The sequence below is a fragment of the Paramisgurnus dabryanus genome, chromosome 7 (genome assembly GCF_030506205.2).
Source record: "Paramisgurnus dabryanus chromosome 7, PD_genome_1.1, whole genome shotgun sequence".
Taxonomy (NCBI): domain Eukaryota; kingdom Metazoa; phylum Chordata; class Actinopteri; order Cypriniformes; family Cobitidae; genus Paramisgurnus; species Paramisgurnus dabryanus.
The window spans coordinates 43,349,797-43,421,885 of record NC_133343.1 but is presented as its reverse complement, the minus strand read 5'-3'; the positions used below and the strand labels follow the sequence as shown (position 1 = coordinate 43,421,885).

General features: G+C 40.6%; 1 long non-coding RNA gene and 1 pseudogene across 1 annotated transcript; both read right to left on the bottom strand.

The window, feature by feature from the left end:
• Positions 1–18,323: 18,323 nt before the first annotated feature.
• On the bottom strand, positions 18,324–18,440 carry LOC135751939 (5S ribosomal RNA; annotated as a pseudogene).
• A 28,280-nt stretch (positions 18,441–46,720) lies between these two features.
• Positions 46,721–70,349, bottom strand: LOC135748511 (uncharacterized). Its single transcript, XR_010532097.2, has 5 exons — positions 70,107–70,349; positions 69,321–69,364; positions 60,778–60,821; positions 60,631–60,682; positions 46,721–47,061 (listed from the first exon to the last, which is right to left on the bottom strand). It is a non-coding gene; the product is annotated as an uncharacterized lncRNA (long non-coding RNA).
• Positions 70,350–72,089: the final 1,740 nt, after the last annotated feature.

Sequence of the window (72,089 nt, the reverse complement as noted above, 5' to 3'; positions counted from 1 at the left end):
GTGTTTTTGATCGGTGGATTGCTATCAGTGTGTCTTGTTTCCTGAGTTCCAGTCCAGTTGGTTGCTTTGCCTTCAAGCGTACACCAGCTGTCTTCGGCTCCTCTAGTGCTTCGTCATCGGATGTGGGTGGATCTCTTCTCTACTGTTTGACTTCTTCGGCAGTGCAGTGTGTGCTTTTCCCCAGTGGATTGTGGACTTTGTTTTGGAACTATAGCACTACCCTATCTCTCTGGTGTTTGTTGGGTGCTTTGTCTTCAAGCGTACCCCTTCAGACTTTGTGTATCTCTCTAATAAATATTTACGTATCTCGCATTGAGACTCCGACTCCTGAACTTTCTTGACAAATGAGCGCGTCAGAAATGGAGTCTGCGAGCGTGGAAGGTTTGGACCCTGTGCAGAATGCACTTAACCAGCAGGGAGCAGTCATCGATCGCCATTCCTCTCTACTGAATGCAGCCTCCAGAGATTTCCGCCTTCTCTCCGATCGGCTTACGGAGCTAACCAACCGCTTAGATCAGATGAGCCCACCGGTCGGAGTCTCTCACCTACCTGTTCCCGGTGTTACATCACCCAGCACGGATCGCGAGCCACACGCGGCCACACCGCCCACCTACGACGATGACCCTAACACCTGCCTGGCCTTCGTTCAGCAGTGTTCCCTGGTCTTCGCTCTCCAGCCCCGGAGGTTTGCAGCGTCTGTTTCCAGAGTGGACGGCTTCGTTCGAGGCCCTCAAGGACAAGATGCTGAGACTTTTCGATCAATCTCTACAAGGCGACATGGCAGCAGCTGAATAAGTGCAATTATTACAACGAGATTCTTCCGTCACATACAATGCTATCACATTTAAAACCTTGGCTGTCACGTGTGGATGGAATGATGCTGCTCTCCGAGCTCAGTTCCTTGAGGGTCTCAACCCGCACATCCAGGATGAAGTCGCTGCACGGGACCCCCCTACGTCATTGGAAGCTGCTATTGACCTGGCATTACAGATTGAGACTCGTCAGCGAGACCTTCGCCAGTCATTTCGCCATTTTACTATGTGACCTGAGTCTTCTGTTTCACCTGTTTTACCGTCTGAACCCGAAGAACTCATGCAATTGGGTATGCTCCGCCTCACCGGCAGTGAACGACAACGTCACTTGAATAATGGATTATGCCTCTACTGCGGTAAGGCGGGGCATTTAGTCGCTGCGTGTCCATTAAAAGTGGGTGCCGCCGATAAACCCGGGAGTATCGGTGGGCGTTTCCTCCTTTGAGTCTCCCGTAAGCCGCACCTTATTGCATGTTATTTTAAAATATAACCACTCTGATTTTAACTCACAGCCATTGCTGGATTCTGGTGCGGAGGCAAGTTTCTTGGATGCCAGGTTGGCTGAATCTTGGGGTATTCATATGCTATCCCTTTAACCTCTTCTCTCTCTGCCTGGACGTTAAAGGGTCAGCATATGGCAGTAATCACCCATCGCACCCCCCCTGTAGGTTTGTATGTTTCTGCCAATCATCATGAGGACATTGAATTATATCTGTTAAAGTCATGTCTTTCACCCATAATTTTTGGGCATGACTGGTTAACTAAACATAACCCTTACGTTGATTGGCAGTACAACATCGTCTTGGAAGTCTTCGTGTCATGTTTCGTGTCTTGGTCCTGCTCCTTCTGCTTCTGTCTGTTCTACTTTTCAGATTCCTGCTGCCGATCTCTCGGGGGTCCCAGCGGAGTATTTCGGTCTGCACCAGGTGTTCAGTAAGGCTCGGGCCACCTCTTTACCTCCTCACTGGTCGTATGATTGTTCTATCGATCTTCTCCCAGGTACTTTTCCGCCTAAGGGTCATGTTTTTTTTCTTTCTAAACCTGAAAGAGAGGCAATGGATAAGTACATTAATGAAACGCTTAATGCCGGTGTAATTCGCCGCTCCTCGTCTCCAGCTGGTGCTGGATTTTTCTTTGTCAAAAAGAAAGACGGTTCTCTTCGTCCGTGCATTGATTATAGAGGGCTTAATGACATTACCCATGTAATGGAATAAAAGCGTCCCAGATGGAATATCTTCACTTTAGAGTGTTGTAGAGACATGGCGGTGGGCTCATTTTACTCAGTCATCCAATCAGTCTCTTAGGATCGCCTCAGAGCCACGCCCCTAGCAACAATTTTGGGTACCCTAGCAACATCTCCCATAGACTACCATTATAAAAAGCCCAGATGGAAATCTTTGCACCACGGTGTCATAGAGAAATGGGGGTGGGCTCATTATACTCAGGCATCCAATCAGTCTCTTAGGATTCTTATTAAGGTATTAAGCCACGCCCCTAGCAACCAAATATGAGCATCCTAGCAACTTAATAAACAAAGCCTTAGGGCCAGATTTACTAAGCGCTTGCGCCAGCGTAAACCATCATTTTGGCGGTAAATAGCGATGTCGGAATTTACTAAAGACGCGCAGTGGATCATTAGCGCTGAAAAGGTGTGGTCTAGTTCTTTTTGCGACTGACCTGATTGCATATGCATTTCTAGGAGTTTCCCTTTCAGACGCAAACATTTTGGGAGGAGACTATTTAAATGATTCACGCAACGCGATTTACTAATGTTTGCGCATGTGTTATGTATGGCATTTGCGTGACTATTTAACGCCGAAAAAAAGCATGTCTTAAATCATTTTGCGCTCGAAATGGCTGCAATTGTTGTTGCTAGGAGGAGACATCGCAGAAATCAGAGACTGCATGGTAGAAGGGAGAGGATTTCCAGGATCATTTTACCAGATAAGTTCACGCGTCTCTCTGCCTTTATTTATCGGCCTGTATATCACATGCACCTGCAGGAGCATCATCTCTGCTTATTTGCAACCATGCGCTAATTTGCGCTGCTCTTAGTAGATTGGTTGGTCATTATGGAAATCAGCTGTTGCGCCTGTGTTATTTAATTAGCGCTTTTTTAGTAAATAACCCGCAGATATCACCACTCCCATCAGCGCATTTTTGGAATTGCGCTCATGCGCTAATTTGCCCTGTTTAGTAAATCTGGCCCTTATATCTCTAGATCCGAATGTCATAGAGACATGGGGGTTTGGTCTTTGGGTCATTTTAGCTTCATGCTTAGTCATACTAGCTTCATGCTAGCTTTATGCTAATTTCATAATAAATCTTGCTAACTAAATGCTAAATCATGTTAGCTTCATGTTAAATCTTGTTAGCCTCAAGCTAAATCATGCTAGCTTCATGTTAGCATTATGTTAATCATGTTACCATCATGCTAGCTTCATGCCAATCATGCTATAATCATGCTAATCATGGTAGCTTCATGCTAGCTTCATGCTAATCATGTTAGCTTCATGTTAATCATGCTAATCATGTTGAGCTTCATGCTAATCATGCTATCTTCATGCTAGCTTCATGCTAATCATGTTAGCATCATGCTAGCTTCATGCTAATCATGTTATCTTCATGCTAGCTTCATGTTAATCATGCTAGCATCATGGTAGCTTCATGCTAATCATTCTAGCATCATGCTAATCATGTGAACTTCATGCTAATCTTGTAAGCTTCATGCTAATCATGTTAACTTCATGCTAGCTTCATGTTTATCCTGTTAATCATGTTAATCATGCTAATCATGTTAGCTTCATGCTAGCTTCATGTTAATCATGCTAACATCATGGTAGCTTCATGCTAATCATGCTAGCATCATGCTAGTTTCATGCTAATCATGTTATCTTCATGCTAGCTTCATGTTAATCATGTTAGCATCATGGTAGCTTCATGCTAATCATGCTAGCATCATGCTAGTTTCATGCTAATCATGCTACATCATGCTAATCATGCTAGCTTCATACTTAAACATACAGCCAGATGTGGGTGATTGGATTGGATGATCAATACCTTCCTCATCTTTGTAAGGAATGAGACAGAGAGGAATCTGATGCAATAAATATTTTTTATTTATAATAAACAGTGAGAGGAGCATAAAGTCAATAATCCACTGGAAACTTCACGATCACATAAAGTCAATAATCCACTGGAAACTTCACGATCACTGTCCAATCAAGAACTCTGCTTACGACACATAATCCACCCCAAGGTCTTTCGGAAACATGAAGTTCAATACATAATGCACAAAGGTGCTTTATCAGGATCTCTTCTTTCAATACACAACCAGGGAGGGTATCAGGAACTTGGTTTTCAATACACAATCCACAAAGGGTTTTTCAGGAACTGGAGTTTCAATACGCAATCCACGATGGGTGATGAACACCATACGACCAAACGGATCTTGTCTGAAAACGAGACACACCGATGAGAAATGTACATGAGACATTTAATGTTTGCGGATCTGTACTGTACCGAGTTCAAAAGTGTCAGTCCCAGTCTAAAGGTGAGACTCGCTGACAGAGGATAATCCGATATGTCCAAACGGGTAATATCCACAGAGAGAGGAAAACAGAGATCCAGAACTTCCAGGAGAGAGAGCAGGAACCGAGCGAGAGCATAAACCTCAACCGAGTCCTAGAGGCAAACACAGTGTGTACATAAACTAATAACAGTATCAAAGACCAACATGAGTCAGACACGACATTGCAGCGATCTCCCGGAAGAACAAAACGAACGCGCACAGAACACAGCACACCTGAACCTAATATAGAGAAAGACAAACACGCAACAGCTGTAGAAAACAATCAGGGATAACGAGAAAGGAGGAGACAAAGAGTGCACAGATGAGAAACAAAAGGTAAACAAACTATCACGATTGACCGGTCGTCTCCAATAGTCTGGATCGTTAACTTACTTTACGCTGTGAATTTAGATTGACATTAGCACCTGGCCCCAACATAATACTTTGATCAGAAGATCTGCTCTTCTTTTGAGTCCTCTCTGTCTGCATTTATTGGTGACAATCTAATTAAAATGCAATCTTTACAAATGCAAACTTCCAAACAAAAGGCCAGAGAAACATTAGACCTAAAGACTTCAAGTGACCATTTGTTTGAGACAAATAGCTGGATAACACACAGAAGAGACCATTCTTTAGTTTAAAGATCACAGCTAAGAGATCACAATAAGCGGTTTAAATTGTATATATTATATATCCTTGTATTGCATGTTTGTATCTGGTATGAACCACTTTCTTGTAACAGGGATGCTTTGTTCATCTTCGCATGTCTCATAATTCACATTTATGAGATTACTATTTGATGTGTATTTCGAACCATACCTTGTTTACACTCTTAATAATCCCCTTTTCCTTTCCTGATAAATGATGTGCATCATCTTACCATAACTCATATCAAACTTGTTCAATATTAATCCAAATTATTATTTAACAAAATCTTTAGCATAGTCCATCTATGCAAATGAGTTTGGTGAAACAAAGACAAAGTTTCCCTACTCTATCAACACCCTTTCTGATTGGTCATCTGAACTTCAAGGGGTTGGTCTAAGCTCAGGTTAAGAGGCCTGCACCTTAGCTCACAGTTGGCCTACAGTTCTCAACTTCCAGCTGTGGGACCCCTATCCCTCTAGTTTCGGGAACCCTGCCACTTGGACTTAAACTCCAACTCCTACGGACACCTCCAAGGACTCCATCATGTGACCACAAACTCAGGAACTCTCTTCCTCGCATACGCGCCCATACAGCTGGACGTACACACGTGCCTCACAAAAGCCAACGCAAGTATCGCTTGTTCATTCGCTGTAAAAAGTTATTGCCCCTTTTAATTAAGGTGATTCTTAGAGTTCTGATGATTTGTGTAGAAGTTAAGTCTATAGTGATATTGCCCTTCTTTTACTCTCTCTCTCTCCCTCTTAATTTTCCATTCTTTCTCTTTCATATATGTTTCTTGTTTGTTGTTTGTATGTATAGTTAGTCTTGTGTGTTGTTGTAGTGGAACGTAGTTTAATAAACTGGTTTTGCATTTCACAATTGAATTGTTTCTGTGTTCAATGCTCATGAAATAAATGTCACTTAATCTGCTTTTAAGATCTTAAAGCTACATGCTTAAAAATACTTTATAGCAGTAAGAATGTTATTTTCTAAAGGCCACGGAATTTACTTCTTAATGTACAATTATGAGTATTTGCTGGACAAATACATTAATTAATTGTTATTATTATTCTGCTAAATCAGTTAAAATCTTAATAATTTGTATAATTAATTACAGTTAATTTTACTTATTATTCCATTTGAGCTAAATCAGGGAATTTCCCCAAATTCTCTTAAATTCCCGTAGTGTTTCGGTTGTTGTTCGGAGGTTTATAGTGTTTTAAATAACACCGTTCTCCTCCTCCTGCTGAATTCGCTACAAAACAGAAACTGCAGCTGATCACACCGAAGTCCTAACAATCTTCCTGCAGCAGCACAGCACCTGCTCCAACTGCACTTGCATCAACCTCTAGTTTGAAAGTTACAGAAAAATTAGGAGCAGACAACACAGGTGATCTCATTTTGGTGCTGTCTTTTTAAATGCACGTCATACCCTGCCCCCTATCCAGGTTGCAGAGGTGACACTAGGTTAAACTCCACCCCGTTCGGCCATTTTTGTAGTTTTATAGCAGAGATACTATTATCTAGCTGCACAGAAACGTTTTATTCACTCGTTATTCACAAAATGTCAACAACGGAAGACTTGTCCATCCAGCTGTACATGTTCGAGCCAGAGTCGGAAACGGAACGAGATGAAAATGAAGACGACGAACCTGCAGAACAACGTCTTCATATGGAGGTATCGCAATGGTGTGTTAATGCCGTTTGCAGCCTCTGGAGGTCGCATTTCTAGGCTTCATACTTCATCAAGACGGTCTTATTTCAGAATATTAACAATTATAAAGTTGACTATTATTCTAAGTTAATCGTAAGTTGTTGTAATGTGCTCATGACTTGCAAATGTAATGCTCAGTTAAAGGTGCTCTAAGCGAATTGACGCATTTTAAACCATAAAACATTTTTTGTTACATACAGCAAACATCTCCTCACTATCTGCTTACTGCCTGTCCGCTGATCAAACTGTAAAAAAACGTGATCTCTGTAGACAGCCCAGGCTTCACAAACGGCAATAACAACACAGTGGCCAAACCTACAAACAGAAACCATAACATAGTGTTCCAGCCAATAAACAACAAGAAGGATTTGGGGGTGGGGGTTGGGCGCGTTCATGAAAGCACGGAAGGGAGGGGGAGGAGTTAGCTACGCTCCGTCTGTTTGAAAACAATTCAAATGTCAACAAAAACTAACGTCTTGCAGATTCGCTTAGAACGCCTTTAACTGAATTAAACCAGACTTGATGACCAAAAAGCGATCTCCGCAGGCAGCCTTCGGATTGAGAAACGGCACTGCTAAACCATGACCACCGTGTACTTTACTTTTTTAAGTTATTTACAGCTTACCGAAGTGCTCTGCTCGTCGTCTCCGAAGATAGAAGTAATTGACCCCTCAATCAGACAAAGTCTATCAGCAAATCCTTCTTTATACTGGCGGAGATTGGTGAATTAGTTATCCTTGAAGTGCTTCGGGCACACAAAAATGACTTTACCCACAGATATGGGTACATTTCTTACTCTCTCGTAATTTCTGCATCCTTGAGCTTGGACTACAATATCGCAGCGAGAAATAAAAAATGGCGGATTGCTCGAAGTGTTGGGCTGGGAGTCGATGTCCTTATTTGGCAGTTCTGCTGCAAATACTGTGACGTAATTGTTCAAAAAACGTAATAGATAATAGAAAAATCAGAACAGATTGGAAAATATGACCAAAAAAATAATATAAAGATATCAACAAAGCACCTGAAGAGACTAATTTCAACTTTTATGTACTTATAAACACTACAAATATACAACAAAATGCATTTAAGAGCTAAGAAAGTAGATTTAGCATTAATATGTCTCCTTTAAGAAAAGGGATCCCGGACTAGCCCTCAAATATGTTACGCCCCCTGGTGGTTAGGAGGTATGTAACGGGCGTACATAGTAATTTAAAAAACATAACTTAAGTTAGGCTTCTGGGAAATAATGTGGAGAATAAGACATGGACATCAAAATGCTCAAAAAGTGGTTTGTTTATTTACAGTGTAACCAACACCGGTATTTACAGTTATATACAAGAAGAATAGTAGAATTTGTAAGAGCCACAGAGTCAAAGAAATGAGCGGCGCCAAAGGAATGAAAGTAACAAAACAAAAACAAGTACTAACTAATTCCCCGCCCAGCTAAACTAACTAAAAACAAAAACAGAAACTTAACATCTTCAGCGTTCAACACGCCATAACTAAAGCTACACTAACTGAAAAACAAAACATACAGAGGTGTACTCGCTCCTTCCGTCGTGGGTTAAACAACACTCAAGACTGTGTGTTTGCAAGGTGTAGGTTACGTAACATACTTCCCTTCTTTGGTAAAGTTTAAGCCATGTTAAATGGTCTCTCTGTTAACAAAAGCATCCAAACGAACCACCACTAAACAGCAGCAGTAGCAGAGCAGAGCACACACACAAACAAACAACAAACTGGCCAAGCCAGCAGATAGCTAAGCTCCTCCCTGGTGCACAAACTCTTTTATAAGGGACCGCTAATAACTGGGAGTGTCCAGTTATTGGGCACACAACGTTACCAATCATTGTACCTAGAGACAGCGGAGACAGAAACAATAGAAAGAAAGAACAGAAAACCTCACAACAAACGATAACATGAGAAAAAACATTACAAGCATGTAACATATGGGTTACTCAAAGTGTTAATTAATGCATTAACTAACAAACATGTTTAATAAATGTGTAGTTAAAGTTGCTGTAATTCATGCATGAATCCATATTACTCATGACATAATTATGGTTAGTTATTGATAAGTACATAGCTTAACTCATCATTAGTTCATATTAAAGTGATTATTAATTTATGTATAAGTACATGATTATTCATGTACTTTTATTGTAAAGTGTTACCCCAAGGAAATGAATACAACCTGAATAACACATTTATACATTATTGCTGCCATTCTCGTCACAGTAAGTATTTAAAAAGAGCCTTGAACCCCTTAGTTAACACAGATAGGAGGGAAAAGGATAGGCATTAGACAATTGGAAACATAGGAAATAAGCAGTTTTCCAATATTACTGACCCAGCATTTGGAAATACCAGGTACAAGAAATGAAAAAACAAATGCTTTTTTAGGCTAGAAATCCTTTCATCCCCTTAAATTCAAACGATCAGATTAAGAGAGAGGTTTAAGGAGATTTGGACAAAAAAAATCTACAGTGCAGTGGAAGAAGGAGTGGAAATGGTGGGGGTAGGGGGATGCAGAACAGTTTGCGATTCAGTAGCCTCTGGCAATTCATCATAGAAATTGAGTTTCTAATGCAGCATCTTGTGAATTCTTTTTGCTCTGTCAACGTTTTAATACATTACATTGAGAAATTGTAAATCATGTTATAAAAAGGCCACTAAAAGCTGGTAGTAACTGCCCCCCCCCCCCCCCCCGTAACTAACTCTTTCATTTCTTAGCTTTGCTCTCTCTTTGATTGCTCTTTATATCTCACACACATGTGTGTGCTTTCTATAAAGAACTGGATCTGTTGAGGAAAAAATAAGAAAACCTTACAAGAGAAATCTAAATCTTATTATGTGTGTTAACTTCTGATTTGAAGTGAGTGAAAAGTTGTGGGCCTTGAAATATTCTTAGAGTTAACTTGCATCTCTCTCACTGTTGTCTGTCACAAAATGGTGATTCTCGAAAAATTTGATTTATGAGGTGTCATGAAACATTTTGATAAAAAGAAAATGCTATCAAAATAAGAAGCATACAGTTACAAACATCTTTTCATGTACTATTTTGTACGTGATTTTAAATGACATCATACAAACCAATTTTGTTGTTTTTTCCACATTTAAGGGGAACATTTTCATTACAGCAACGTGCCCATGACTGGATTTTGATTCTTTGACATTTATAATAAAAAATCTGAAAAATAAATAGCTTCAGTGCATGTTATACTATAAACATTTACAGTAAAGAAACGTGGTTTTTAATAAGGAATATTAGGGATGCTTCGATCAGGATTTTTGCAGCCCATACCGATTACCGATTTGTGATCTTCGTGATCGGCCGATACCGATTCCGAAGCTGATATGCAAGCTCTTTGATGACTGTAACTGTTAACATTTTTTCTAGATAAAGTAACACCACAGATGTTGCCTTTGTTATATTACTTGCAGAAATTAGGTATATTAATGTTTTAATAGAGACTCAAATATATAAGTACAACAAATATTTATTCTGCAAAGAGATATTTAATATCTCTTAAATAAGGTTTGTCTCCTAAAAGTAATGAAAATAAAACACTTCACAGTCTTTACTGTATGAATTAAATATACACGCATTTGTATGAAGTAACAGTTATTTAGTCAAGAGCAGATAGTGGTTTGATTGAGAGATGGATTAGGTTACTGCAGCTTTAAGACGTGAGAGAGAGTTCGCTCTGTTCACGTGCACTGGTTGCGGCGACTGAACGCAGACAAGAGCATCTGTGAGGAAAATGAAAGTTTAAACACTCAAAACTTTAAAACGCATGCAAATAATAAACTTTTGGCATGATGATGCAATTGTCCGTGATAGATATGTGTTGTATACGCTGTTTGATGGGGATGTGAAGACGCGCCGCGCTGTTGACCGGAGTGCGTCCTCATAGAAAATACGCATACCTCTGTAAAGGCAGAGAGAGAAATACAAATCTGCACATCGCACATAAGCAACGGGTTGTAAAAATTCTCGTACTACGTAAAAATGTCTCTAATTGCAGCCGCATTCAGGATCCTTTTGATGAAAAAAGTAAAGAGAAAGATCGGTTTATGAGTTCGGCAGATTTAGCGAGCACCGATCGAGTCGTTTAATGCCATTATCAGCCGATCCCAATCGGCGGCCGACCGATCGGAGCATCCCTAAGGAATATAAATGTGTCCAAGACCAATTTTCTTATCCTCCGCAGCAATTTTCAATCATTGTTAAAGCCCTTAACAAACTAACATTAAAAAAAATAGTTGGAAGGGACATAATTGACTGTGACATTCAAGATGGCCACCAGGTGAGCAGTTCTTATTTTTTTTCTCCAGATAAAATTACAAATTTTGTTTGTCATAGTACCTTTACTACTCTTTAGTTCTCATTACTGATACATTAGTTTGGAAATGCATATATTTAATGTAATATCATGTTGCGGTAAGGATAATCTTTGATAATGATAATCTAAAAAAATTTTAATAATTATATAGGAAACATTTTTTAAATCCTCTAAAAAAATGGTTATAGTAAGTTCAGACCTTAATCTTATATGTGCAAAAAATTGGCTTAAAGAGCTTTTTAGAAAATTCTGATGCTGGACACCTTCTAAATCTGAATGTCGTGAGAATCACCCAAAAAGAAACAAACGCAGACAAAGGGGGGTGGACAGTGGACTCAAGCCATAACTCTTTGCATTATATTACTAATTATTCTGTTGTGCATGATCACGGCAGTCAAAGCTTCTAAGAACTAAACCTTCTCTGCCAAAAGCAATTCAATACAATGAGGTGAAGTAGAATAGTGCTGCAAGAATTCACAGGCTTAAAACAAACGTACATAAGAAACGTCTCAGTTACGGATGTAAACCTTGTTCCCTGAAGGAGGGAACGGAGACGTCACGTCGTGACCGATAATTTGGGAACTCGCTTAGAGAGACCAATCTGCTTCAATATACTACTAAAACGCCAATGAACTTGGCATTGAAGTATTTGCATAATGCTGGCGCCGCCCCACCAGGTGCGTATATAAGCCGCAGCTGCAGAATACGAAATTAGCTTCTTTTCGCTAAGAAAGCCGGAAGAAAGTGACCGGCCGTAAACAGCAGACAGCAGCACCTGTGGCGACGGGACGTCTCCGTTCGCTCCTTCAGGGAACGAGGGTTACATCCATAACCGAGACGTTCCCTTTCAGTTGGTCACTACGACGGTAGGAATCCCTACCACAACGCCACTTGGAGCTGACCTCTTCCAGTGTCTGCAAAAAAGCCCTCCAGTTCCATTTAAGGAGAGGGACATTAGATGTTCCTTTAACCCCACAGTAATGCCAGTGACTGGGAAGCGCTCTATCTGAGCGGGATAGGAACGCTGCGGAAGCCACCGCCCCATTAAGGGCTGATGGTGGGCGAAAGACAATCGTAGTTGAGAAGGACAGCCATGGCTGTGTAAGCAAAGCAGTGCTCTGCTGAGGGAAACGTGGGATAGTAGGATTAACCCCATGGAAAAATACCCACAAAGGAACCCCGCTTAGGGGACGCAAAGTGGATGCCCGAGCCCAACACACAGGTTCACGAGGATACAGCTAGTGAGAGGCTGACAGCCAATGCTCCGCAACATCAGCTGCCAAGGCAGCAGAGGAGGGACAAATCATACCATCACGCATTTTTGCCTTAATGGCCTTCCATACTGACACTTATTGTGAAGCACCAGTCAGAGGCTGCAAGCCGACGTGCGAGTCTGTTATCCGTTCTCCTCCTGATGAGGAAAGAACATGAGAGGAGACAGGCTTGATACAAACACTGTAAAATCTAATGAACGTATTAGGTGTCGCCCAACCAGCAGCTCTGCAGATGTCTGTTAGCGAGGAACCACGAGCGAGAGCCCAAGATGAGGCAACACTCCTAGTGGAGTGAGCTCTCAAATTAAATGGACAAGGAATGCCCTGCAGATTAGAAGCCAGGGCAAAAGTGTCAACTATCCAATGTGACATCCTCTGCTAAGTGACAGTTTTCCCTCTCTGCTGACCACTATAACAGACAGAGAGCTGGTCTGAGGTCCTGAGGCTTTGCGTGCGATCCATGTAGAGTCGCAGTGCGCGTATGGGGCACAACAAACCATGGTTGGGTCTGCCTCCTCCATGGGCATTGCTTGCAAGCTCACCACCTGATCTCTGAAGGGAGTGGTGGGAACTTTGGGCACGTAGCCTGGCCTGGGTCTAAGTGTTACGCTCGAGACAGCAGTACTAAACTGAAGGCACGAATCGTCAACGGAGAATGCATGTAGGTCCCCTACTCTCTTCACGGAGGCCAATGCTAGCAGGGTCAGAGTTTTCATTGATAAAAACTTTCGCAGACTGCAGAGGCTTGAATGGGGGTCCCTGCAGGGCTTTCAGCACCATGGACAGGTCCCAAAGAGGAATAGAGGGAGGGCGCGAAGCGCCTCTTAAAAACCTAATAACTAAATCATGCTGGCCGACCGATCTGCCGTTTATTAGCGAGGGATGTGCAGATATAGCGGCGATATCAACTTTAATGGTGGAGGGTGACAGCCTACGCTCCAACCGGTGTTAAAGATAAGAGAGCACGATATTAACGGGGCATTCTCGGGGGTCTTCGTGTCGCGAAGAGCACCAGGTGACGAACAGGTTCCATTTCAGCGCGGAAGCCTGTCTAGTAGACGGCGCTCGCGCTGCAGAGATGGTGTTAGATACCGCTTGCGATAAATCACCACAACCTATTGCGCAACCATACATGGAGATCCCACAGGTCGGGCGCGGGTGCCATAACGTGCCCCCTCCTTGAGAAAGAAGTTCCTTCCTCAGGGGAATCAGTTCTGGAAACCAACTCCTGCTCGTCCAGTAAGGCGCGACCAGAAGGCGGCTCTCCTCGTCCTGACTGACCTTGCACAGCCTCTGTGCGATTAAGCTCACTGGAGGGAATGTGTATTTGCCTTGACGGTTGATATACGCAACAGTCGCAGTGTTGTCGGTGCGTACTAGTACATCCTTCCCTCGCAGCTCCATAGCGAAGCGTACAATTCCCAGATATACAGCCCACAACTCGCAGCAATTGATATGCCAGTGCAGCTGGGGTGCTGTCCACACCCCTGAAGCTGCAAGCCCGTCGTACGTAGCTCCCCAGCCCGTGTCGGACGTATCTGTGTAGACAACAGCATGCCGAGAGACCTGTCTCATGGGCACACCGGCCCTTTAGAAATGCGGGAGCTGACCACTGAGGGAATGTTAGGCCACACGCAGGTGTAATGGTTACACTGTGGATGCTGGCGCGCCACGCTCTCCTCGGGACTCGACCGTGAAGCCAACGCTGAAGCGGTCTCATATGGAGCAGCCCGAGCGGTGTCACATCCACGGCTGCTGCCATATGCCCCAGGAGCTTTTGAAATTGTTTCAGCGGGACCGCGTTCTTCCATCGAAATGAATCGAGGCAAGTCAGAATTGACTGGACGCACGCTTCTGTTAAACGCGCCGAAAAATCGATCGAGTCCAGTTCCATACTGAGAAAAGAGATTCTCTGCGTGGGGCAGAGTTTGCTCTTCTCCCAGTTGACCCGAAGACCCAAACAGGCGAGATGCCAAAGCGTTAAATCTCTGTGCTCGGAAAGCGTCCGCCGAGAATGCGCTATTGAGAGCAAATCGTCGATGTAAGCTAGAATGCGAACGCCGCTCTCTCTCAGGGGCTTTAACGCCGCTTCCACTACTTTCGTGAACACACATGGAGAGAGAGACAGCCCGAAAGGTAAAACTTTGTACTTATATGCCCGCCCCTCGAACGCAAAGCGGAGAAACGGCCTGTGACGAGGGAGAATGGACACATGAAAGTACACGTCTTTCAGGTCTATTGCTACAAACCAATCTTGGGGGCGGATCGATTGAAATATTTGCTTCGGTGTTAACATCCTGAAAGATCTCTTCTGAATAGCTCTGTTCAGAATGCGTAAATCCAAGATCGGTCGTAGCCCAACGCCTTTTTTGGGTACTATGAAATACGGGCTGTAAAACCCTGACCTCATCTCGGTTGGAGGGACCGGCTCAATATCGTCCTTCGTCAGCAGGACATCGACTTCTGCACGCAGGACATGTGCATCGGACGCTTTTACTGTGGTGAAACGAACGCCCGAGAATTTGGGTGTGTGCCGGTTAAATTGTATTTCGTAACCAAGACGGACCGTCCGTAAAACCCAACGAATCGTGTCCTCCCTCGTGCAGATCCCTCAAGGCCTTGGCTTGGTGAACCTGCAGCAACGCCATTGGGTGGGATTAACCCACTCTAACCCTACGATCTCCGCCGCTCGAGATAGCACAGCCACCATCTCCGGATCAAACTCCAGCGCCGCGACCCAACCATAGGGAGGAAGGACGTCGGGATCCACATCTGAGGGAGGCTGTGGATCCAGAGGCGCTGCAGTCTCCATTGTAACCTCTGCCGGCTGCGGACGAGGAGGCTGAGAGCTGGAGGACGAATCCCCCGGCCGGTTCAGCACAGTGATGCAGAGGTCATCCTTTGAGAGCCTCACAGCCGCACCGTGGCGGTGCTCAACACTCGCAGGACGAGAGTTGCGCCTTTCCCGGAGGAAAGACAACCGTCTCCCCAAACATGAGAGACAACGCTCGTGACCGTCCTTCGGACCGATGTACTTTCCGCACCCAAGATCACATGGACGAAAAGCCATCCTGAAAAGGACGCTGATCTCCAGATATACAAGAGAGTGGCTGCCTTTAACAAGGCACAAAGCTCTCTGTATTACTCTTTTAGGGAAATTCACTCAGATGCTCAGTTGATGATGCACACGGAGAGGCAACGCACACACTAAACTCAGAACTAAAAAGATGCAGAGCTGTGGAATACTGCGAGAGTCCACTGTGGTACTGCTAGTCCAACCAACTTCAGCAATCGAACCCAACAGAGTAGAGTAACTTCTCAGTAGCAGATACTGCCGGCTTTCGAAGCGATAAAATCTAATTTCGTATCCTGCAGCTGCGGCTTATATACGCACCTGCAGGGCGGGCCAGCATTATGCAAATACCTCAATGCCGTGCCGTCGTAGTGACTGACTGAAAGGGAACGATGTTATGTCAATGAAAGGAAACAACATGTCAAAAGAATAAAAGCAACCCAGCAAATAGTTGTCACGGTGGGTAAATACACTGCTCTCTCTGTGTCTCGTGTATGGTGTTTACTCACCTGTGATGTCATGTGCTCGTTATCCCGATTCCCTTCACCTGTGTTGATTGTCTCACTCCAGCTGCTCATCATTACAGACTCTCCATATAAACTCACTCTGCTCTCTGTTCCTCGTCAGATCCTCGCTCTTTGTTTGGTCTCCGTGTCTCTCTGGATTATTTGTACTGCGTATGTGGATTGTATCGTGTCGTCTTCGTGTTGGATGTTCCGGTCTCTGTTCCTGGGTTTTATTCCACTTCAGACCTACACCACCAACGACCTTCACAACCACCATCACCCGCTTTACCACCGTAGTCCTTCGAGCACCATTCCCATCATCTGGACATTGTGTTTGCTTATGTTCCTGTGTTTGTCTGCATCTCAAAATAAACCTGTGTTATTTTTCCTGCATCTGCTTCCAGCGTGTTTTTCGTTCACGACTTAACCCGCCATTCCCGGTTCCCCCCCCCCGCCTCGTCTCGTAGCAGGGGAACCAACCTATTCGGTGAATCGTATTCTGGACTCTAGGCGGAGGGGACGCGGATTTCAGTACTTGGTGGACTGGGAAGGTTACGGTCCGGAGGAGAGAAGTTGGGTACCTGCTTGGGACATACTGGATCACTCCCTTATTGATGATTACCATCAACAGGTACAGCAGGCTAGGAACGTCAGGTGACGTCCTAGGGGAGGGGATACTGTCACGGTGGGTAAATACACTGCTCTCTCTGTGTCTCGTGTATGGTGTTTACTCACCTGTGATGTCATGTGCTCGTTATCCCGATTCCCTTCACCTGTGTTGATTGTCTCACTCCAGCTGCTCATCATTACAGACTCTCCATATAAACTCACTCTGCTCTCTGTTCCTCGTCAGATCCTCGCTCTTTGTTTGGTCTCCGTGTCTCTCTGGATTATTTGTACTGCGTATGTGGATTGTATCGTGTCGTCTTCGTGTTGGATGTTCCGGTCTCTGTTCCTGGGTTTTATTCCACTTCAGACCTACACCACCAACGACCTTCACAACCACCATCACCCGCTTTACCACCGTAGTCCTTCGAGCACCATTACCATCATCTGGACATTGTGTTTGCTTATGTTCCTGTGTTTGTCTGCATCTCAAAATAAACCTGTGTTATTTTTCCTGCCTCTGCTTCCAGCGTGTTCTATCGTTACAATAGTTGAACCGGAAATCAGAAAGGGATACAAAATTATACTGATATCCAAGTCATTATTTGATAGTAGCACTTCCTTTAGCTTAGGGCATTATTGTGATTTTTACATCAGGAAATAGTGTACCTTTGTAGTTTTCCATATCACATAAACAGGTATGACCTTAGCTTATTCTGAGTTTATATTTTTGCTTGCGTCACACATTTTTCAGTTCTGGTCAGGCTGAAGAGTAGGAGACATTTATAAAGAGGCTGAAAGCAACTTTTAGTAAAGTGTAAGACTCATTCTTAGGTGCTGACTTAAGTGCTGCAAACTGAGGACTACAATTTCAACCTAAAATGGCTGCCCTTAACCTCTGAATCAGCCAATAGAAAGCTGGCAATGGTATACAGTCACAGCAGCATGTGACACCATACTTTCATGAATCATGAAGACATTACAATTATATTGGTATTTAAATATTTTAATTTAAATTTGCTTCTCAAAATGTTTAAAAATATAACACATAAGTACATGCATTTATTTAACACAATTTTGCACAATTTTGATTAAGTTTCAACATGTTAATGAAATATACAAACGTAATGTTATTTGAAAAATTAAGATGATAAATCACATCATTTGATTTCACTCCCAAGCTGTTTATAAAGAAAAGACAAAAGTTTGCAAACACTGATCAAGCCTGAACAAGACGATCAAGTTAAGTTGGATTTCTCTAGTTAAATGTCACAAGGTGACGATCTTTTCAGGGGCGGAACGCGAGTTAGGGAAGTTTGGTTCCGCCCGGATGGTTTCCACCCAGGCTACATTAACGACGCACTCTCTCACTTCCTGGTTTCCAGGGCAACGAAATTAGGGCTTTACGAGCCACAGGTGAAATACATTATGAAGCGGATGGTGATTGGAGGCTGGGCAGCCATATTGCGCCAGAACACCCACCACACACCAGCTTATTAGTGGAGAGGAGACCGAGTGATATAGCCAATTAGTATGAGGGATGATTAGTAGGCCAATGGGCAAGTTTGGCCAGGATGCCGGGGCACACCCCTACTCTTTTTCGAAGGACATCCTGGGATTTTTAATGACCACAGAGAGTCAGGACCTCGGTTTAACGTCTCATCCGAAGGACGGTGTTTTTTTGACAGTATAGTGTCCCCGTCACTATACTGGGGCATTAGGACCCACACAGACCACAGGGTGAGCACCCCCTGCTGGTCTCACTAACACCTCTACCAGCAGCAACCTGGTTTTCCCAGGTGGTCTCCCATCCAAGTACTGACCAGGCTCAACCCTGCTTAGCTTCAGTGGGCAAGCTGTCTTGGGATACAGGGTGATATGGCTGCTGGCTATAACCAGAGGTTATGGCCAGAACAAAGACACGCACCTTTTGAAGAGCCCGTAGGCTCTGTTGATCCGGGCTGCGCTACGAGCGCGCGGAAAGAGGACAGGAGCCACGAGAGGCGAAAGAAAGGCCAGCGTGGTGGGTGAGTCCTTTGTGCTGTGAAAACCTTTAAGTTTGACGTGGTGTTGTATATTGCTGTGGGTTGCTGTGGATTGCTGTATGTCTTGTCTGACAGACCCCCGCTTTCACGTACTTCGCTAAAGGAAGACCAAGAGGCTGCTGGCCCTAGCTTGATTTAACCCTGCATATGTTGTGAGCGTGTTTCAGAGTTTAGAAAATTAGCACGGCGCCCCGAGACGATCCTGTCCCGCCTAGACATTTGGTGGGTGGTGTGAGCGCCAACGAAGAGCTGGAGAAGCAGCAGCATCGTGAGTACGATTTGTGACAATTACTACTCAACACTGTAAACTGTGCGAGTCTTATTATTGCAGAGAGCGAGGTGAAGGGATTTTCATCGTCCCGTGGTCTCTACAAAGGGGCGCCCCTGTCCAGAGTTCGAACGCCGACGGCAGCGAGGAGAGGGAAGCGCTCGGCCCGGTGAGACGTTGAGTATTCCCACCCCCCTGCCACCGCACAGCCGTCGAGAGGGTTCGCCCCCAACGCCACGTAGGGACGGCTTACTCCATCAGGTGTTTCGCTAGGCGGATACCTGTGGAGGGAAGGACAGAGAAAGTGAATAACCTGAGGAGAGATCGAAGGAGCCTGTACTTACGGTGTGCTGTGTCCAGCTGAGAGGTGAGCACCATCCAAAGTCAAATAACTGTGTTTCTGTGTCTAAGTTGATACCTGTGGAGGAAAGAACAGAGAAAGTGAATAACCAGAGTGAGACCTGTACTTACAGTACGCTGAGCCCAGCCAAGAGGTGAGAGCCATTGTAAAGCAAACTGACTGTGCTTGGTGTCCAAGTCGATACCTGTGGAGAGAAGAGGAGAGAGAGTGATTATTCTGAGGAGAAACAGAGTGGAAACCTGTACTTACGGTACGCTGAGTCCAGCCAAGAGGTGAGAGCCATCGTAACACAAATTAACTGTGCTTTGTGTCCAAGACGATGCCTGTGGAAAGGGAAGAAAGAGAGCGAGTGGATGACCTGAAAAAGGAACTGCGTGAACCCCTGCCAGAGAGATAACGAGAGCCTGAAGAGGCCGTTATTTTAAGTTCCCCTCCCTCTCTCCCCTATTTATTTTATTTTAAGTAATTTAAATAAAGAGTATTTTAATATTATGCATACTGTGTGTGTCTGGTCATTGGGGTGGCTTTGGGAATCTCCTCGAGGTGGAGAAAGGGGCGTGACCTTATTTACATCTGGGTCCACCCCTACCTGTGACATAAACACCATTATAATTTTTGCCATCTTTGTCACTTTCACCTTTGCCTTGCTCACTGCTAACATTGCTAACATTATGTTTTGGGTCAGGGTTTTATACTCTATTAATATCACATTACATGTAATGGTTTCACTGCAATCTTGTAGATACTTCTCAATTTTTGGGGTTGATAATGCTATTGTAGATTTTATTTACATTTTATGTTTTTTATATACCTGTCATAAACTGTAAAACCAAAAGTGTCACTACTTAAAAAAACTTACTTCAATTGGTAACACCTAATATTTAAAAGTTTTTAACTTTTACCTGACAAAATTTAAGTTGAAAAAAACATTAAATGTTTAGGCAATATCAATAATTTGATCCAATTGAACTTTTTACCGTGTATATTATGCAAATGTATATACAATTTAAGTATGCTGTCTTGATAATCCCATAAAAAATCTTGGTACTGTGCAAGCACTTGAATAAGTTTACTAATATACATCTTATCCATTTTATACTGTATATTATATTGTGTAACAAGGCAACAAGACATTTTTTTTAAAGTGCTATAGAAATACATTTGAATTAAAGTAATTCCAACACATTCTTTGTAGTTAAGTGCATGATCTCCGCCTCTCTGCTGCCCTCTTGTTACTCTTAAGGTAATCTTATGACGAGTCAGGCAGACTAAAACAGGGCAGACAAAGACAGGACTCGTCACAGAATCACTGTACACTGACTACACATGCAGCTGTTATCTTAGACATGGCATTGAAAAAGAGGTTTTTAACCTCAACGGGACTTTCCTGGTTAAATAAAGGTAAAATAAAAAATAAAAATTTCATAATTGTCCGATTTTGAACACATTACATAAACAATAAATAGCACTATGCAAAGGAGATGCAACTTGCAGCTAATTTCTATTGGTTTACATTAGCTTATCGCTAACCTGTATGTATACATCGAAGACACCGACAGTTGCATAAGCATCTGCCAAATGTAACCGTAATATATTAACTGTAATACATACAAAATATGTCAGATGGGCAAATATAAAGTGGGTTAAGGGCAGGGCAGTGCACAGACCTTTTTAGGGGCATGTACTGAAACTGAAAAAGGGCACCCCCTCCAAATAAATATCACGTAATAATCGTCTTAAAAGCTTTATATTAATTTACTATTAATGATTGAAAAAATCACTATTAATCAATGAAAAATTACAGTTTATGATAGCTTGGCATTATACAGTGTAAAGGATATCTGGCCTTGTAAGTTGGCTTTAACAATTTACATACTGGGTGGTTGTATGTATTAGGCCTATTGTAGTCATGTGTTTGTGAACTGCTCTTGTGTACTCACTCTTATTTAATTGTAGAATATATTAATTTTAATTTTTTCAACTGCTTACATACATACATACAGTTAAATAAAAATATGTTTGAAGAAAAAAAGCTATTCTGAGCAACTCCCTTGACTAATTCAAGGCATAAGATACATACATATACAATAAGTTTTATCCAGATAGCATATTGTAATGAGTGGCAGGGCAATATACTGTACATACTTGTATCCTTTACACGTTTCTCGTCTTCTATCCAGTTTTCCTTAACTGGGCATCTGATGTCTAAGACCTTTAATCGCTAATGTTTTTGGTGTTAATGTAGGATAGACATTTACCCGCGCAGGCGCGTCTTCTCGCGGGTCTGAAATGTGTTGACTTTAACCCGGGCTGCATAGTTAAACAGTTAATACGTGTCATGCAAAAAAGCGGTAAAAACCCGACTCTGCGTTCTGTATTGTTGTCAGGGGTGCCCTTCACATATGTGAACAGTTGTTTAAAAAACTGCTCGCGCTTTGTAAAAAACTTTTGGTCGCAGTTTGGAGCCCTTGGTGCCCCCTGATTGCCCACTCGCCTAATCCCTTCTATGGCTCAATTTATAAAACATGCGCCGTTATAGACATACTAGTGTTACTTTCTTAATGTGGCAGTATTGTACTCAAACAACAAGATATTTATTTACCGTTGCAAGACGTTCAGCTGCTCTGACTGCTGTGGAACTTAAAGCTTGCTCAGAGGTGGAAAAAGTAATAAAATATTGTACTCAAGTAAAAGTAAAGTTACTTTAATAATATTTTACTTAAGTAAAAGTAAAGTTACTTGTCTAAAAATCTACTCAAGTAAAAGTAAAAAGTAACTCATTTTAACTTTACTCAGAGTAAAAGTTACTTTTTTTTTACAGCAGCAAGAGGTGGAGGATTCTAGTATAGTTAAAAAACGACAAGGGAATATACATCTCAAACTAGTTGTTTTTAATTGTAGGAACATCTTTACAATTAAAGTGCAATAACAAAAAGTTAATAAAATAAAAAGCTTTTTTAAAGTAAGAAACATTTATGGAATTGTTTAATGATTTTTACATGTGAGTTATGCACTTTTGAAGGTGGTCAGCAGCTTGTAAATACAATCACTATAGTAAGGTTGTAATTGATGTATTGCTGGTCACATACATTATTTTATTAAACTATATATAGTTTAAATGAGCATATAATAAGATGAGTGCCATATCTATATACATTTGACACGTATCTTCTTACTTCCCTGACCTGGGTACCTGATGACCTTTATTCCTCTCTCTCTCTCTCTCTCTCTCTCTCTCTCTCTCTCTCTCTCTCTCTCTCCTCTCTCTCTCTCTCTCGCTCTCTCTCTCTCTCTGCAATGTCTAATGACCTGCGCATTCTCGAGGACGTTTTGAAGTTGTGTTTGACTTGACGCGAAGCTGCTAGACCTCGGAAGATAATGCGCATGGTATTAAAAACGCGTCGTGCAATTTCGTACTTAAGAGCATGAATCCTACCTTTCATAGAAATGAAACACTGGCTTCGCGTCAGTGGTCGCTTAAATATGACCAGGGGTTTCTTTCATAAGATTTGAACTGAGGCGGGTCTGCATTAGCGCGCGCCTGTCTCGTCCGTCTCCATGGTTCTTTTTGCGCGTTTCCCCGTGCCCCACCCATTTACATCCATTGCGCGTCTTTATCACCTTGCTTTTTAAAATATTTTTTTACTCAGTAACGGATATGATTTAAAATGTAGCGAAGTACAATACTTTAAACAAAACATACTTAAGTAAAAGTAAAAGTACAGATTTTAAAAACTACTCAAAAAAGTAAAAATACACAAAAAAACTACTCAATTACAGTAACGTGAGTAAATGTAATTCGTTACTTTCCAACTCTGAGCTTGCTGCACTCAGGGGGCGGAGTTAAGAGGTTTGACTGACAGTTTGAGCGGATCCAAAAATATTTTGTTTTTTAAAACATTTTATTTGATAAATTTATTTGTAAAACAGACAGGCAGACGTAAATGCTTAACAATAGCGTTGATTTATATATTTAAAAAAAATTAATTAAACACCTCAAAAAAAAAGGGCACTTCGGTCTCCCTTTCCCTACGCGGGTGCTCCTCAGCTGGTAGACGACATGATTGATCGAAGATACGATTGTACAACGCACGCAAGTATTCACTAGAAAGGGCTGTTCTGTATTCCTCCTTGTAATCTATTGCCTAATGCTGATGCTTTAGCGCTGATGTCGCTGTTGTGTTGAGGATTGTTTTGCTGCTTCCTCTAAGGACGAGAGCTGTCAAGCCACACTGGAGCTGGACCGGCCCAGCTGCTGAACAACTCGAGCGAGTGGGAGAGAAAAGCGTCATTTTCCACTGGGACAGAAAAGTAGTTTTAAGTAGTGCTAATCTCTGCTGTCGCTTTTGTTTGTATTGATTGCTGCTATTCCTCTTGTTTGGGTCGGAGGAGTTATGCTGCCTTAGAGGAGACACAACCTCCGGGATTCCCAGCTCTGATGCACCTACCCTCGGACACGCGTACTGGGAACTCCTGACCTTCGGGATAGCCCGCCCAGCCTGAATTGAGTTAAACTGACGGACTAAAGACCAAGTTGGACAGCTCTTTGTTGTTTGAGAATAGACTTTATTCAATTAGATCTGCCCTAGTTTTTAATGAGTAAATTATAAATACATACATTTTCAAGGTTTCTAAAATATCTGTTTGGCTCTAGTTCCTGGGATTCCTCAGTGTGTAGAGGGGTATTTCTGACATCTTTCTCTGGCGTAGTCGACAGGATCCCAGCAACATGAGCCAACAGAATAATGATGGGCAGTCGGGTAGTAATGTAGCAGCCCCCCCAATGTCACCGCTAATTATGCCCTGGTTTTTCAGTGCGTCTTGGGCCCCTAAGTTTTCTGGAGAGCGACACAAGTTTGGAGAATGGCAGACCCAGATGAGAGCCATGTTACATGCTCAACCCCTGACTGCCCAACGACAGGTAAACTTTGTTTTAAGCACATTGGATGGAGAAGTTTGACGGGAAGCAGCTCTCCAACCAGATGTAGACCGCACTGATGGTGAGAAGGTCATAGAGGCCTCAGGGGGAATTTTTGGGGATGCAACCAACCTTGCTCAGCGACGTGCAGATTCCTATAAATGTCACCAGGGCCCAGATGAGAACATCAGTCTGTTTGGCTTAAGGCTATAAGAAGGTTATGCTAGGTGGCGTGCCTGGAGAGTTCCAGCCCATGGGCTGCACCAATCATACTGGTAAAGAAGAAGGAAGCCTACCCCCTTCCCTGCATTGAGGAGTCTCTGACTAGTCTTAAAAGAGCCCAGTGGTACTCAACTTTGGACTTGGCCATTGGCTATTGGCAAGTCGAGGTAGATGAAGGGGACAGGGAGAAGGGCTATATGAGTTTAACGTATGCCCTTTGGGCTTTGTAACGCGCTAGCAACGTTCCAAAGACTTATGCAACGTTGTCTTGGTGAATTCCTGAACGAATCACTATTGATACACTTCGACAACGTCATTGTATATTCATCAAACTTTGACCAGCATCTCCAGGATTTGGACAGAGTATTTGAGCGACTCAATGCCATGGCTTAAAACTCCAACCCAAAAAGTGCCGATTATTCAAGAAACAAGTGACTTATTTGGGAGATATAGTAAGTTCAGCAGGGGTGGCCACTGACCCTGAAAAGATTGCAGTAATTCAGGCCTGGACAGCTCAGCAGAATGTTCGTCAGGTCCGCTCCTTCCTTGGACTCGTGGGGTATTACCGCCGGCAGAGATGGGCATAAATACATGGAAATGTATTTCAAATACAAATACAAAATACTGTGTCGAAAAATGTATTTAAGTAAAAATACAAAATACACAAAATACATGTAAAATTTGTGATTCAGTGCAAGTATCTCTATTAGGCTGAAATCTATCTGGGTCTATTTCTGAATGCCTAAAAAGCATTTTGATGTGTGCAACTGCTTAGAAACTTTTGTTTTATTTTATACCTCTTGCCTTCCCCTACCCTGTAGGAAATAAAAACTACAAAAAAACCTTGGTAACACTTTACTTAAAGGGATGTGCATAAGACTGATATGATACCTACATAATCATAACATGACACGTGTCAAGAACATGAAGAAGATTTTATGCACATTTATGACAACTGCCATTAAGTGTCATTTACTCAATTATGTAATTTTGAAAGCAAAGATGACATTGTTTGAGATATCCTTGTCATGACAACTTGACATTAACCAATACATCATAACTTGTCATGACAACTTAAGTTTGATAATTATTGTTTATGACAGATTTATAACAAGTTGTGTTGTATTGGTTTATGTCAAGTTGTCATAACAAAGACATCTCAAACCAGACCCGGGGTGGGTAATCGAGAGGACCGGGAGAATTCCCGGTGGGCCGCTTCACTTTTGGGTCGGTCGAGTTTTTTTTTTTACATTTGTCACGTCAGTGAGTCTATCTTCTCTTAAATGACACTTCACACGTTTCGCATTGGCAGCGCGCAGCCTCTGCATGGGTTGTACCATGTGAGGGAGTTTTCCCCTCCCCTCCCATAGAGTTGGTTCGGTCCATAGCACGTCCAAGAAAACTTTTCTCCGGTAGGCTGGGCCGGCCCTAACGTAACAATACGCGTCTGAGAGGAGGAGGGCGTAAAAAACAGGTTGAAGAAAAAAATCAATTGGAAAAACATGCTGCCAAATGTGCCAAACTTACAGATTTTTTTTTTTCAAGAGGACAAACAAAAGTGACAACAACAGGTAATTTAAAGAGAAATAAGCCTAGTAATGATTAGCATTAGCAACGTAGTTATTCGGCTAATACCGTTGTCAAACTATTTACAAGTCAACATTTTTTTTGTTAAAATATTAGCTTTTTGTGTATACATGGCGATTCATAGACTTTGAAAATATTATGCAAGCAGCTTCTGAGCAGCAGATAAGCCAGTTCCCCACTGAAAATGAGGAGGCCATGAATAAACAATATGAATTAAAGTTATTTAACCCTCGGGTTGTGTTCAGAACCCTATAACACCTTTTGTGTTCCCAGTCAAAAATGACCAGCCTAAAAAAAGCTTATAAATCACTTGTTATGCTATATACACTAGTCAACATTCAAAGTGGATCAAAACGTTTAATAAAAGTTTACATAAAACCAATACCTAATACCCATTCTTGTCGTAGGACAAACATTTTTGATCCACTTCAAATGTTGACTTGTATATTTACCCAATATTGGATTTAATATTTTTGTCAATTTGTTTATTTTTTTTAATTAGGACTGGGTTTTATATTTAGGGGTCAAGCACCGAAGGTGCTGAGACACCTATTGTTATTGTCAGTATTATTATTATTATATTTCCCCAATGGGAGTCTATGGCAGCCCTATAAACCGTACATAGGAAAATTATGAAATTTGGCAGAGTTGTAGAGGTGATCCTGAAAAGTCAAGTGACCAAAAATGGGGTCTCTAGCACTAACTCTATAGCGCCACCATCAGCTCAAAAATTCAATGTTCAAATGGTTATAACTGCTGATCCGCTTGATCTATGAAAATTCTACTTAGTACACGTGATTGCTCTCCTCATGCTTATTGTTTTTAATTCCTTACAGTAAAACTCCACCCATTACAGTAGCAGCCATTTTGAAATGTACAGTATTCCGTTTATTCGCTACTCCTCCTTCAAATTTGGTTCAATTGTTATGAAATTTGGCACAGGTGAACTTTGGAGTGAGCCGCACAGAAATGACTGAACAGAATTTTGATATTTATCCTTGTTTAAAAGTAATAAATGCGCAAACTTAACGAGGTTGACGCAAAAATGGTTCTGAAGCTGTAGCTCGGTCATTCTTTGATCAATTGAAATGAAATTTGGTACACTTCATGTGGACCATGAACTTGGGGTTCATGCCAAATTTGGTGACAGCGCCACCTATAGGTCATGAGATATGAAAATAGGCTATTTTTGCCCATAACTTCTGAATTATTTGTTAGAAAATTATGATCTTGATGTCTATGGATTGCTTACCTCATGTCGTATCTGTCGATGTGTATTATGCCGGGTTTGACCGAACCGCCTGTCCGCCATTTTGAAATTTCACATAATTTGTTATATTTTTTTAACTATTGGACATATTCCCGCAAAAATTAGTAAGGAGCTTCGACATGATGTCCTGAAGGTACCTGGTAAGTCAGAGTACAGCGCCACCTAGGGGTTATAAACTGTAACAGTTCTTATAGAACTGCTTATAACTTCTGAATACTTTGTCTGATATCAATTTCTTTGTGAAATTGTATTCACTGGTTTATGCCGATTGCAAAGATACCTCGTTTGTCATTTTCCAACATTCTGTTCATGTGTTATTGTAAAGCATATGGTAGATGATTTTTTTGCTACTCCTTTTACAAATTGTGTTTATTTTATGCCAGGTACTGCTCGTATAATGTTTGGAGCAATCCGCACAGAAATGACTGAACAGATTTTTGATATTCTGTTCTCTTTCTTAGAAATACCACTCCAAAGTTGACCGTGTCTATGACGTTGTCTATTTGTCATAGTAAATTAATGTGACTGTATATTACATTGTATAGCATTACTATACAGAATGATCTTCTTGTCTTCAATCTCACTTGAGCTTTTTGATTCTCATACATATTGTATTTCTGTTAGTTCTGCTCTGCACTGTCAATTCTGCATCTGTGTTGATTGGCACATGTCAATCCTTGCAGCACCTAAGCTGTTTTTTTGCTGCCGCTTGAGCTGTGTTAACTGAGTTGCGCATCTAGTAATCACATGCCATGAGATTCTGAGGTCATGGGTTCGAATCCCATGCGCAGTGATTTTTGTCTTAACTTTTTTCTCACTTAAGTTTTGTGATTTTCATACTATACATTGTATTTCAGTTATTTGTGCTCTCTGTTGTCATTTCTGCACTTTTGGTAATTGCTGGATATCAATGTTTATAGCTCTAAAGCTCGTTTCTATAGCTTGGACACACCAACTCAGTGGTTTAATTGTTTACTCAGTGGCGCATGCGATAAGTTCCATGCTTTGGCAACCTGAGGTTATGGGTTTGAATCCCATGTGCAGTGATACTTTGTCTTAACTTTTTTTCTCTCTTAAGTTTTGTGATTTTCACACTATACATTGTATTTCAGTTATTTGTGCTCTCTGTTGTCATTTCTGCACTTTTGGTAATTGCTGGATATCAATGTTTATAGCTCTAAAGCTCGTTTCTATAGCTTGGACACACCATCTCAGTGGTCTAATCGTTTACTCAGTGGTGCATGTGGTAAGTCCCATGCTTTGGGAACCTGAGGTCATGGGTTCGAATCCTAGCTCTTATATCACTTATTGAGATTTCCTTTTGTGTTCACTTTTAAAACTTTCTTCTCGACCTGTCTGGTTTTCCACACGTGTTATATTTTTGCCATCTATACTGTTGTCGTTCCGCACTGCAGTGGTTCTGCTCTGCATTTGCTTTGCTTCGGGTTCGGGCTCTGTATTGCGCGCTTTCTGCGCTTTGCGCATTTGCTGCGTCGTGTGGTGTTTGCTGTGCTTTGGGTGCTCATTGCGCTGAAGGTGCTTGGCCCCGCAATTGCTGCTTGCAGCTATATTTCTATTTGCATCTGATTAATCATAGGCCTCATAGCATTAGCAATGCTAATAATTTATCAACCTTTTCTTGTGGAATAGATCCAAAAAGGGCTGGGTTATTTTTGACCCATAATGGGTAAATATTGGACAGAATCAATGTTTTAACCCAACTGTTGGGTTATTATAATCAATGGTTGCATAACAACAACCCAACATTGGGTTATTTTTAACCCAGCATGTGTTCTGTCCAGTATTTACCCATTATGGGTAAAAAATAACCCAGACATTTTTAGAGTGTAGAGGAATATTTTTGTTAACTTCTCATCTTAAGTGAAATATTATTTAACTTTTACCTTATTTGTTGAACCATGATATTAATAAAAACTAGTAAGAGCTGAACTGTTGCTTTATTTATCCAATATGAAAAAAGTGCTAATTTGGAATAACACTATGGAAAAAGTGGGCCGGTCTTGGGCGTGAAACTCCCGGGCTGAAAAGTGGCCCCACTCCGGCCCTGTCTCAAAACAATGTCATATTTACAATAAAAATGACATAATTGAACAAATGAGACTTAATGACAGTAGTCATAAACGTTCATAAAATCTCCTTCATATTCATGACACGTGTCATGTCAGCCTTATGAACATATAAAACATCATAAAAACTTTTTGGTGTCGTCAAAATGACCCACAACATAATCAGTTTATATGTGAAGAAATCCATGCATTTACAAATTTCTCAAGAGACGAGTGTTTGACAAATTATTCGGCAAACTACTTCCTCTCATCGCTGCTTTTTGATTGGTTTGAGAACAATTACTCAAGAGTCGCCCTCTGTCATTTCACAGAATTATACAAGGGAGAGCACGTCAAGCATATAAGCCTTGTAGGTTTACTGAGGACCCCGCAGGTTCAGGCCGTAGAATAGAGCCATGCGAATTGCAAAAGTGTAAACAAGGCTTCAACTGCACAAAGCTAAAGAGAAACCAGCAACTGTGTGCTAATTCCACCACTTGCTGTGTCACGTGTGAAAGGGCCTTTATAGTAAAACACCACCGTTTTTCTATATTTTACTATGTTCTTGCCTCAACTTAGAAGAAAGAATGAATACATACCTTTCTTTTTTCAATGCGTGCACTTAATCTTTGCACAGCGTGTCATGAATGTGTTAGCATTTAGCCTAGCCCCATTCATTCCTTAGGATCCAGACAGGGAAGAATTTAGAAGTCACCAAACACTTCCATGTTTTTCCCCATTCGAAGACTGTTACATAAGTAGTCACATGAGTAAGTATGGTGGCACGAAATAAAACGTGGTGATTTTTAAGTGGATAAAAAATGAGAACTATATTGTATGACCGAAGAGAACTTAGTTTGCATCACTTCAACCTCTGCCGCAGTAACATCATCACTCAAGATGTTATGCGCTGAGGTAGAAATGCTGCAAACTAAGTGCTCTTCCTCCATGCACTGAAAAAATATAGTTATGTATTAATTTGTCTAAATTGAGGTAAGAACATAGTAAAATATAAAAAATTGTGGTTTTCCTTTAGGTCAAAAGTGTAGGCCTATTTGTCAGCGTTCCACACTCTGTCTCAGGCGTGCATTAAACTGCCTGCCAACGTGCAAGTGTGAATTTGAATTTCCTTTCGCGACAGTAATAATAACACAAATCACATCACATCCAATAACTCAATCGCCCTTGCTTTTTTTCCCACTCCAACATTTCAATTCTTCCTGCCCACTAAAAGCTGCAATGATGCTTACCTGAACTCTGGTGTCTGGTCTGAACTAGTTGATGCATGAATACAGCACCCTGACTGGTTGACTGGCTCAAAGTATTTTGTGTATTTTAAAAATACAAAAATACTCATCTTAAATGTATTTAAATACAAATTACATTTCATTTTTCAAAGGCTTTAAAATACAAAATACACTAGTCAACATTTGAAGTGGATCAAAACCTTTATTAAAAGTTGTCTTAAAACCAATACCCAATACCTGTTCTTGTCTAATGAGAACTTTATTGATTACTGCCCATCCCTGACCGCCGGTATTCCTGCATTTGCAAAAAATATCTGCTCCACTCCATGGCCTGGCAAACACTCATAAGGCTGCACCTGTCCAGTGGACAACAGAGTGTGAACAGGCATTCCAACAGCTGAAGGAAGCTCTGGCGAGTCCTCCATCCCCTCTCTAAATGTACACAAATAATTTGGCCTAATGAAATCCTAATTCAATGTGTTAGAGTTAAAGTGTCACTCTCAGCAGAAATGTAATTTACTGTTTTATGTCTTTATCACCCACCTTAAGCAAAAGTAGATTTTTATGATCAATTTAAGGCACTTTTGAGTTGTTGTGACTTTAATAATGAGGTTATTCTAATGGGAGATTTAAATGTAAATTGGGACAAAATAGTGATAGAAAGAAATTACAGATAATTTTGGACTAACACAAATGATCAGTAATCCCACTAGAATAACAAATCATTCTAAAACTTTAATCAATTTGACCACAATGCAATATTCTTCTAAATAAAGATGATACAAAACAATTAAGAAGTGTTAGTAAAAGCATCAATATAAAACTATAATTTATTCCAAAGAGCCAAGAACAATGTTTAACTGCAGCTTTAAATAATCTTGATTAGTCTAGCATAGTTTCTTGTGATGACAGTAATAAATGTTGTGATCTACTATACTTCTCCATTAAAGGGGTTCTGTCTCAGTATCAGAAAGCAAGTAATTTAAAGAGACAAGTTTATTCCCTGCCTTGGATCGATAGTGAATGTAAACAGCTTATGTCACTCAGAGACAAATTTGCTCAAAAAATCATTACAATCTGGATTAACTACTGATCGATTAAATGTTGTATCTGCAAGGATTAAAGTCACACAAACTCTGAGAATGGCAAAAGCTAATTTTTTTCATAACTGTAATTAATGGTGCCAAAGGAAATTGCAAGCTAATTTGGGAAAATATTAACAAACTTCTTGGTAAAAATAAGCATAATGCTGATAAAGACCTTGAACTAAAATTTGCCAATGAATATCAGAGCCTCTCAGCCTAGCAACTAAATTAAATGATTAACTGTTTTTCAAATCTTGTGACCAATGTGGATGCCCTAACTCAAAATTCAAAGTTTAATATTCAGTTTACAGAAAATGAAGTAGAAAATAAATCTCTAAATTGAAAAGCTCTAAAGTTAGGGATGTGTTTGGATTTAATACAAATCTTCTGAAGCATTATGAATCCTGTATCCTGGCTTCTGTGACCCATCTTATAAATGTATCAATTATGCAGGCAGTTGTTCCTTTGAGTTTGAAGGTTGTGACGGAGTGGAAAAGCTCTGTGTATATTTGTATGTTACTTACCTCAAGTAATTGGAGGTGTGTGTTAGTAATTAACCCTGCAACTATAAAGCCAAAGCTTGTGTCATGCGGAGGGGGTCATAGTTCGTGTGGTCACGTGAGAGAACCCGAAAGCATGTTGGAAATGAAGGCGTCTGTGAGTTCCATGTGCGAGTTTACCATGTTTCCCTGATGCACCCGTGCATGCTGTCTTTGTGGAGTTTACAAAGTATACCCTCAGTGTCTAAAGTTGGGAAAATCCATCGCTGTTCTCACGCAGTCCTTCCTACCTGCTCTCTTCTGGTTTTTCTTTTAGGATTACCTGTGTGATCAACAAACTAGGCTTGTTTGTTGTTTGTTGTTTTGTTATTTCTCTGAATTTGGCGTTTATTGCCGATGTAAACGGGAAAAGCTTCAAAGTGTGTATTGTGTGTTAAGTTTACTTGACTGTTATGTTGTTTTGAAGTCATCTATTAATTAAAATTGTGAAAAGGAAAAATTTAAACGATCTGTGTTTTTGGTTTATGTATGTAACCAGTGGTATATTTGAGTTATCCTGGGTTCAATTTATGAAATTTGACAGATTTAAAACTGTCTGGCGCCCGAACAAATGTATTAAAGTTGTAGATCTCAATCGTAATTCCCTGGTGTAGTGGACAGTAGCTCCGCCCTTTCGCCCAGCGAGACCCGGGTTCGATTCTTGCCTCAGGCACTTAAATTTAATTTTTGTTAATTTTGTGTTTTTTGAACTGCCACCGTTACAAGGTGGCAAATGTCATACCAATATATAAATCGGGTGATAAATTTGAACCTGCTAATTATCGAACTATTAGCATACTCCCTATCTTCTCAAAGATTGCAGAAATGTGGGTGGCTAACTATATTATTGCACATCTTAATGATTCCAATCTGGGTTTGCACCCTTTGCAATTCAGATCCCAATCTCTTCACTCAACTGAAACGGCTGTCTGTGTTTTTGTTGAGAAGGTGAAGTCTTATTTAGTTATGTTGCAGCTGTTTTTGTTGACTTCAACCGTGCGTTTGATACTGTGAATCACCTTAAGCTCTTGTCTAGACTGTCAACATTTAACTTTAGCAATCAAACCGTTCAATGGATACAGTCTTATCTATCAGACAGAAAACAATGTGTGCAAAATAAAGAATAGTAAGTCACCCTATCTTCACTATACTCAAGGTGTCCCTCGGGGATAAATTTTAGGTCCCCTGTTATTCTCACTTTATGTAAATAACTTGCCCAATGTTTGCCAAAATGTGGACACGATTATGTATGCAGATGATACAATAATTTTTACACGAGCCAAAAGTGCTGATGATGCAGCCCATCAGCTTTCATTAGCCTTAAATGACTTACAAACATGGCTGAATGATTCATGCCTGGGCCTTAATGTGAAAAAGACTGTATCAATGTTCTTTAGTAAACCAAAAACAGCTGTGGCCGCTGTAAAAGTTCGCTTGGGTGGACAAGAATTAATTAATGTTGAGGAATTTAAGTATCTGGGAGTGCTAATATACTCGAAATTATCATTTAAAAAACACGTAAAAAAACCAGTGAAAATTATAAATGTTAATATACGGAATTTTAGACATATTCGTACATCATTAATGGATACAGCAGCGTTTACATTCCTGCACTCTATGATACTGGCTCATATTGAGTACTGTATCACAAGTTGGTCTTACACGAGGCATGCTGCTAGTGGGCCAAATGAAGTGTGCTACAAAAGATCATTGAAAATATTAGATTAGAAACCTTCATCATATCACCTTTGTCAATTTTTAGATAAATATAAGTTTTTAAACTTTACAAAAAGGGAAACAATTACCAGTGCATTATGGGTTGTGCAATAAGATCATTAAAACATGGGTTGTGCATTAGGGATCAGTGCAATATAGAATGGTGTAATATGGGTCAGTGCAATATCAGGACAGTTAGGGCATAAAATTGTGTTTTTTGTGGTATAGTTGATGCTTTGCTGTTTTCTAAATGTCCTTTGTTGCCCACTCTTGTTGTTATTGTTTGTTTAAACATGATGTGATCACTGTTTTTGACCTTGTCTTTTTGTATATAGACTGTATAGTGTTTTTGTATGTATTTATTATCTGGCGTGTAACATCAATCTGCCAAGTGGTCTGCAGATGGAAATTAGCCTAAGGCTATAATCTGACATATTTACATTTGTGAAAATGTTCATTAATATGTATTGTTCCCCTTTTTCTTTCTTTCAAATAAATAAATAAATCTTAGCTTATATGCTGATTTTAACCTGCCTTTCCGTTTATACACAGATGGGAGTCTGGAGGGTCTGGGTGCTGGCTCAGGTCCAGGATGGAAAAGAACGTGTCATTGCCTATGCCAGTCGAAGTCTCCATCCCACGAAAATAAATGACCAGAACTATAGCTCATTTAAATTGGAACTGCTGGCCCTTAAGTGGGCAATGACTGACAAATTCAATGGGGAATGGAGGTAGAAGTTTTTATTGATAACAATCCACTTGTGCACTTGGAGACGGCAAAGCTTGGAGCAGTAGAACAACGGTGGGCAGCCCAGCTAGCCAACTTCATGTATACAATCCGATACCGCCCAGGGACTGCTACCGTAATGCTGATGTCCTGTCCAGACTTCCGGGGGAGCAACAAGAGGTCGTGACTCGGCTGGTAGGAGCAGAGCCTGCTTAAGAGCAATCCGTGTGGTATGCACAACAGAGGGAAGACCCAGACTTAAGCAGACCCATACAGAAATGTAATATATGTCAATATATGTAAATTACATATATAATATCAGTGCCCATGTATGTCTGCTGCATATATGAAAGTATATGAGAAATTCATATATGTAAAAAACATAGACATATATGAAAAATATATTTCAAAATATAGCAAAAATGGCCGTTTTCATGTAAGTGTCATATATTTTCCCATATATGGACATACATGTGAAATATATGTAAGACACATATAAGTATACATGCATATATGTACTTATTTCCATAGTACATACTTTCACTTATATTAGGGATACAAATATGCTTCTTATATGATGCCAACATGTACTTTCACTTATATTAGGGATACTGTCGTGGATTTTTTCAGGAGAATCAGAGACGGTTGAGATGTAAAATTCTCTTCAAAGTATTTTATTAAAGAATTGTGTCAGACAGCTTGAAACACAATACTGGTCATAGGGTGTATACACCTGCATTGGTAAAATGATAATGACAATGACCCCGTTCTGAGTTTTTCAGTATATTATATAGTGGTCCAATAGTGGTCCAGTAGCCCTGCCTTTCTTTCACTCTGTACTATCCCAATGCTCAGCAGACTCCTGCCTTTAGGCCCCTTAGCTCCTTCTCATAACTCATGACAACCTGGTGATGCTGTGACTTTATCTCTATAACATTCCAAGTTGGTACATAAATCCTCCCATGGGTGGTAAAACTCAGTGTCTTTGTTCTCTAACACATCATACAACTATTTTGCTATCCTTACCAAGGACACCCTTATCTCCTCCAGGCCCAGCTATGGACCTACACATTCATGTTCAAGCAACAGAGAGACAACTTTATTTATGTAGACATTAAAAACATACCATATAAAAGATAATACTAATCTGTAAGATAAAACACTCAAAATTTCTCTACCATATTTCCCCCCTTCGGAAACTAAATGTTTTCGATAACCAACCTGCAAATATGACTGCCGATACCAGAGAAGCCGGGCTAGGTACTTTAAAGAAAGAAAACATATAAAAGAATAAAATACCCCTGACAGTTCGGGCCAGACCCTCAGTCACTTTTCTAATTTCAACAGTCATTTCACAAGGGTTATCCTTTAAATGATAATTAATAACCTGTAAAAAACAGTAATGATTAACAACATGAAAAATATAACATAACATTCAATTTTAAATCTAAAGCAAGCATATCATCTTTTCAAAAAATCCTTTTCACTTTCTGGTAAGCCGTGCTAGGTGGATGTTTTACCTCCACCCCCAGGAGATTCCTGGACCATCAGTCACTTACCAGGCTTGTTACACTGTCATCACACTGTGGACAGTGATGCTTAAAACCATCCCTTTCCCTATTTTACACACACTTCAGGTTTGCAACTTGCATTACTAATAAAAGATTATAACTTGTAATGAAAATAATAAATGCAAAAGATAATACCTTGTTAATAAATGATAACAAATACAAAAAATGATAAATGTTAATAAAAAATAATAAATGCAATAGTATAGGTGACACCCCATGCCCAGTTTAACATTATCAGTAACATAATGATTCTCACATGAGAGTGTTTTGCTCTGGTGGGCAGTCCACACAGAGTCTTTCTAAGGAACATGAATTCTATATGTATACGTGTAGGGTGCATCTTCCAGCTTTCGACGGTCTTCAACCCATGCGCTTTGCACGCGTAGAGAGCCGTGTGAGGGAGGAGGGTACTAGAGCCTCGTTGGTTCCCCATCACACATGGATGTTGTCCTCAAATCTATCTCCCTCGTCGTCCTCATTAATTTGTACCCGTTGGTACATTATCTTACCCATTCCTTTGTCGATAGTTTCCCAATCAAACCCTTGATACATGGTATGCAACAACAATCACACAATGCCAGGATATCAACAGCTACAGCAGCTGACATCAGTAAAGAAGTTATCAGTGTACCTCATTTCCCAAACCATTTTCCATCATTTTTGTAAACGGATCATCTATCCCAGAGTTCTCAGCCAATTCATTTGACAAGTCAGTCAAACCTTCTAATGCCCTTATAATGCTCTCATCAGGGGCAGTATTGTCAGAAATAAATAATATCATCTATATGAAAATAAATCTATCATCTATAATTTTTTTAAACACCATCAGTGACGTTAGTCCCAATTGTGCTGTTATCCCCTTAACGTAATACAATTAATTAATCCAATCCACATTTTTATTGAGGGTTGACCACCAGAAAAGGATTGACTCAAAACCTGCAGCAATTTGATTTCTTGCTTTGTATTCATCTGGCACCCCCCTTGGAACCCCTATGGCATCTATATACTGTACATTCTATATACACATATTATCATAAGATCCACCAGGCAGATTTCTTTTCTGTCTGTTAATACTCTTAACACTTATTTTATCATGTAGGCTCCCAAAATCAGGTAATGAAAACATTTGAAATGGCATTATTAATTGTACAAGGGTACAGATTCCCTTCCAATGTACTCTTAAACTTGGCCTTAAATTCATGTCAACACACATTCACCATAAGTCTGCCCTTTCTGTGGTCTGGCCTACAAACCAGTTTGCCTTGTATCCCTCTTTATCATTTGTAACATCAATTTCTTTTTGGCACCACCCATCTGTAAAATGGTTATCTTAAAACATTTATAATTACCCTTATAGGCCTGTATATTTGGTGGGAGAAACATCATTATTTTAAACAAATAAACAACATTCATGCAATCGTCATCCTCCATATCCTTAAATGCTTTGATCATACATTACCCATTAATTGTGATCTCCAAATCCAGTTTCTATGGTTCATCACATCACTATCTAAAAAATAAGGTTACAGTGTTTATTTATCATATGGTTATTTCAACATAATGACATGGAGACAGTCGCCGGGGGTCGTCTTCTCTGGTACCTGAAAGCAATGAGTATTATAATACCACAATTTGGAACATTTTACCTTAACAGCTGTTGGACCTCATACGAGCCTTCTCGTCTGGGTTCATCCCACTTACGCTTGTAAACTTTGATCTACACCCAGGTTTCTACAGGAAAAGGTGTTGCAGTCTCGTCACCAGGTGTCTCTGTGTGCCTGCTTTTAATCTGTAAAATAGCTTTATGTTTTCTCATTAGTTCAGCAATATATTCATTAATATTCATTAATATATTCATATATTATATTCATTAATATTCAAATAATTTTTTAGATTCTCCTCATGCTCCAAATTCATTTCATTTTGATTAGCTTTGAACATTGGTGTTTCTGTTACCAATTCATGAGGGGATAAACATGTTTCCCTGTTAGTACTAAATCTTATGGCCATGATGAGCGCTATTGGTAAGGCCTAAACCAAATTTAGTTTAGTCTGTGCACAGATTTTGGCTATTTTTTATTTAATTAAACCATTACACCTCTCAACCGCCCCTTGAGACTGTGGATGATACACTGATCCAAATTTTTGGGTTATTCCTACCCTAGCAAGTGCTTTTCTCAACAGGTTGGCCTGAAATCCTGGTCCATTATCTGACTGTAATACCTTGGGAAGTGCAAATCTTACGACCACTTCCCTCTTAAGTGCTCCAGCCACTGCTTGCGCACTCTGCGTTCACACTGGATTGAAGCTTCTGTCCATCTCAAAAATTTAAAACATTTTCTCCTTAATTGGGTGGATCATATCTACAAAATCCATCACTAGACGCACAAATGGTCCTTCCACACTTGGAAACAGACGCATTTGGTGTACTGCTGGTTTGACATTTCTATAAATGTCACATTCTGACAAAAATTCGCTAATTTTGTTATGCATATTGATAAACCAGAAACCCTGTTGTCTCAAAATCTTATCTACCATCTCCCCCCTCGCGCAATGTTCACTACCATGCGCGTTCATCATCACCATTTTCTCCATTCTAGATGGTATTACTAAATGTTGTTGCTCTGTTCTCCACAAACCTTTTACATTGACAACACCTCTGCTTTGCCACTCCATCTTTTCAATTTGTGACGCTGTATTTTGCATGTCTCTGATTTCATCTACAGTTACGTCTGCGGAAATATTCACCTGTTTACTGTCAGTCTTATTACCTGACCTTGTCACTACCATGGTCATGGTTTCAGCTCGCTCTGGTTTTGCCGCGCCTAATTTTGCTTTCTCGTCTGCTTTTTAATTTCCTTTTTCATAAAATTAGTCTCCTTTTGTTTATGCCTTACACTTAATTACATTTACTTTAGCTGGTTTTTGTATTCCCTCAAATAGTTTTGTGATCTCTGTAAGATGTTTAATTGGGTGGCCTTTACTTTGCTTAAACCCATTATCACGCCATATTCCCCCAAAATAATGCACCATGCCATAATTTTTTTTCAATTTCCCTATCCAATATACTTCTGGTCTAACTAAAAGGGTTAGCTCGTTTAGTTATTTTGGTTAGACACTGCAACGTTAATCCCTGTGTTTTGGTTTTGATGGTAACATCTAATTTACACAAAATTTTCCTTGCAATTAATGTGATCGGAACCTGAGGTGCCATCAGAAATTGATTTACAACAGTTTTCTCTTCTATCTGAACCATAATTGGTTCTGACAGACACATTTTCATAGGTTTTCCAGAGAATCCTATTGTTCTAACAGATGATTGTGATGCAACAACCCCAGGTACCAATTTTGGATCAATTGAGCTGCATGTAGCCCCGGTGTCAATTAAACATTCAATTTTCACTCCATTAATTATGCATGTTAATTTAGGCTCTTCCCAATCATTTTCGGATAATGCCACCTGTTGGTTAATTGGACCCTCCGAACACCCCTATTGCTTCCACGGGTTTGTTGGACAGTCACGCCTAGCCTGAGTATTCTCCCCACATCCCCAGCAAACATTGTTTTGCCCGAAATATGGACCCAGATCAGCGGATGCCCTGTTCAGAAAATATCCCCTTCCTCTGCCTCTTGGCCATCTTCAAAAATTAATTCCTGTACTCTGTCCACTAGGTGCCATTACATTCACAACTACTGGTTGAGACGGGGCTGCGCCCTGGGGATGCTGCCATAGGTTCCGATTTTGGGTTTGATCCGCAGCTTGTTTTGGCAGATCAGCTACCTGTTCAGACTTATTAGGAGGGTGTGTTGCAACCATTTCGCCCTGAGAGTGGCTCGCTGACTCATATGACCCTGCCCATCCCACTACATAGGTTCCCCTGGGGTCCTAAATAATGTTTTTGTGTCTTTTCTTTTCCTCCAGACTAACTTGAGCCAGCTTTCGTATAGTCTCTTTAGCTTGTTGCTCTAAGTCTCTTTCGTGTTTCTGGTGTTTGGAAGCATGGTGTTTTAGGGTCTCCACCCACTGGCTGTGTGGCATTGCATCTAGCCCTGGGGTGTCACTCAGTTTGTTTTGCACAGACACTGGCAGTGCGTCCAGCAGGTCCTTTCTGAAAAGTCTGGTTTCAAAGTCTCTTGGGTCAGTAGGATCTTTTCTCAGCCCCTGCCCTCTCCAAGTTTGCATGTTTTTAGCAATCCACAGTGCACAGTCCTCCTGACCCAGTGCAGCGGGGGTCAGTTTGGTGCTGTCAAACTTGACAGGAAACTCAGTTCTCAAGGCACCCCAAAGTCTACCTCTGTAATAGTCAAGAGCCTGGCCGTTAAAATCAGATGAAACCACACTCTGTCCCATACCTGCTAACCACAACACATCCTCCATTTCTCTTAAACTAGTATTTTTTGCCAGTAAGGCTTTTATGTCACCCACCGCCAATCTTGTACCTTGCGTCTCTTTCTCCAACGCAGCAATCCAGGGACCAGCACCGTCTCTTAAACTTGGCAATAAGTTTATTATAGTCTCTAAATCTCTATGAGCCCATGGAACATACACAGCTGTTTTTCCTTCAATACGCAATGGAAATACACTCACACCTGGCTCATTCATTCCACCTCTAGGGGTACTTTTCAATAATGGGGATCTGTCCTCTATTGGGTCAAAGTCTAAAGCTAATGTGTCCCTATACTCCATATCTCTGTTTCTCTCCTCTACCAACATCTTAGCTCTGTAAGTTCTTAATCCATCAGGTCCTGACATTTTTGTCATATCTATACCACCTTTAGAGGCTGGGTACTCTTGTGTCATTTTCATATTTAGCCAGTCGTCAGTTTCTCGCTTTCTCTGTTCCATAGCATGCACTGCCCTAACCTTTTGTTGCTTAAGCACCCTTTCTTTTGCTCTCTCTCTATCCTGCCTTTCTTGCTCCAAAATCATCCTTTCTTCCTCTTGTAATCTTTTACTAAGCTCTCTGTCCTGTGACAGCCCTGCTAAACCCAAAGACTTCACCTCTTTAGTTAATTCTGTTATTTCCTTTGCTCTCTGTTCAATTAGTTGGTCCAGATGTTCTAACTGAGTCCTGGTATACTGACTAGCTCCTCCTGCTGCCTGACTTTGTTCACTGAATGATCCTTCCTTGCCTCTATGCATCTCATCATACAGTTCCACATTTCCATCAACTTCTAATTCCCCTTTAAGCTGCATAGTTCCTTTAATAACTGGATACAGTGTGCTAGCATTTGGTGAAGCAACAGGAGTGGTTGGGGCTGGAGTGAGAGCTGTAAAGGGAGGGACACTCTCAGAGAAAGTAGTGAAGGGAGGGCAGCTTGTGTGTGTGGTAGAGGGAGGGCATGGATTGAGAGAGGCAGAGGCAGTGGGCGGTGCATAGGGCGGTGGCTTAACTGTTGTAGTTACCACAGGTAATTGGTTTGCAGTGTCTAATGGTTGTTCTAGCAATCTTGTCTTTTCTATTCTTTCGTTTTGCTTTGCCAGCTCTTGAACTCTGACCTCTTCTCTATCAGCCATCACTCTTTCAGCTTCCTTACTCCAGCAACCTCTAGCTTTTTCCCACAATTCCATTCCATCTAACAAAGCTTTCCTCTTTTCTTTCTTTCCATCCTTCTTTGCTTTCAACTCCTGATTACCTATGTAATTAGTCATCCAAATTTTCATACTCTTTGTTTTTTCTTTATTCCATGTTCCCTGTTCTGGCCAGTTAAATGGAGGTTGCTCTCCTTTCTTATATTTGTTACTTCTGGTATACCATTTTAGATCATTACACCACTTAGCCAATGCTTTACCATCAAAGCCTTTGTCTTGTAAGTTACACCATTCCACCGGGGCCACAGTGATAGCACGCTCTAATTCTTTTGTTGCTGCTTCCATGTTACACTGAATGGTTGTTTACTTTATTTATTTACCAATAAGTCAATGCACTGCTCTGCACTATAAAATGTTCCAGTTAGGCGACTGGAATAAATCACAAAGGGTCCCACAAGTATGTAAACGATCTCTTCTTCACCTATCACTTTATCTGTCACACAACCACTTTTAAGATTTGATTCAAATTTAAACTTAGCACTTACAATGCTCAGTTCTTTATATCCTACAATTGTCTTTGACACATTAATCTTACAACTGGAAAAACTTCTTATCTCAGGCCAACTAAAACTAACACAAAATATCTATCTGATTAATTGGGCTATTTTATATGCAGACGTAACTGTATTGATCTCAGAGTCTTCTGTTTTAATTGTTAAACTTCCTTCTGTTAACCTTTCTTTTGTTAAATCAAATACACTCAATAATGACTTTTCAATATTAGATAAAGATTTCAGGTTCCACCAAAATTCAATGTTTTCAGTAACAACTGACATTCAATCATGGGCAATATTTTTCACACAGGATAACTCTTATCCCTAACTTTCAAAATCAAAATTTTCATGTGAGTTGAATAAGATGCAGAAATCCTTTTTTGGGACGTTTTTTTTTTTAACTATTCACTTATGGTAATTCCTTACCATGCAACAATTAATAAACACTTTCTTAACTTTAAGTTGGACAGAAGCTTTTTCCCTTGTCTCTCCCGAGTTTATTTGATAGAGTAATTTATAGTATCATAGTTCATCGATAAATTACCCTTAAACACTGTGTTCATCTCAAAGAATACTTTATAGTATCACAGTTCATCGATAAAGCACCCTTGAACACTGTGTCCATATCAGTGAGCTCTCTATAGTATCACAGTTCATCGATAGAGGCACTCATAAACACTCACTCAAGCAACCCACTGGTTTTTCCCACACTCCAGACTCTCTCGCTCACCCTCGTTTGCACATTCTAAGCACCTTGGTACACAAACTATGCAAACTCTTCATATTTGTTTCATAGAGCAATTTATAGTATCAAAGTTCATCGATAAATTACTCTCAAATACTCATTTAAGCAGCCCACTGGTTCTCCCTCAACAAAAATCTCTCTCTTATCTCACTTTTGTTTCATAACTTAACCAGTTACATCAAAAAACAACTAACAATCAAACCCACTGGTTTCTTTTCCTTTAAAAAGATGTATCCGTACTCATCTCAGATACTCTTATTTAAATCAGCCCACTGGCTTTACAAAATTTAGTTTCAAAATTAATGTTTTAGTTTGAGTCCATAAAATCAACAAAATTTAGTATAATTAAATGCCCTCTTGGCTATTAACAGTCAACGCCCTCTTGGCTATGTTAATATTAATTTCCATCAACTGTTTCACAGCTGGGTCCTCTTGACCCTCAGATAAGAGTACACCTACTCGGAAGACCAGGTTTCCCTATTAGAGATAATTTATCTTGTAATATCATCCACAAGTCCCTTCTCATTAATCGCATTACTAGTTAGTTTATGAGTTACAGAGAGAATTCAGGAATTCAAATGAAAACGCCGGGCTGTCTGTGTTTTCCAAACAGAGTCAAAAATCCCATCAATGCAGGTGAAAAAATGCTATAACGCTTTGCTTACCTTAATTTAAGAAGCAAGCGGCTGGCCAGCCTTAGCAGTTTAACACCCACAAAGAAGAAACAATCGACTCAGGATGGAGAACATCTCCCCCCGACCGTGAACGGCCTCTGAACGATCCCACTCGGTTGTCCAATGTTCTCTCTTGTAACCCTGCTCCGCAGCGCCAAAATGTCGTGGATTTTTTCAGGAGAATCAGAGACGGTTGAGATGTAAAATTCTCTTCAAAGTATTTTATTAAAGAATTGTGTCAGACAGCTTGAAACACAATACTGGTCATAGGGTGTATACACCTGCATTGGTAAAATGATAATGACAATGACCCCGTTCTGAGTTTTTCAGTATATTATATAGTGGTCCAATAGTGGTCCAGTAGCCCTGCCTTTCTTTCACTCTGTACTATCCCAATGCTCAGCAGACTCCTGCCTTTAGGCCCCTTAGCTCCTTCTCATAACTCATGACAACCTGGTGATGCTGTGACTTTATCTCTATAACATTCCAAGTTGGTACATAAATCCTCCCATGGGTGGTAAAACTCAGTGTCTTTGTTCTCTAACACATCATACAACTATTTTGCTATCCTTACCAAGGACACCCTTATCTCCTCCAGGCCCAGCTATGGACCTACACATTCATGTTCAAGCAACAGAGAGACAACTTTATTTATGTAGACATTAAAAACATACCATATAAAAGATAATACTAATCTGTAAGATAAAACACTCAAAATTTCTCTACCATAATACAAATATGATTCTAATATGATGCCACCATGTACTTTCACTTATATTAGGGATACAAATATGGGTAACACTTTAGAATACTGTATCTTACTTACTGTATAACTAATAAGGAATTACTGCAGAATTAATTGTTAGTTCTTCATTAACACTCAAGTCACTACTATTAACTACTAAGAAATATGTGTTAACTAATCAGTAGGTCATAGCAGTTTTTAATTATGTTAAGTAACTATTAAGTAATCAGTAACTAATCAATTTAGTCATTCCTCCTGAAGAACTACGATTAAGTAACTACTAATTCCGCTTCAGGAGGAATAACTATTAAGTAACTATTAATAAACTGTGATGCTCAGTATCCGGTTATGGCCTGTCTTCTTCTTTACTACTAATGTTAGTTGATTTACTTAGATGTATGCCTACTATACTGATTACATTCAGGTTAAAGTTTGAGCGCACACAGGTAATATCTGTGAGTTTTGTAATATCTCCCACTTTGTAAGAGAGATGGGACTGGGGGTTTCCAACTGTCAGCGGAGAGGTGCATCGCTATCGCATTTTAACAATGCGCTGTCGACCCTTAAACCAAACACTGTAGATACCACATTAATGAACTGTAAAAGTACAAGAAAGTTGCTTTTTTTGGTGGGGGAGGGGTTGTCTAAGGCTTAGTTGTTTAAGATAAAATAAAACTGGAGAACTGTTTCACTTTCTGTAAAATGTAACATCTTTGATTCTCCAATAAAAAAAAGAAAGAAAGAAAGTTGCGTATATTTTTTGTGTGTGTTTTTAATCAAGATATTTCACATCACTATTATAAAGTGATGACAAATGAATTCTGTATTCAAGGCAATGATCAAAGAATTACCACATCATTCTCAAAGAATTACCTTGAACCCATTGATAATTAATAAAGAATTACCACATCATTATCAAGTAATTACTAAGAACCTGGAACAGTATTCTAAAGTGAAAACAATGGGAACTACCACATAATTCTCAAATAATTACTTGATTAATGAACCCATTTGCGCCTGATTCTGCGCGCCGAAACATTACATCTAATGCTGGTGCATGCAGCATCAGGCGCAAATGGGTTAATAGTGGGTTTGAAGTAATTCTTTGAGAATTATGTGGTAATTCTTTATTGTCAATGGGTTCCCATTGTTTTCACTTTAGAATACTGTTCCAGGTTCTTAGTAATTCCTTGATAATGATGTGGTAATTCTACATTAATTATCAATGGGTTCAAAGTAATTATTTGATTGTTGCCTTAAAGAGTAACTAAACCCTAAACCAACTTTTTTTAGTTAATGATCTGAAAGAATGATGCTTTATTAGTGCTGTTCATTGATTTTAGTAAGTTTTTTGACATTTGGATATAAAGTGTTTCAATACTACAATATGGTGTAAAAACGTCTGAGTGCTGCCCTCTTCAGGTTGAACGGTGGCTACTGCAGTTGAATTTTTCTATTGGATGTTGCGTCCAAAAAAGAACTTGTGACGTAAGCAGGTTCAAGCTCACCACGCCCTTGTTAAGATCTCACCACACACTTGGTACGAGCTTAGTTCATCCCCTCTTTCTCCGTTGGGATCTGCCTACTTTTCTTGCATTTTTCAAATATTGCAATGGGTGGAGTCAGGCTCTGACCGGGGGTTTAGTTACGCTTTAAATACAGAATTCTTTGTCATCACTTTATAATAGTGATGTGAAATATCTTGAGTAAAAACAGACACACAAAATATATATATATATAAGGCCATAAACATACCTGAGGTATTGGCAGGTCATGGCTCCATCTAAGTAAATCAACTAACATTAGTAGTGAAGAAGACAGGCCATAACCGGATACTGAGCATCACAGTTCATTAATAGTTACTTAATAGTTATTCCTCCTGAAGCGAAATTAGTAGTTACTTAATCGTAGTTCTTCAGGAGGCATGACTGAATTTATTAGTTACTGATTACTTAATAGTTACTTAACATAATTAAAAAACGCTATGACATACTGATTAATTAACACATATTCCTTAGTAGTTAATAGTAGTGACTTGAGTGTTAATGAAGAACTAACAATTAATTCTGCAGTAATTCCTTATTAGTTATACAGTAAGTAAGATACAGTATTCTAAAGTGTTACCCAAATATGCTTCTAATATGATGACACCATGTACTTTCACTTATATTAGGGACACAAATATGCTTCTAATATGATGACACCATGTACTTTCACTTATATTAGTGGCACAACTATGTTTTTTATACAGCCTGCACATATATTTGTACTCATTCTACAGAACACACAATTCCAAGTCTTTTCAAATACAAACTTTACTGCATTTTTTTCAGCACAGACTTGACAAGTACAAACAAGTACAAACTTTTCAAGTAAAAACTTTAACTTCATTTAACATCAACATCAGACTTTATTTTCTTTTTAAAGCCTTTTCAAATCGCTCACTTTTTTCCCTCAGTATTACATTTTCAAACTTCTAGGCACATTTAAAACATTCCCAAACTCACTCGCTGGGGAAAAACACACTCATTTTTAGTTAACATTTTTCCTGGACATTGCCAGTCTTAGCTCTGCCATCTTCCCATTCAGGTCTGTTCCAATCTGGCCAGCCGAAACGAGTGCTTTGACATAACTGCATCTGAGAAGGTACATTTTAAAGAAAAAGTTTTAGGTATAAAGCAGACAAAACACTGGTGGATAAACTTATCACAAAGATAAAAAAAAACTTTATTGCAGTTTCTTCTAGTGCAAGTCAGTAAAATTAAGTGACAAAATACGTGAATAGGCAAGTATGGCCACACTTAGTGCAAGCATGGCGGCCAGTTTTGCACCAATTTAATTTGCAGGCGAGATAGGGTCATAGTGCCAAACTGTGATAGTGATGTGGCTCCGGCTTCTACAGACTTTTTTGCTTTTTTTGTGAAAATTTTTTGGATAATTCTGCGGAATGATTTTAAATATTTAAAAATATATATAAGAGAATTTAAGCCGTAAATATTACAAAATTGCATCTAAAATAATTACTTTTTAAAGGCTTACAATGAAAATGAAAACACCAAACCAAACAAGTGCTCTGAATTAAATTGGACCAACACGAACCAGATAGATAGAATTATAGTTTGTATATAAAATTACATACATTATTGTTTATAGTGTTATAGCAGAATAAAAAGCTTGTGTTAAAGAGACATTCCACTTTTTTTGAAAATATGCAAAATGTTCAGCTCCCCTGAGTTAAACATTTGATTCTTACCGAGAAAATATACTCTCAAACTGGCGTAATAATCAGTGACTTTGCTGATGTAACATGGCTGCAGCAGGTGTAGTGATATTACACACTGCCCGAAAATAGTCCCCTTCGTTACTTTCAATGGCTGGGGACTATTTTCGGGCAGTGCGTAATATCACTACGCCTGCTGCAGCCATGTTACATCAGCAAAGTCACTGATTATTACGCCAGAATGAGAGTATAGTTCTAACCATATCTGCCTAGAAAATAACAACTTTTAATTTCCGTCAGTCTTAGTACACAATTTAATTACAGAACAGTCACGTTTTAAATAGGAAAATCTTTGGTTATTTTTTAGCACAATGCTAATGGTCTGATCAGATTCAATGGATTGGATTGAATCAAATATTTAACTCTAGGGGAGCTGGAAAATGAGCATATTTTCAAAAAAAGTGGAATGTCCCTTTAATACATTTTCGTTGTGAAATTAGCATGTATGAAGAATTTCATCATCTTTTTTACAACGCAATGTAAACCAAGGCTTTGAACCGGTTCAAGGAACAAAAAAACGAAAACCAGAAACTTTTGATGTTCCCTTTCAGTCGGTCACTACGACGTCACGTCGTGACCGACGAATTGGGAACTCGCTTAGAGAGACCAATCTGCTTCGTTTACTACTAAAACGCCAATGAACTTGGCATTGAGATATTTGCATAATGCTGGCGCCGCCCCGCCAGGTGCCTTTATAAGCAGCAGGTGCAAATAGGGAAATTAGCTTTTTCGCTTCGAAAGCCGGCTTTATCTGCTACTGAGAAGCTACTCTCTGCTCTTCTGGGAACGGTTGCTGAAGTTGATTGACAAGCAGTACTAACACAGCGGACGCTCGCAGTATTCCACGGCTCTGCATCTTTTTTGTTTTGAGTTTAGTGTGTGCGTTGCCTTCCCTGTGCGCATCATCAGCTGAGCACCTAAAGAGTGATTTCCCTAAAAGAGTGATACGTGAGAGCTCTGTGTCTTTTTAAAGGCAGCCACTCTCTCGTATATGCGGAGATCAGCGTCCTTTTCAGGATAGCTTTTCGCCCGTGCGATCTTGGATGCGAGAAGTATAAGGGTTCCAGTGACGGTCACGAGCGCTGTCTTCGTGCTCAGGCATCGAGCACTCCGGGGCTGCGTTCGTGGAGAGTTTCTGTTCTCTCTGTGAGAGCATAACCCTCTTGGATTGCGGAGACGACTGTCGTTTCTACGGGAACGCTGTCCGCGCCTTGCAGTGCTGACGCCGCCATGGTGCGGCTGTCAAGCGCTCGCAGGGCGCCCTTCGCGTCACTACGCTGAGTAGGACGGAGGATGCGTCCTCCACCTACCGGCCTTCTCATCCTCAGCCGGTTGAGGCTCCGGTGGAGACTGCAGAGTCGTGTTCTACGATGTCTGCCGAATCCATTGGACCTCCTTCTGGTCCCGTCACTTCTGCAGCATCAGAGGGGTGTCCATTTTTCCTCCGAGGCAGAGTCGTTCCGGAGATGGCGGCCGTGCCCTTCCGAGCGGCGGAGACGGTAGAGTTGGAAAGGTTAACCCCTCTCCGCCCGAACCGTCCCGCCCACATGATTGGTACTTCGGAGCTGCTCGGGCCTCTCGGTCCTCTCCTCCTGTGCCTTTCTTTCCCGATGGCACGAAGAGCTGACGTGATTTGCGGCCGTCCGGCCGTTCAGCTTTCACCCCTCACCTCCCTCACCAACGGAGCCGCTAAGGGCGGGGACCCCTTCAGTGGAGCGGGATGCGTTCCTGGAGGGACCACCCAACCCTTCCCTCCCGTGTTTGTAGACAGTCGTCCGGTTACGGGCGCTGTCCGTCAGGCATGCGGAGACGCGGCTTCAGCCCTGCACGCAATAACGTTGCTACAGGTTCACCGAGGATTTACGAGGGAGGCCGCGACCTTCAGTCGTGCGATGTCCACCACAGTGGTTCAAGATCGCCACCTTTGGCTGTGTCTGGCTGACATGACGGACGCAGGCGAGAACAACTTCTTGAATGCTCCTGTCTCACAGACCGGCCTCTTCGGCGAGGCCGTGGAGTCGTACAGCTCCGCTGCGCAGACTGAGGCGATCTCCTAGGTCATGCCCCGGCGAAGGAAAGCTGCCCTTGGTCCACCACGCCGGCTCCTCAGTCTGCCCTCGCCGCCGGCGTCCTGCGGCGACCACCTCCGTTCCCCTCCTCGGACCCCATCTCGGCAGCGCAGGGGAACCGGTCGTCAGCAGCTCGCCCCGCCCGCTTAGCCGCTTCCCGTGAAATTCGGGAGTTTAAGTGGCCAGTGAAGGGCGACCCGGACTGGCAGAGGATCACTCTTCAGGAGATGGAGCTCCTTCCCCCGATAGAGGGTCGGGTGGAAAATCCTTGGTTTGCATATGTTCCACCGGCTGTTCGGCCGGTACCCACTTAACCACACATAAGAGTGCATTCCTCTTCCCTCTCTAGGTCTCCGGAGGATCGAAAGAGCCGTGAGCGGGTACACACCAGCTCCCCTACCTCTCCTCTATCGCCAGCGGGTGACCTGAGGAGTCCGAGCTCTCCGCTGAGGAGACCGGACCACCAGCACCCTCATCGGAGTCTGCGCTCTCCGTAGAGGAGACCAGACGACCGTTACCCTCAGCGGGCTCAGGTCAGTGTCACACACACATACTGTAGATGTTTATGCTGTCACAGCAGACGCACCGGCAGTCCCACCTGTCTCGGTTCGCTGCCCCACCGCGGGTACTTCGGTAGTGTCGTTATTTCTCCTCGTACGGTGCCTGGGTGCTTGGCTTCAGTTCCCAGCCCGTTTCGTTGGGTTTTACGCACGATCCGCCTCGGTTACGAATCCGGCACACCCCCAAAATTCGGGCTTTCGTTTCACTGTTGTGAAAGCGTCCGATGCACATGTACTGCGTGCAAAAGTCGATATCCTGTTGGCGAAGGATGTTCGAGCCGGTCCCTCTTACCGAGATGATGATGATGATAGGGTTTTTCCAGCCTTTATCTCATAGTACCCAAAATACGCGGCGGGTTACGATCGATTTGATTTACGCACCGGCTCTACGAAGGTGTTCTTTTTGGATGATAACGCCGAGGCTCGTATTTCAATATTCAGATCGGTTTGCAGCCTTAGACCTGTAAGACATGTACTTTATGTGTCCATCTCCCCTCGCTTTAGACCGTTTTTCGCTCTGCGTCGTGGGGTGGGCATATTAATACTAAGTACACCATTCGAGCTGTCTCTCTCTCTCCGTGTCTCCATGTGCTAGTCACGGCATTAAAATGTCAGAGAGAGAGCGTTGTTCGCATTCTGCTTTTTTCTACGTCGACTTATAATAGCCCGTTCTTGGCAGACGTGCGCGAACACAGAGAGTTAATGCTTCGGCATCTCGCTCGTTTAAGTCTTCAGGTCGACTGGGAAAGAGCAACTTTGCCCCGTGCAGAGGATCCTTTTTCTCAGTATGGAAATAAGACTCGGTCGACTAATTGGCGTGTTTAACAAGAGCGCGCAACCAGTCAGTTCTGACTTGCCTCGGTTTATTTCGAGGGAAGTACGCGGTCCCTCTGAAACAATTTCAGAAGCTCCTGGACATATGACAGCATGCTGCGGCTGTGACGCCGCCCGAGCTGCTTCATATGAGACCGCTTCAGCATTGGCTTACGATCGAGTCTCGAGGAGAGCGTGGCACACCGACATACACCGTGTAAACATTGCACCTGCGTGTCATTTCAATTTTTCCCTGTGGTAGACCCGGCATTTCCGATAGAAGATATGCCCCTGAGGGGTCTCCTGGCATTCTGTATATTGCAATGCCCTCAGCACGGGATGATCAGCCACGTATGACGGGCTTGCAGTCTCAGGGGTGTGCATAGCACCCCAACTGCCGCGAGCGGTGCGCTGTATATCTGGGACTTGTACGCTCCGCTATGGAGATGCGAGGGAAGGATGTATTAGCCGACACCAATAACAGTGCGACTGTTGCGTTATTTACCGTTAAGGCGGTTTTGCGCTCTCGTCACCTGTCGCATCTCGCTCGTCATCTCCTCCTTTGGAGTCAGAAGCATCTGAGGTCCCTTCGTGCCATTTACATCCCGGGTTCGCTCAATACAGCGGCAGACGCGTTCCCGAGCTGCGCCCCCGGCGAATGGCGACTCCACCTCCAGACGGTCCAGCTAATTTGGAAGAAGTTCGGTTGTGCGTAGATAGATCTGTTTGCGTCGCCGGACGATACCCACTGTCGCCTATTTTATTCACTAACCGAGGGCAGCCTCGGCGTGGATGCGTTGGCACACAGCTGGCCGCGGGGGGTGCGTAAATACGCATTCCTTCCAGTGAGCTTTATTGCACAGACACTGTGCAAAGTCAGGCAGGACGAGGAGAGCCTTTTATTAGTCGCCCCGTACTGGGCTACCAAGAATTGGTTTTCAGAGTTAATGCTCCTCGCGACAGCCCCTCCCTGACGATTTCCCCTGAGGAAAAACTTATTTCTCAAGGAAGGGGCACATTATGGCACCCGCGCCCCGACCTGTGGGATTTCCATGTATGGTCGTTGAGCGCGCGCAAGGTTTAGGTGATTTATCGCAAGCGGTATCTAACACCATCGACGCGGTTCGAGCACCGTCCACAAGACGGGCTTACGCGCTTACAGAAACCTTTTTCGTCACCCGGTGCTCTTCACAACGCGAGGACCCCAGAGAATGCCCATTAACATTGTGCTTTTATATCTTTAACATAGGTTAGATGGTAGGCTGTCCCTCCGCCATTAAAGTTGATATCGCCGCTATTTCTGCTCATCACTCACTTATCAACGACAGATCAGTTGGCCAGCATGATTTAATTATTACATTTTAAGAGGCGCTCGCAGGCTAAACCCCTCGCGCCCTCCCTCTTTCCTCCTGAGACCTGTCCATGGTGCTGAAGCCTTCAGGTCTCCCTTTTGAGCCTTTGCAGTCTACGAGTCTGATGTTTTTATCAATGAAAACTCTGACCCTGATAGCATTGGCCTCCATGAAGAGAGTAGGGGATTTACATGCATTCTCTGTTGACGATTCGTGCTTTTAGTTTGGTCCTGCTGTCTCACTGAGACCCAGACCAGGCTATGTGCCCAAAGTTCCCACCACTCCCTTCAGAGATAAGGTGGTGAGCTTGCAAGCGCTGCCCCCGGAGGACGCAGACCCAACCATGGCTTTGTTGTGCCCCGTACGCGCACTGCGACTCTACGTGGTTCGCACGCAAAGCCTCAGGACCTCAGACCAGCTCTTTGTTTGTTATGGTGGCCAGCAGAAAGGGAAAGCTGTCACTAAGCAGAGGATGTCTCATTGGATAGTTGATACTGTCGCCCTGGCTTATAATCTTCAGGGTATTCCTTGCCCCTTTAATTTGAGAGCGCACTCCACACGGAGTGCTGCCTCATCTTGGGCTTTAGCTCGTGGTTCCTCGCTAACAGACATCTGTAGAGCTCCTGGTTGGGCGACACCTAATACGTTCACTAGATTTTACAGTGTTCGTATCGAGCCTGTATCCTCTCGTGTTCTTTCCTCACCAGGGAGGGCACGGAGAACAGACTCGCAGGTCGGCTTGCAGCCTCCAACTGATGCTTCATAACTGTGTCAGTATGGAAGGCCTTCAGAACAAAAATGCGTAATGGTTTGAATTGTTCTTCCTCCGCTGCCTTGGCAGCCTTTGTTGCGGAGCATTGGCTGTCAGCCTTTCACTAGCTGTATCCTCGCGAACCTACGTGTCTGGCTCGGGCTCCACATTGTGTCCCACCGGGTTCCTTTGTGAGTATTATTCCGTGGGGTTAATCCTACCAGCCCACGTTTCCCTTAGCAGAGCACTGCTTTGCTTACACAGCCACGGCTGTCATTTTTACCTCAACTACGGTTGACTTTCGCCCACCAATAGCCCTTAATGGGGCGGTGGCTTCCGCAGCGTCCCTATACCGCTCAGATAGGGCGCTTCCCAGTCGCTGGCACTACTGTGGGGTTAAAGGAACATCTAGTGCCCGGCCTTCTGCCTTAAAACCTAATTCTCCTTCTCCTTAAGTGGAACCGGAGGGCTTTACGCAGACACTGGAAGAGGTCAGCCCTCAGTGGCGTTTTGGTAGGGATTCCCAATTCGTCGGTCACGACGTGACGTCGTAGTGACCGACTGAAAGGGAACGTCTCGGTTACGGATGTAACCCTCGTTCCCTGAAGGAGGGAACGGAGACGTCACGTCCCGTCGCCACAGGGCTGCTCCCTGCTGTTTATCGACCGGTCACTTTCTCCCGGCTTTCTCAGCGAAAAGAAGCTATTTTCCCTATTTGCACCTGCTGCTTATAAAGGCACCTGGCGGGGCGGCGCCAGCATTATGCAAATATCTCAATGCCAAGTTCATTGGCGTTTTAGTAGTAAACGAAGCAGATTGGTCTCTCTAAGCGAGTTCCCAATTCGTCGGTCACTACGTGACGTCTCCGTTCCCTCCTTCAGGGAACGAGGGTTACATCCGTAACCGAGACGTTTTGCAAGGACCAGAAACGAAACCAGAAACTTTCCAAAAATATATGTTCCAGAACAGAACCATTAATTGAAAATAATGGTAACCAGTTAATAACGTTATTTTTTCAGTTCTTTGACAAGATTTCTGTGCAATTTGACTCTGTGAAGTTCACTTCCGGTCATCGTTGACTCAGAGAAATGAGAAGCTTGCCACCAGCAGGTACCAAGCCCAAGTCTCTAATGCTCAATCATAAGAGGTAAATATTAGGGCTGGGTACCAAACGTCGATACTTTTATGGTATCGAATGAAAAACTCAGATACTTGAAGTATCGAAAAATTATTTATCTTTCTGTGCCAAATGTCACTTCCAAAAAGCCAAGCGGCTGTGTCTGTGTGAGCCTGTAATTGCATGTAAGGACCTAAAGCGCTGGTGATTGTCTGTCCATCACCACGTGACGGGGAGGATTTCTGAAAATATTCGCAGTCACTCAACAACACAAGTGTAGAAAGGATGCAATATGAGAAATATACAGAAAGCCTTTGTGACATTTGTCTTAGAATTAGCGCAAGTATGGCCGTGTTGTCTCCGTGAAAGGCACGTCAACCAAAACGGCGCTTCTCCTAAAGTGAAGAGGGGTTTCAATTTAAAGCACGTGCGCAGCCTGTGTCTCTGCTCGCGCGCGTCTCCCACAACAGTCTCTCGACAAGGTGTTTAAACTTGACCCACACGCGCAGCTTCTGTCTCTCAATGCTTATGAAATGCTCGCGCCTGTCTCTCCGCATCGCAAAGCCTTCATGCCCTCATCTCCCAAAACGGACGATGCGTTTAAACCTTTAAAGCGTTTAAAATGCGTTTTACAGTCTATGGCAGGGGTCGGCAACAGGCGGCCCGCGGGCCAAAAGTGGCCCGCCAGTAATATTTTCTGGCCCGTCGGATTAATTTGAAATCAGTTTTTTTTTTATCACACTTTTTTATTTTGAAATAACAGTTTACAAAAATGGCCCCGTATATCATTCCTTCATTCGTTTTTTCAAATCAAAACAAAAAAAAGAAAGAAAGAAAAACGTTTTTCTATTATTTATTTCCTGAACTAAAATCAAACGACTCGTTTTCTGAATGTGCGCTCAGATCAAAAATAACAAAAATGAATGAAAACGGGTTCGGACAAATTTTAATTGAACACCTTAGCAGACATATACCAATGAAATAAATTTAAACAGATCAGGTACTAACAGATTACATTTTAATAAGGGTTTTAATAAGGGTTTGAATAGAAACCTTTCCGGTAAGTCTCATTCGCTTACAGTCCGACTTTTGAACTTTTTTCATTATTATTTATTCGCGTATAACACACTGACAAATAATATGTATAACCTGATAAAAAAATATTTGCGTCGTGGACAAGTTGCCACCGGCTCGCAAGAATGTCCTAAAAAAAATGCGTATAATAGCTAGTTTAATCTTAACCGGCCGCTCTTTCTCGTTCTCTTTCTCTACCAGCGCATCCGCGATCATAACTGTCATTAGATTTTGAACATACTTCTAAAACACAATCAATCAAATAATTGCAGAGGTTTGACTTCATGAATCATTTGCAAATTTACCTCGTAAATCATGTCAATGCGTCACGCGTGAAGACGTTAAACTCCGTGACATTGCAAATTACTGAAAAGTAATTGCAGGCATTTAGAAACCACTACACAAAATATGATAAAATAAACTCTTTTACTGCAGTAATATTTTAACTATTACACTTTTAACGTAGATTTTAAAGGAATCTACTGTTCTGTTCTGTTACTTGAACTTGGGGCTCGAGCCCGACCTTAGGTTCGACAGCAAGTCAAGTTCGTTTACCGTTAATTATTAAGGCTAAATGGGCAGGTAAATTCGTTAAAAAATGAAAGTAATCCGCCAAAATATGGTTTTACATGTCTATTAAAATAAAGCCATTATTAATTTTCCTAACGCATAGTTCTTTGATCTTTACCTCCTTTTAAAAATAAATTTGGCAAAGGAGGATTTTCAGCAATTTGTTTGAACAGCAACTCTGCAACCAATGGTTTCGGTTTGAGTGAGAGGCTTTGTCCTATTTAATTTATTATTTATATTTCATTATTTTTTATCATTTTTTCTCTGCTAACAATACAATGTTAAAATAATATTTATATTGGCACGAACACAATTTTTGTATAACATATATATAATTGTTATAGGCTACTTCATCTCTCTTTTTTCGTTAGAGACATTGAATTTGAGATTCTGGGAACGAGATCTAACGTTAAGTTTTGCGGACCCGTCAGGTCGGGAAATAAAGCGGGTGAACACAGAGTGTATTTTAAGCGGTTTACTGAATAGAACCTTGTCGGAGCTGGACAAAAAGCGGAGACCTCCTTAAACCTTAGGTGTGTATGTGTGTGTCCCGGATAAATATTAATAAAAAAAGGAATACAGTTCAAAAGTCGGACTGTAAGAGTCTTTCATGAGAGCATAAATGCCTGTAATGTTACCACTAATAGTACTTGATCTGTTTAAAATGATTTCATTTATATATTATGCCTATAAAGGTGTTAAATAAAAAAATTGTCTAATCCAGTAATTATTTTTTTTTTCTGAGCACACAATCAGAAAACCCGTGGTGGTTAATTTTTTCATTTTTGTTTTTAATTTAAAAAACGATTGAACGAATGATACACAGACCCATAACCATGTTTTTAGCCATTTTTAATGCCGTCTTTCGTATTTTAAATAGGAAATAAAGACAATGTTTCTTGACAAAAGATCAGATAGCCTATACTAGGCTAATTCAAAATAAGACGTAAGTGTGCCAACAGCAGTTGGCCCGCCATCTACTGGCTAAAAAAAATATTGGCCCGCGGCCAAAGTTACTTGCCGACCCCTGGTCTATGGTTTAAACTTAATGCACACGCAGCAGCCCAACACTGCTTACAAAGCCTGGCTCGTTGTTTAAAACAAACTAAATTTAACTGGTTTGCTAATTTCACTTGAATGAAATGACATTGAACGCATTTTCTAATCATTTTAAAAATCCCAAATGTATTTAATATTTTGATATATGAAGTTGAGTATTGTTTACAAAAAACACACATGCATACAAATCTTCCAAGTAAAACTCAAGTCACCCATTTAATATTGTAACTTTTTGTCAAAGTTGCAGATATAATGAACCCACTAATTTAAATACTGTTAGTCCAAGCTAAAGACCATTTTTCATTTCATACAATAAAATAGTGTTAATTCTTAAATTCTTTATTTTTGTCCTTATTTTCATGAAAAAAACTGTGTGTACAAGTGTGTATGCTGGCGCACCCCATATCCAAAACGCACAACCAGTTTTATTAATAATAATTAATAAAAGTTGTATGTTTAATGCATTTTTGTTAAGGTTTCAATAGATTTTTTATCATATGGTATCGGGAAAAGTGTCGTTAAGAACCGGTATCGAAACGGAGGTATCGAAACTGGCAGCGGATCGAAATATTTTAAACAATACCCAGCCCTAGTAAATATTGTAGGCTACCAAGTATCTCAAGATTTTTTTTTTTTTTATACTAATTAGTGGTGTAACGGATCGCAGTTATTCAGTGATCTGTACAGATCACGACCCACAGTTCGGCTCGCATGCGATTTGCGGAATAATATGCAAATTTAAATAGGGTGAAAGTTGGTGATACACAGACCCACGTGTTTCAAAGGCTTGCAAATGTTAACACTTAAGTGATTTTAAACAATTTAACCGCAAAAAGGCGCAAAAATAAAAAAATTCTGTACACACAGACGCACATGTATTTGAATGTGTCCGGCCCAACTCCAATTAGGGCTGTCACTTTTTATTCGATATTCGAATATGCATTCGAACATGACGTGAAATATCCGTATTCGATATATAAATAAACCATCCGTTTTTTTAAATACCATGTGTAGCGCATTTTTTTAAGTAACACCTCGTAATAGGAAGGAGGCTGAGAGTGAGACCGACGACGGCAACTGTGCGCAAGAGAGGGAATCAAATTGGACCAACATGAACCTAATGTGCATGTCAAGATGGAACTATAGTTTGTATATAAAATGACATATTATTGTTTATATTAAATATTATAGCAGAATAAAAAGCTTGTGCTAATACGTTCACATTATGAAATTAGCATGTATGAAGATAATTTCATCATTTTTACAACGCAATGTAAACTTTATATTAAACAACAACAGCATTTGTCTTGTAAACGGATTTGAAATGATCATGTGCTGACTGTCGCACGTCACATAGACAACAGAGTCAAGTGAGATCTGCTTTACTTAGCAGTAAATACATTTTTTTCTCAAATATCAAAGGGTTTGTGCACTCTATCATTAAAACAGGTCAAGCAAACATCACGCGCAGGGTTAATGTACTTGTCAATGACGGCTCACAAACGCGTGGGATAGGCTATGTATGTGTGCTTGTTGTCAAAGATATTACTTCTCACAAACACGCTCAAGCCTGGGATATGTTTGCTTGTCAATGACGCGCATTAAGTCCGCAAAGTTTTCTGCCAAAATCTGCGGTGCGAATTCCGTTTGGGCTTCCTGCTGCAGTTTAAGTTATTGTCTGTACCTGTTCTGAATAGGTTTTTTTTCATATAAGTTGTTATTCATAAGTTTATAACCTGCTGTTTCAAAAGTAAAAAATATAATTTAGACAGTCCTGTTTATGACTGTCACTGTTAATAAATTTGTGATTGAATCTCTATTATAGTGGGGTTTTTTTTTTTTTGCGCGGGGGGCACCTAGATATTAGAATACATTCAGATACATTGCATGATATTCGATATCCGTTCGAATTTGATTTCTCTCAAAAGTGACAGCCCTAACTCCAATCAAACATGATTATCCCTATGCCCTTCAAAGACAGAACTCTTGATGTATAAAATAAATTTGGCGAATAAAGCACTGAAAAACATCATAATTTTCACTTTATGTGGAGCGACTGTTTATGCAGCATCTTCTTCCCGAAGCGCCCGTTCTCCGTCTGTGTGTGTGCGCGTGTGTTTAAGTGCACTCAACAAATGTAGGCATGTCAGTTATGTCGCTTACATAATTTAGCCTTTTTAATGTTCGATGACAAGATAGAGACTTAACTTATTAGTCTACATAATTTTTCTTAAGTTTAATGTCCTAATGATCAGCCTACTTATTTTTATGTCCCACAGCTGACATGGAACGTTATTAACCGGTCCGGGAACTTTATTTTTTGTTCTAACCTGTTCAGGGACGTCAACTTTAGGGTTGAAGCAAAAACCGGAAACATTAAAATACTGTTTCTGTTCGGAATGAACCAATTGGGAAAAATTTAGGTTCAAAGCCCTGATGTAAACTTTATATTAAACAACAACAGCATTTGTCTTGTAAACTGATTTAAAATGATCACGTGCTGACTGTCGCATGTCACATAGACGACAGAGCGAAGTAAGATCTGCTTAACTCAGCGGTAAGTTTTATTTCTCAAATATCAATGGTTTGTGCTCTCTATCATTAAAAACAGTCAAGCAAGCAGCACGCGCAGGGTTAATGTATATGCACGCGCAAATACATAGTAGGGCTGGGCAAAAAAATTTGATTTTCAGATTAATTGTTTTTTAAAACCTGGTCGATTCAGAATCGATTCTCAAAGAGCAGAATCGATTTTTTTTCTTTCATATTTATTTCTGCAAACATTGAACGAAAGATTAACGTTAATCGAATTACTAGTCTTCTTCAGTAGATGTCACCCTCTTTTTTGCCTTGCGTGATATTATCAAGGAGCGAGAGGCGAACCTGTCATTCATTCATTCAGTGCTTAAAATGGCGGTTTCAGGTGCTTCATCGATTTTATTAATTACCCACTTGTAACCTGCAGTTCACTGTTCTTTTTATTAATATAGTATTTGTATTAAATCTGTATTCATTGAGTTAAATCGAGAATCGAGTATAAAAACCGGCCCAAGAACCGGAAAAATGAACCGAGAATCGAATCGATTTGATAGCTTGTGAATCGAAATCGAATCGATCTGGAAAATCTGAATCGATACCCAGCCCTAATACATAGGCTATGTATGTGTGCTTGTTTTCAGTGACGATTACTTTTCAGAAACACGCTCAAGCGCGGGATATGTGTGCTTGATTTTTCTCAAAAGTGAAAGCCCTAATAAGAAGATCCTTTATAAAGACAGTACATACAGAGAGGAGCCATCTTAGAAAACAGCCTCGATAAGTCGAGCAACGAATGTCGTGCTATATACATTTGACACCCTTATAATCCCTCCCACTCTGAAGTGTTGCTAAACTCAAAAGGAAAAGCTAACCAAGCCAAAGTAAAGTGAGCTGACTCGACCTTACCTGTTGGGTACTATGCAATGGAAAAGCGCCTTTAGGGTGCAAAACCAGGGTTAAAATGACGTGCTGTCTCTGATATATTATATATAACTACAATATAAAAACGTAAGATTTACATTACCATAACATCTTCACTCTGAAGAGTCGCTCAGTTTCTTCTAACTCAGTCAAGTCTTTTAGAGAGAGTGATAGAGGTAATGTGATTAGTAGCTACTGAATACACTACAGTTTATAGATTTAGTACATTACTTAATTACTTGCCATTTACCTTTCATTATGTAGCGTGACTGGATAATCCATCCATTCGCTGACCTTTATTAAAAAATACAAAGATAAACTTAATTAAAACTGCAAGCAGTGATGGAAGGGCCCTCGCACACCTGACACCGCCACGCCGTGGCATGAGAAGAATTAAAGGGAACAGTAGTAAATAGGCATTTAAGCATGTAAACATAGGTGAACCATTTAAAAGTGTAGTATAATGTGCCACATTTCCTGTTGCTAATTACAAATGACAGCGAGGTAGCATCGTGTAAGATAGCATGAGAGAGAGAGAGTGAGTGAGCGAGTGAGTGTGTGTGTGTATAAGTGACTACATGTAAATATTGGCACGTAGATGTGTTCTGTCCAGGACTCTTATCAATCATGTGAAGTTTGGGACAAATCCGACATTGCATTATCATTGTAAACATGTTACTTCCTGTTACCAGCTGGTGGCGCTATGACCGTAACTGACTATTGGCATCATAAGTGACTATCAGTGATGGGAGTAACGCGTTACTGTAACTCCACTATTTTTTTAAATCAAGTAACGCAATTACAATTACTGAAATTTAAATGAGTTCGTTACGCGCGTTACTCTATTTTGTAAAAAATAGACAAGACATATCTGACGTCGCAGGACTGTAGTTGGCAGCGCAATGATTCATTACACTTCATCATAGCTGACAGTGCATATAGAATGAACATGAAAAATCTAAACGGGACAACATACCTTTGTTTAAAAATTGTGCGCAAGTCATAATCCATCCGGTCTCATGTTTGTAAATTATCTTCACCAAGCAATCGCAGTATGACATCAACTTGCATTTGTAGTCCACAAAGGTAATAAATCTAAGAAATGATCATATATTCTTAAATGTTTACATCGGCTTCATGGAAGAGAACGATCCGCGATTGTTGTTTCCACTAAAATATTCACACTGCGGTGTACACCCGTGTTAAAACTCCATAGTATGTGTGAGCTTGCTTTTAGTTTTAGTTTCAGTCTCTCCGTATCCGAACAAAAAATCCACTCGCTCTGTGTCCATCTGACAAAACAATCCACTCGCTCTGTGTCCGTCCGACAAAACAATCCACGTAGCCTACTCCGTTTTCTGAATAAATATCTTCCTTTAATCCTGTGTATAATTTAAATCCAACAGAAAACAAACAATATATGACCAAAGAGCGCAGTCCCTGTGGCAAGCTTCACAAGCTGTGTTCCAATTCAAGTGCTGCACCCTACTAAGCATGCAATAAAAGGTGAGCACTTGCCCATTCAAGGCGCTCAGAAGTTCGCGAAGAGAACTGAAATGAGACGGTCTAACCTTCGGAGGACCCATAATTTGCCTCATCTGCTGCACACGGATCGTGCCTGTCAGCAGGACACAGCGGAGACGTTTCTAACTTATTAAAATAAATATGAAATCAGAAAAATTATAATTTATTTTAGAAAATTTGACATGTTGACACAATTGTCTCCAAATTTTTACAGAGACACTACACAATTTTAACACATTTTATATTTTTGTAAACATGCAGAATATTTGTCTAAATGGTCTAAATGATATACATAAATAAACTAATTTTAAATATTAAGATAATTTCTAACAAAAATATTCAAAGGTTGAATCTAAAGCAAAATAGGCTCCTACAGTATGTGAAATATTAGAGTCTTACGTGTAAAATAGCCCATCCATATCATTTTACTGTTTGACTGTTCAGTACTGTTCATATTTACATTTAAAAAGCAGACATAAAAGTAACTTAAAAGTTACTTTTCTAAGTAACTAATTACTTTTGATATACAGTAACCGGTAGAGTAATTCAGTTACTTTTAAAAGAAGTAATTAGTAACTGTAACTAATTACAAATTTTTTAGTAACTTGCCCAACACTGGTGACTATTGACATGTAGATGTGTTCAGTCCAGGACTCTTATTAATCATGTGAAGTTAGGGAAAGATCGGACATTGCATAATCAGTGTAAACATGTCACTTCCTGTTGTCAGCTGGTGGCGCTATAACCATAAGTGACTATTGACATGTAGATGTGTTCAGTCCAGGACTCTTATTAATCATGTGAAGTTTGGGACAGATCAGACATTGCATAATCAGTGTAAACATGTCACTTCCTGTTGTCAGCTGGTGGGGCTATAACCATAAGTGACTATTGACATGTAGATGTGTTCAGTCCAGGACTCTTATTAATCATGTGAAGTTTGGGACAGATCAGACATTGGATAATCATTGTAAACATGTCACTTCCTGTTGTCAGCTGGTGGCGCTATAACCATAAGTGACTATTGACATGTAGATGTGTTCAGTCCAGGACTCTTATTAATCATGTGAAGTTTGGGACAGATCGGACATTGCATAATCAGTGTAAACATGTCACTTCCTGTTGCCAGCTGGTGGCGCTATAACCATAAGTGACTATTGACATGTAGATGTGTTCAGGTCAGGACTCTTAGCAATCATGTGAAGTTTGGGACAGATCGGACACTGTATGCCTGAGTTCCAGCAACCTGTTTCATAGCGAAACATCAAACTTTGGCTGGCCGAAATAGACACAAATTTTAATATAGAATCAAATCCTTCGCAATTTAGCATCACAAAGGCCTTAAGATGACACTCGCCAAATATGATGATGATCCGACGAAAACTGTAGGAGGAGTTAGTTAAAGTATGACTGCTGGAAATGAGAAAAACTGAGCCAAAATCTGAGAAATAATTTAAAATAGCTGACTTCCTGTTTGGTTTAGGGCATTGCATCAAGAGACTTTTTTGTAGGGCTTGTAATAATACATGAGCATACCGAAATTCGTACATGTAAGTTAAACACAGTCCAAGGGCTGCTTCATTCAATATTTGAATGTGGCGCTAAAACATGTTCTTTTAGGTTGCCAGCTGGTGGCGCTATGGCTATAAATGAAAATTGTTATGTAGATGTGTTCAGGTCAGGACTCTTAGCAATCATGTGAAATTTGGGACAGATCGGACATTGTATGCATGAGTTCCAGCAACTTCCTGTTTCATTGGAAAACATCAAACTTTGTCGGGCCAGAACCGACACAAATTTTTATGTAGAGTCAAATCCTTCGCAATTTAGCATCACAAAGGCCTTAAGATGAGAATCACCAAATATGAAGATGATCCGACGAAAACTGTAGGAGGAGTTAGTTAAAGTATGACGCCTGGAAATGACAAAAACTGCGCCCAAATCACAAAAATAACTCTGAATAGCTGACTTCCTGTTTGATTTACGGCTTCACTCCAAGAGACTTTTTTGTAGGTCTTGTCATGCTACAGAAGGGTACCGAATTTCGTAATTGTACGTCAAACACAGTCCGAGGGCTGCTTCGTTGAAAATTTGTAGGTGGCGCTATAGAGCCATTTTCCCACGCCTAATTCCAAAGCCTACACCACATGTAAATTTTCATCACTCTTGACATCTCTGCAAAATTTCATGAGTTTTCGAGTATGTTTAGGCCCTCTAAAGTCCCGCTGAAGTCGGAGAAGAAAAAGAAAAAAAAATAATTAAAACTGCAAGCAGTGATGGAAGGGCCCTCGCACACATGACACCGCCACGCCGTGGCATAAGAATTAAAGGGAACAGTAGTAAATAGGCAATTAAGCATGTAAACATAGGTGAACCATTTAAAAGTGTATGAGAGTATGAGTGACTACATGTAAATATTGGCACGTAGATGGGTTCAGTCCAGGACTCTTATTGATCATGTAAAATGTAGGGCAGATCTGACTTTGAATAATCAGTGTAAAACATGTTACTTCTTGTTGCCAGCAGGTGGCGCTATGGCCATAAGTGACTATTGGCATGTAGATGTGTTCAGTCCAGGACTCTTGTCAATTATGTAAAGTTTGGGACAGATCAGACATTGCATAATCATTGTAAACATGTCACTTCCTGTTGCCAGCTGGTGGCGCTATAACTATAAGTGACTATTGAGATGAAGATGTGTTCAGTTCAGGACTCTTATTAATCATGTGAAGTTAGGGAAAGATCGGACAATGCATAATCAGTGAAAACATGTCACTTCCTGTTGCCAGCTGGTGGCGCTATGACCATAAGTGACTATTGACATGTAGATGTGTTCAGTCCAGGACTCTTATTAATCATGTGAAGTTTGGGACAGGTCGGACATTGCATAATCAGTGTAAACATGTAACTTCCTGTTGCCAGCTGGTGGCGCTATAACCATAAGTGACTATTGACATGTAGATGTGTTAAGTCCAGGACTCCTAATAATCATGTAAAATGTAGGGCAGATCTGACTTTGAATAATCAGTGTAAAACATGTTACTTCTTGTTGCCAGCAGGTGGCGCTATGACCATAAGTGACTATTGGCATGTAGATGTGTTCAGTCCAGGACTCTTGTCAATTATGTAAAGTTTGGGACAGATCAGACATTGCATAATCATTGTAAACATGTCACTTCCTGTTGCCAGCTGGTGGCACTATAACTATAAGTGACTATTGACATGAAGATCTGTTCAGTTCAGGACTCTTATTAATCATGTGAAGTTAGGGAAAGATCGGACATTGCATAATCAGTGTAAACATGTCACTTCCTGTTGCCAGCTGGTGGCGCTATAACCATAAGTGACTATTGACATGTAGATGTGTTCAGTCCAGGACTCTTATTAATCATGTGAAGTTTGGAACAGATCAGACATTGCATAATCATTGTAAACATGTCACTTCCTGTTGCCAGCTGGTGGCGCTATAACCATAAGTGACTATTGACATGTAGATGTGTTCAGTCCAGGACTCTTATTAATCATGTGAAGTTTGGAACAGATCAGACATTGCATAATCATTGTAAACATGTCACTTCCTGTTGCCAGCTGGTGGCGCTATAACCATAAGTGACTATTGACATGAAGATGTGTTCAGTTCAGGACTCTTATTAATCATGTAAAATGTAGGGCAGTTCTGACTTTGAATAATTAGTGTAAAACATGTTACTTCTTGTTGCCAGCTGGTGGCGCTATAACCATAAGTGACTATTGACATGTAGATGTGTTAAGTCCAGGACTCTTATTAATCATGTGAAGTTAGGGAAAGATCGGACATTGCATAATCAGTGTAAACATGTCACTTCCTGTTGCCAGCTGGTGGCGCTATAACTATAAGTGACTATTGACATGAAGATGTGTTCAGTACAGGACTTTTATTAATCATGTGAAGTTTGGAACAGATCAGACATTGCATAATCATTGTAAACATGTCACTTCCTGTTGCCAGCTGGTGGCGCTATAACCATAAGTGACTATTGACATGTAGATGTGTTCAGTCCAGGACTCTTATTAATCATGTGAAGTTTGGGACAGATCGGACATTGCATAATCAGCGTAAACATGTCACTTCCTGTTGCCAGCTGGTGGCGCTATAACCATAAGTGACTATTGACATGTAGAGGTGTTCAGGTCAGGACTCTTAGCAATCATGTGAAGTTTGGGACAGATCGGACACTGTATGCCTGAGTTCCAGCAACCTGTTTCATAGCGAAACATCAAACTTTGGCTGGCCGAAACAGACACAAATTTTAATATAGAATCAAATCCTTCGCAATTTAGCATCACAAAGGCCTTAAGATGAGACTCGCCAAATATGATGATGATCCGACTAAAACTGTAGGAGGAGTTAGTTAAAGTATGACTGCTGGAAATGAGAAAAACTGAGCCAAAATCTGAGAAATAATTAAAAATAGCTGACTTCCTGTTTGGTGTAGGGCATTGCTCCAAGAGACTTTTTTGTAGGGCTTGTAATAATACATGAGCATACCGAAATTTGTACATGTAAGTTAAACACAGTCCAAGGGCTGCTGCATTGAATATTTGAAAGTGGCGCTAAAACATGTTCCTTCAGGTTGCCAGCTGGTGGCGCTATGGCTATAAATGAAAATTGTTATGTAGATGTGTTCAGGTCAGGACTCTTAGCAATCATGTGAAATTTGGGACAGATCGGACATTGTATGCATGAGTTCCAGCAACTTCCTGTTTTATTGGAAAACATCAAACTTTGTCGGGCCAGAACCGACACAAATTTTTACGTAGAGTCAAATCCTTCGCAATTTAGCATCACAAAGGCCTTAAGATGACACTCGCCAAATATGAAGATGATCCGACGAAAACTGTAGGAGGAGTTAGTTAAAGTATGACGCCTGGAAATGACAAAAACTGCGCCCAAATCACAAAAATAACTCAGAATAGCTCACTTCCTGTTTGGTTTACGGCTTCGCTCCAAGAGACTTTTTTGTAGGTCTTGTCATGCTACAGAAGCGTACCGAATTTCGTAATTGTACGTTAAACACAGTCCGAGGGCTGCTTCGTTGAAAATTTGTAGGTGGCGCTATAGAGCCATTTTCCCACGCCTAATTCCAAAGCCTACACCTCATGTAAATTTTCATCACTCTTGACATCTGTGCAAAATTTCATGAGTTTTCGAGTATGTTTAGGCCCTCTAAAGTCCCGCTGAAGTCGGAGAAGAAAAATAATAATAATAATTAAAACTGCAAGCAGTGATGGAAGGGCCCTCGCACGCATGTGCACCGCCACTCTATGGCCTTAGTAAAGCAATGAACCAGGGGGATTGAAATTTCAGTGGGTAAATATAAGCGGATATTCAAAGGAACTTTGAAGTGCCACACCTCCTTTGTGCAGCAGGTGGCGCTATGATTGTATTTGATTGTTGTAACATTGATGTGTTGAGGCCAGGACCCTTGTCAAACGTATGATGTCTGAGACAGGTCGGACATTGCATGCCTGAGTTACAACAGCTTTCTCATGGAGAAACATCACTCTTTGCAAGGCCGCCACGGACACGCCCTTCAACGAAAAGTCAAGATCTTCGCAATTTATCATCGCAAAGGGCTTAAGATCAGTCTCACCTGATATGATAATGATTTGATTAAATCTCTGAGAACAGTGAATCACAGCGTAAAACAAGGCATTTACTGCTACCTCTAGGTGGCGCTAGGACTGAAGCTGAATATTGGCATTGAAATGTGTTCAGGCCAAGACTCTTATCAAACGTGTTAAGTGTGGGGCAGATTGGACATTGTATGCCTTAGTTATAACAACTTCCGGTTTCATGGCGAAAACGCTGAACTTTGTCAGGCCGCCACGGACACACCTTCCAATGAAAAGTCAAAAGCTCCGCAATTTAACATCGCAAAGGCCTTTAGATGAGATTGACCAAATATGATGACGATCTGACAAAATCTCTAGGAGAAGTTCGTTAAAGTACGAAGCCTGGAAATGACAAAATTTGCACAGAAATCACAGCAAAAATTAAAAATGGCTGACTTCCTGTGAGGTTTAGAGCTTCGCTCCAAGAGACTTTTTTGTAGGTCTTGGGGTGATATATGACCCTACCAAATTTCGTTTCTGTAGGATTTTCGTAGCGGTGGGGCTGTTCTCTTGAAATTTTGCAGGTGGCGCTATCGAGCCATTTCTGCACGCCCACTTCTGGCGCCTATGCCACATGTAAATTTTTGCCACTTCTGACGTGTGTGCAACGTTTTATGACTTTTTGAGCTTGTTTAGCCTGTCAAAATGCGATTCAATTAGCGATACTTTGCCAGGCCGCCACGGACACGCCCTTTAATGAAAAGTCAAGGTCGTTGCTTTTTATCATCACACAAGGTCTTGAGATTACACTGGTGAAATATGATGTTGATATGGTTAAATACCTAAGAGCAGTAAGTCACAGCGTCAAACATGGTATTTCCTGCTGCCTCTAGGTGGCGCTATGAGTGTTACTGAATTATGCCATGTTGATGTGTTCAGGCCTGGACCCTTATCAAACGTGTGAAGTCAGGGGCAGATCGGACAATGTATGCCTGAATTACATCAGCTTCCTGTTTCATGGCGAAACATTACACTTTGCCAGGCCGCCACGGACACGCCCTCCAATGAAAAGTCAAAAGCTCCGCAATTTAGCATCGCAAAGGCCTTTAGATGATACTGACCAAATATGATGATGATCGGATTAAATCTCTAGGAGGAGTTCGTTAAAGTACGACGCTTGGAAATGTCAAAAAATGACAGAGAAAATTCAAAATGGCTGACTTCCTGTGGGGTTTAGAGCTTAGCTCCAAGAGACTTTTTTGTAGGTCTTGGAGTAATAGATGATCCTACCAAATTTCGTATCTGTAAGTTTTTCGTAGTGGGGGGGCTGTTCTCTTGAAATTTTGCAGGTGGCGCTATCGAGCCATTTTTACACGCCCACTTCTGACGCCTATACTACATGTAAATTTTCGCCACTTCTGACGCGTGTGCAAATTTTCATGAGTTTTCGGGTATGTTTAGGCCCTCAAAAATGCGATCCATTTCGGAGAAGAAGAAGAAGAAGAAGAAGAATAATAAACGGAGCAAAAACAATAGGGTCCTCACACCCTGGTGTGCTCGGGCCCTAATAATAATAACTCCTTGAAGAACAATAGGGTCCTCACACCCCGGTGTGCTCGGGCCCTAATAATTAACACCTGTCACTGGTATCAACTGGCAGAAATTCACTCTTACCATACAGCATATGTGAAAGAACTCAGAAAATCACTCTGATTGGCCTACAAAAAGAGAAATAATAAAAGGGAAAAACACTGCGATTAGGCAAGGTTTAAGCCAAACATTAGTTGTAATTTTGGTGAGGTAGTATTGACTCCAGCCATGTCAAGCTATAAGTGCTTGGCCTGCTTGCAATGTCTGCTTAAACACAAACATAACCCTCTCACTAAAATAAAAGTATAACTCTTACATAAAGATAAATATAAGGGATGTCAAAATGCATTAGATATGAACATTTTAAATATATTAATAAAGCACACCACCTGTTGCCAGAAAGCTGCTTTTATATATATAATTTACATGCAGATGTAACAGTTACATTACAATGTCTGTGAAAATGTCTGTACACGTTATTTTTCTAGAATTATTTCTCAAGTGACTGTTAGGCAACATAAATGTATTGCCTTTTTTAAACAAATCGTATTTTGTAAATTATGAATTAACGGCATAAATAAGTGCCTTATTAATCACTGTTCCTTTAAGTACATGCTTCATAAGGTTAACCAGAATAAAATAAACTGAAAGATTCTGAACATTTTTGTGCATTGTGCAATAACATTAAATTAAGACATACTTACAAAAACACCCAAGAAAAATTAAGCATCAAACCATAGTAAACCGCAAGCTACACGATTACTACGACAAAAACTTGCAAACCTCCCTTAACAGTAATGACTAATTAGGCTGTAACAAACTAGACAGCAAGAAAAGTTATGCAAAATATATTAAATATTTAAAACTTACTTCTAAAACCCCGCTGTGCTGTTGTCATCTTCTCATGCTGCCTTCAAGTGCTATGGGAAAGATGATATTTTCCATTTGTGAACTGGTCGTTACCAGCGTGTTGTGTTCAAGTGCATTTTACATTTGTGAACTAGAATTTACCATTGCTTTTGTTGTCATTCAACCATTCACGACGTTGCTGCTGCTCTCTGCCATTTTGAAAAGGTCAAAGGTAATCTCATCTCGGCAACTCGGGCATCAAAATATTTTACGAGTTGCCCAGTGGAAAATACCATATTAGGGGTGTTCATGTGCATTTTCCAAGTGGGATTTTGGTATTTACCATAATTACGATTGCACGTGAAGGCAGCATTAGTCCTGTCAGCTTTTCCCGGTCATTTTGTTCTTCTGCGCTTTTGGCCTGAGTGGCGGTTGGCAACTGAAGGGTCATTAGCACCTCCTACTGGACTGGGTGTACCGCATTCAATAGGCAGTGGAGGAAATTTTTATTATATGCTATGTTCTTTTGACTATTTATTATTAATTAAGCAATACATTTAACATGATTTAATAATAATAATAATAATAATAATAATATGTAAATTCGCTAAACAAACACTATACTAAAAGATATAAAAGCAACCAAAAAATAATATTAGGTTATTTATTTATTTATTTATTTATTAACTTTACCAATCCCTGCACAAATAAAATAAAAAAACTAAACTAAAATAATAAAATAAAATAATAATGTATTGATTTGTGATTATTAATAATAATCAGTATCAACTTATCACTGTTTGTTAATATACACAGACTTAGTTGGCAGTTTTCTGATGATGGTAAACTAAAGAAGTCATTTATGTTAAAAGTAATTAAAATAGCTGTTGATTCCCCATAATGATCATACATTTCATATCTTCTTGAACACTCACTTACATATTTAAAGATGATCTGACCAGATCATTTTTACTTGCTGTAAAAGCAAAAACCTGTCTGATGGTGATCCTGGGGGGGGGGGTCTTTAGGTCACAAAACTATCAGGACTTCATAATATAGTGTTTTTAATACAATAATGCAGTGTTTTCTTTGTCATTTTTGACAAATACATCCACAAAGTACCATAACCATATGCCACAGCTTTAAAAATTCATCAGTATCACATGCATGTATGTTTACATACATTTATTAAATATGTGGAAAACAAATATGTATGTCACATATTTATAATTAATGTTGTCCATATATGCGAGAAACCAATACTATACTGTAATATATGCAGATATATGGTATCATATATTGATGACACCAAATATTTTTTTCACATGTTTGGACATATAAATGTTCATATATGTTGCAGGCATATATTGTGTTCTCAGATAAGTCAAATATATGTATACATATGTGGAAAACAAATATGTATGTCACACATTTATAATTAATGTTGTCCATATATGCGAAAAACCAATACTATAGTGTAATATATGCAGATATATGGTATCATATATTGATGACACCAAATATTTTTTTCACATGTTTGGACATATAAATGTTCATATATGTTGCAGGCATATATTGTGTTCTCAGATAAGTCAAATATATGTATACATATGTGGAAAACAAATATGTATGTCACACATTTATAATTAATGTTGTCCATATATGCGAAAAACCAATACTATAGTGTAATATATGCAGATATATGGTATCATATATTGATGAAACCAAATATTTTTTTTCACATGTTTGGACATATAAATGTACATATATGTTGCAGGCATATATTGTGTTCTCAGATAAGTCAAATATATGTATAAATATATGTCATACTATGTAAAATATATGTACATATATGGCCATATATTACATTTTTGTATGGGGAGGTGTAAAAAGTACTCAAAAATGTTACTTAGGTGAAAGTACAAGTACTGAGTGTGAATTTTACTCAATTTAAAGTAAAAGTATTTGGACATAATCATACTTGAGTAAAAGTAAAAAGTACCA